At 36.6% G+C, this 72,089-nt stretch overlaps 3 protein-coding genes across 4 annotated transcripts in view; 2 read left to right on the top strand and 1 right to left on the bottom strand.

The window, feature by feature from the left end:
- The window catches only part of LOC145765000 (carbonic anhydrase-like), a 9,882-nt gene extending 5,244 nt beyond the window's left edge, over positions 1-4,638 (bottom strand). Inside the window, exons 1-4 of the mRNA XM_082576728.1 lie at positions 4,560-4,638; positions 1,857-1,910; positions 1,245-1,412; positions 481-545 (exon numbers count right to left, since the gene is read on the bottom strand). Coding sequence (XP_082432854.1) covers positions 481-545; positions 1,245-1,412; positions 1,857-1,910; positions 4,560-4,599 — 327 coding nt within the window. The 5' untranslated portion in view covers positions 4,600-4,638. The remainder of the gene's footprint in view (positions 1-480; positions 546-1,244; positions 1,413-1,856; positions 1,911-4,559) is intronic.
- A 31,499-nt stretch (positions 4,639-36,137) lies between these two features.
- On the top strand, positions 36,138-70,690 carry LOC145787576 (aminopeptidase N-like). The gene is made up of 21 exons (XM_082599347.1): positions 36,138-36,257; positions 37,475-37,803; positions 38,723-38,907; positions 39,682-39,829; positions 42,381-42,509; positions 42,976-43,102; positions 43,779-43,933; positions 44,397-44,510; positions 44,963-45,166; positions 45,748-45,813; positions 46,201-46,397; positions 48,238-48,317; positions 49,019-49,146; positions 64,679-64,734; positions 65,282-65,429; positions 65,783-65,856; positions 66,438-66,548; positions 67,074-67,241; positions 67,719-67,859; positions 68,164-68,245; positions 69,766-70,690. Exons 1-21 carry the CDS (start codon positions 36,185-36,187, stop codon positions 69,925-69,927), a joined length of 2,877 nt encoding a protein of 958 aa, XP_082455473.1. The 5' UTR covers positions 36,138-36,184; the 3' UTR covers positions 69,928-70,690.
- LOC145764958 (uncharacterized) lies at positions 57,318-60,309 on the top strand. Of its 2 annotated transcripts, XR_014288534.1 has the most exons (4): positions 57,318-57,390; positions 58,007-58,192; positions 58,418-58,536; positions 60,202-60,309. XR_014288534.1 is itself a non-coding variant. In XM_082576675.1 (3 exons), exons 1-2 carry the CDS (start codon positions 57,961-57,963, stop codon positions 58,528-58,530), a joined length of 345 nt encoding a protein of 114 aa, XP_082432801.1. In that variant the 5' UTR covers position 57,960; the 3' UTR covers positions 58,531-58,536; positions 60,202-60,309. The 2 variants fall into 2 exon arrangements, 1 of the variants encoding a protein (XP_082432801.1); XM_082576675.1 differs by lacking the exon at positions 57,318-57,390 and having other exon boundaries at positions 57,960-58,192.
- Positions 70,691-72,089: the final 1,399 nt, after the last annotated feature.

Genomic DNA, 72,089 nt, shown 5'->3' with positions numbered 1-72,089 from the left:
CCTGGTCCAAAAGTACCTTTTGGATCCCAGTGTCAACACTACTAGAAATTATGCCTGGTCACCACGCTCCAGTGCGCGCTCTCGGCATTTTTGCTAAGTTACCAGTTCTCTTTCATTTCCATCAACACAAAAAAACAATAGTTTGATTAGCAAAATTAACATGAACAGTACAGATGTCTCAGCGAAACGGCCTACCACCCTCGGACTGGAGAAAAGCGTTATGAGTTAAAATATGATAGTGCCCTCGGATGGAAAGGTAGTCAGCGCTTAGCAATGGCTTCAAAGTTTTTTGTTTCTGTTTTGTACCTAAATGTAATGAATTTGACTACTGTTTGCTTTCAACAATCCAATCTTTGAATACAATCGGTCAGCGACCTATTTATTAACACATTAGGATACTGTATTCAATTAAGCAACCAGCTGAGCTATTTTATTTTACAGAATCTATTTTGTTATCATTCAATCGACTGTTCGGCTTACTTGAAAACGGGCAGGCAAGAAAGCTGGTTCGTCAATGATGCATCCACCCTCCATGTCCACTTGAACTGCAAGTTCAAGTAATATGATGAATGCATAGTGTTGCGCTTGTTTTAGTTTTATTTCCGACCATCACAACGAAAAACATTAGTTCTTATAATTTTTTTCCTATTTGTACAGCTTTTAAACTGCTTCATTAAATTTTCACAACTTATAGTTGCATGATTAGGCTACACTGATGAATGTTAGCCTAATGCATTGTTGACGCGTTCGGTCAGTAAATCATTGTAAGACCGAAAACAGCTTTAATAGCCTGTATACGCTAATTATTCTCTACTCATTAATTCTACAGTCGAATAACTTCTGAATTTATTATCCATCGTATCCAAGAGCTTTGCTTATCCACACTGTGTGTGTTTATACTAGCCACTGTACAAAATACTTAAATAACAAAGTTAATACAAACAAATATAAAGCGTTTAATACGCATTTATTTTGAAAATGTAATGCTTTATTCTGCTGTGAAATAACCTTGACTGCCACAAGATCTTGCGATAGTTTGACATTTGTGCAAAAAAAGTACGTAACATGCATTTAAACAGACTACGGAAGTTGGTTTGTTCAATGCAGAACCCAATCAACCGGTTTTTGAAAATATTGTTTGCCCAAGCTCGTGTACATTCACACTCACAAGCAATGTTATTATCAAAGCACGTACTTTCTCAAAACATTATTGGCTGATAGGCAGTACGTGTAAAGAAACTTACTTGAGTGGCCATTGTTTTTGATTAGCATGGAATTTGGTTGAATATCAAAGATGGATCTGTCAAAGCCAGGAAGACTACTGTCGACCTCTGCGCTGGTGGATACAATGTTTATGGGAGATTGGGCTTTTCCCGCACAAAATTCGTAGTTTTGGGGCCAGGTTGAGGCATCTGCAAACACATCGGGTTAGGATTACATGTTGTGATTATAAATAACTACATGCTGGCCATGTTTATTTCGTGTAGGACAAAGGACTAAGGAAGCCATGTTTTTGTAACTCTTTTTGGTGCACTCAAGTATTTGTACGATTTGGCCTGGACTCTGGAGATAGCCTATTGTAGCATCATCGCAACTTTTAAAAAATTTAAGCTTTCAAAAATGAAAGCAAGCATTGTATAATTTTTACTAGCTTTTGATGTGCCTTTGTAATGTGCTTTTGAAGAGCTATAGTAAAAAAGTCATGAATTAAATGTTTAGTAGGGTTATTAATATCTAACATTAAAGCAGTAAGGTTGTAAAATACACAAAAGACATTAGACAATTCTTTTTAGCTTTCATGCAAAGTTTTTCTCATATGTTTATTTTTTTGCAAAATGTCCAAAATGCATTCTTACCGTTCGGTGGTTCGTAACTCCAATCATTTCTGCCTAAAACTTGTCTATCTTGCGCTGGAAATAAAATCACTGCGTTATAGCCTACTTTGCATAATAAAATAAAACAAGTAAATAAAGTGTCAACAAAGTTTTTTGAGCAAAAAATACTAATCACACTTTAATGTTTTTGCCATATTTGAACACCGCTGTGGTGAAATATCCTACAATCACGTTTTACGTGACACGAGCAACCATCAATCACATCCAGATGTCCCAAATCTGATGAACTAAATTTTCTGTAAGTTATGAAAAAAATAAATAGCCTAAGCGTTGTTGAATGCCCAATGACAAGCTTATCATTTTCTTTTGGTAAATAGTTGAAATCACAGTAAGTCTTTGCTAATTAAAATTTGTTTGGTGATTTAAAGTGATGGTGCAATTTTCACAAACAGCACATAGGCTGCACGCATGCAAGGATCGTGTGCGAGATTGGCATTTCATTTAGCCTAGATTTATGTGTACAAAACACGTTGATTGTGAAAAGTAGCCGAGTTGCTAAAATAATTGATTGTTTAAAATCGAGTTTAACCAAAAGCAGGTAATAAGCTCTTCAGACTTTTGGGTATTCACCGTGACACTTTACAACGATTTTACTATTACGATTATATTCATGTTTCAAATCGTGAGTTGGTTTTGAGATGAATTTAGCTTGCTAGGAGATTGTTCTTAAAATATTTGGCACTTTGAATTGTAGGAGCAAAGTTTGCATTCAACTTTTAGAGTCCTCAGTCTGAAATTCATCTTTCAAAAATGGCCGACTGTCATATTATGGCACGAATCTATAATCCTCTTGGCAAAGGCAACTTTAGCCTCTACGTAGCCTATGTCCCTAGACAAAAATCTACTATACCAAAAATACAAAATATTGTCTTTCATTGGAAACTTTTGAGAGAGATGACCATTGACCATACAAGGTTACTTGACACAATTTTACCTTGGGTTTCTTCACACACCATTACGTCATCATTTGTTTCTTTACGTCATCATTTGTGCTTTAACTGACATTCCAACAATTTTAGCAAATTAATTTGATAATTTATTACGATTTCGTTTTTCTAACATTTACGTTTACTAGGAATGTTTGAAAGCTTATTCAAATAACTACAGCGAACCCTATGGGACAAGGAATCATGCAGAAACCTCATCAACAAGGTCTGAAAATTCGGTTTCAAGTTGCAACCCTTGTTTTTAATATAGCCTACTGTGACTAATAAATAGTAACTAAATTAGTTCAAAGCAACCAATATACTTCACAAAAAATATTAGCTAGGCACAATATACAGTACATTTTCAGGCTGGGCCGCTGAGAGGATATTTTGGACTCAATACGTAGGTCCTTGGGCTCCAAATCAATACATTTATAAGAAAAGCGTACTATATTCAAAGAATACGCTGTGGTTTCTTGATGCTTCCAGGTCCTTTAAAAAAGTTCCGGGCCCCTAAAATTAATTAAAAAATAATTTTCTATGTGACTCCCTTGCTGGACAGTTTTCAGTGTAAACTACCTACTGTAGCCCCACTTTTATTTTGTTTGGCGACCCTAAAGTTACGATTTGCTTAGAGTCGCGACCCATAGTTTGGGAAGCCCTGTAGTGTAGGGGAAGGTGGGGTGAGTTGGAACATGGGGCGACTTGGAACATTACAGTTTTTCAATGAAATGTTTTACTTATAAATCTATGCTGCCACCTACAGACAGTATGTGCCACACCCTATCACACGTGTTGTTTTCGTTTCATTTGTTCAAAGTTGTGCGGAGATAGGAAGGATGATATGTTTTTCAGTGCTGAGAGTAATTTTTGAGGACGCTAAACAAAGTTTAATAAACTTATAGCTGCGTTTGTCAACTGAAAGTTCTTTTGTGCAATGATTAGCAGTAGTCTTGTACTTTAAGTATTGCATAGTCAGTTTTGTTCAAATAAAGTGTAGATTGTAAAATTAGATTTTTTTCAATGCCTCCATTGATGGGGTGAGTTAGAACAGTGGTTGTGGGGCCAGTTGGAACCTGTTCCAACTCACTCCACTGTATAAGAACTTAGAAGTTAGTCTAGGAATAAAGTTGAACTGACTATGTTCAGTTACAACCTATTATATTCACTACAACCTTTTCAATTTAGAGTCTGCAAAGCAACACAGTTAGAAAATAATGTGTGTTTTTATACGAAACGTTTTTGCAAGCTCATCGCCATGAATAGCCTATATTATTATGTGACATTGCATGCATGTGATCGTAAACAATGACAGCTATTAGCCGGAACGAATACGGCTCAACTAGAAAGTATAACTTTCGAAAAATATACACAAATAAACACAATAAATTCACGTTTTCAACTCGCCCCATTGCATGCTCCAACTCACCCCACTAGTGGGGTGAGTTAGAACGTTCAGGTTTGAGATGAGTTTATAAGATTTTATTTTTATGTGAGCGTAATACAACTTTAAAATTTTGCGAAAATGTTTAGTTTCCATTAGTCTCTCCACTTGTGAAGTTTTAAGAATTTTGAAAAAGTGAAAGCGGTTCTAGAGGCAAAACAATAATTTTTGTTCCAACTCACCCCACCTTCCCCTATAGGCTACAATTAACATAAATGTTTTTCAAAAAAATAATGGTAGGCTATAACGCATTAACTATTAGATTTCGATGCTTAATTTTAAGATGTTACTTACCCAAAAGTAGTATTAATAATGTAATGAGACTGTATTCCATGATGCCTTTTAAAATTGATTAATCTAAACAAGTTAAATCTGCAATATTATAAATATTATAACTGAAGAGATATTTCAAAATATTAACTTGAAAGTACTAGGGTAGAAGTTCTCCATATTTTATGTGTCCCTTGCAAATATTTTTAATTTAAATTTTTTACCAACAGCTTTTGCGAATCAAAAGCTCTGAATTTGTTATAAAGTTTATTTTTCTTTCTTGCTTTTGGCACTTTATCCAACTGATTAAGTTGGTTCCCAAATGGTAGACTTAATCCGGTTTAGCACTTCTGCACTATTGGCTGGTTGCTAAGACACGTCTGTTGGAGAATATGGAGTTTTTAAATATTCAGATGCACTTAGTTTGTCTGAACCAACGTCATTTAACCAAAGTTAATATTTTCTGAAAAAGCTCAAAGTACTAATTAAAAATGGGAAGGTATAGTCTATAATTAAAAAATATATACATAAACGAGGAAAAATCATGGAATAATTCTACAAAAAATATAAAACTGTATAAAATTCTTTCTAGTTCCAATTTTATTTTTTTCTGCCTTTTAGTTTGCCACACCTAGAACTTCGTTTAGGATTGTCGCTCTTTTATATCTGCAAGTTACATGGCAGAAAAAAGAACAAGAATCGAGCAAATGCGATGACGTTATGTCGCAGAAATAGAAAAAGGTTCAAGCCGTTTTGAGAATGACAACTCAATTTTTGTTTACCGGCGGTAACAAGGAAACGATTTGCTGCAATGAAATCGGTTTAATATATCTGAACAGAATCACTCACAAACGTGACAGCTACAAATTGTCTTGAAATCTGAAATTGCCACAATCCAACAATGCTAAAGTTTGTAAAAAAAGCTTCCGGTTGAAATTTTTTTCATGATTAGATTATTATAGGTATACAGTATACTGGCGTAATTTTTCAAGTAAAATTGAATTGCTGGTCTTTGTCTATTTATTATCTTTAAACTATTTATAAAATGTTTGCCTAACATCCACAAAAATTCGATATTTCATTCATATTTTGTGATTTTTATTTTACATATTATGCATGGCCTACTAATTAATTTATGGTTGTTTTTAGTTAAATTTCTTTTAATGCTGTAAGCCGAGAATACGGTTATTTACACGCGTGCAACTGAACTTTTTATGCTGAAGCAAAAACTATTTTTTCAACTGACTTTATCTACAACTTGTGTCAAACAGTTCAACTTCGTCTATGAAGACATACATTGCCGAAGGGTTTTTAACATCTGCAAAGTGACGTGGTAGATTGACATCAGTGACATTTGAGCAATTACGATTTTACTCATGTGTGCACAGACAATGACAAGTTTAACTGGTTTTTGCAAAAAAATTATATGAATGTACCTCAAATGCCAAAGCAATTTGAAACATCAAGTGAACACCATTTTTTTGTCAACTACTAAAACTAAAGCATGAGTTCAAAAGTTAAAGATAAAGTTGGTAGTTAACTCTCACGTTGGCAGCAAATAAACAACTTCACTGTTTCTAAAAGTACTATATTTGTGCAAAAACCTACTCTTTTACTAGTATATAAAAAGAAATGCATAACAACAGATTTTTGAACAGGATAAACAAAACATTCAATTAAACCCTTGTGCACTTGATATCAGAGACGATTTGCGACATGAAGAACAAGGAAAAGAAGTATTAGTCACTGTCAAGCAGCTGAACCGGTTTGTGTGACTTCAAGATGATGAATGAAGAACAGCAGAAAATCTGATGGGCTGTTATTTTGTGTACATTGAATGTAAACATATTTAGCTGACTTAATTCTTGTGTTGTGGTGAGAGGTAACAAAATGTATTGTTTCTTGGCAGCCGATTGTAGCACCAATTGACAGCGATAGACAACTGTTTCGCCCATTTGATAGGGTTTATCACTGGTTGTTCTAGTCATAGTGAATACTCAGCCTTGTGCTGACTGCCAGAAAGAAAGCTCCTTTTTTATTTTTTTTATAAAAACGTGTTGATTTTGTTTTCCACTGATCAGCATGTTTTTGTATGTCATTTTGTGCTCAACGAGACGATATTACTTTGTCTTGCTTTAAACTTTGTTTCCTTCTAGTTTAGTGCAATTTTTAAGTCTTTAATATCCATAATTTTAAAGCACAATTATGGAAATAGAAAACATGGAACTAACAATAGTTGAAGTTCTGTAAGTGAGCTAAACTTTCTCATTTAGATTACTCGTATCCCGTTTATAGACAATTTAATTTGAAAATTACTCTTTTTGGGTTTAAAGTAAGAAAGAATTTGTTTATTATGTTTTTCAGTAAATGTGCTTCGATTTGAATATCGACAAAGTGTGTCAACTTTGAGATTCAGCAGAGTGCGGTTCTAAACATCGTCGAATGAACAACAGAAATCGTTTGAAAAAGACGACTTCGATTTTGCCAAAGGCACTTACAGATTTACAAAATACAACAAACCTCTTTGGCGTTTTGTTGTGGCCCAGGCTTATACTTATTGCCAGCTTAGTTGCATCCCACCCGAATGCGAAATACACAACATTATTGCAAATTTGGCAAAAACGAATTTGAAACGAATCAATAAACTGCAGCAAGCTTCGCATCGATGGATGAAGTACTGGGACATGATATCAGCTTTCATTATGGTTTTTGAGAAATGTGAGGATTTTTTTCGATTGCTGCTATACAAAATCTAACCAAATCATTAGTTTAAAATTCAATTGTCCAACAAAACTTTGAAAAGAAAGAGAGCAATACCTCAATGCCACTCCCCTGCGTACGTCACTAGCTACACAGTATGAGTTTTCATAAGTTATTGATGAGAGTTATATGTAGGTTATACCCAGTAAAATGTAGCTATGCCTTTTTTCTGTCATGACAGCCGCATATCTCAGTTGCAATCAAGTTCAATTGAGTCTCGTTTAGTTGGTTTTGTTTATATTGGTCATCATTACTGCAAAGGTACAGAACATAGCAGAGGGCAAGAGAAGAGCAGAAAATGGATTTTCTTGAAATTGAATTTATACACCAAGGGAGGCCAAACTTTAGCATTTACATTTTCGTTTCCTAAACTCGTAGAGAGACCTAGATGTTGCGGTCTAGTTTCAGTACGATCATCATCTTTCGTATTTAAAAGTAGAATTTTGTCACAGTGGTGTTTATGTTTACTACAAGCTTAACAAAGACTGCTTAATAGCATTGTAGCATTTATTTTATTTCCTTCCCATTTACTTCAATATCATCACAGCACAATTGAGATTTTGGTGGACTTTGGCACATCAGAAAAAACTGGTTGCTTCATTTCAAAAGGCTACTTGTATAAGATAACTGTGATATAGAGCTCCAAGATTTGGCTTATTTAAATATAGTTTATTTAAATATGTCCAGTAAACATAAAATTCAATGTTGTATTTCTATTCATAAAGATTGCAGGTTTTAATTTAAAAGCGTTAGAACTCTTTGTTTGGATGATTAGCAAAAAAAAATATAGCCTAGATCTGTATTTATTTCAGTTGGTTGCAAGCTTATGATTTACAGCCAAACAAACTCATAAAACAATTACAAAACGTTACGAGCAACAGGTGGAGAGCGTTAACTGGACAGCAATATTCTAAGTGTAGTTTTATAAGTGAAAAATGTTCAACTATTGAAGGAGCGTATCTTAGTAAATACAAAATTATCCTTTTTATGGTTTGCCATAAAACTATAAACCGTTGCTCCCCTAAGAAGGTCCTGACATGTAGGTTCACTTAAGGTCAATGCATAATTTAATTTTCGATCTGAATATTAATAAATTATAATCCGCTTATTAAAGAAGATCTTTCACTAAAAGAAAAAAAGTAAACCAAGCATGTGTTAAAAAAATTAACATGTCTTTTTTTTAAATAGCACTTAAAATAAAAAAATAAGAACACTAGAAAAATAAACTTTTTTTCAAGATTTTTTTTGCATTAATCTGAATAGGTTGGTATTGTAGCAAAATTGAATTTAAAGAAACAAAGGAATGTTGAGAAAGTAAACGGTTAGAAAACGCTAATATTTAAAATGAAAGTAAAAGACCGAAGATTGAAGATGAATAGTTTTAGCTCACTATTAGGCCTGCATGTTAAAAGAGAAATTGCAGAGGAAGATTGGCTTAGTTAACTTATTAAAACTTAGTTTATCGAGAAACTTGATCTTGGTCTTTTTAATTGACATTTACCATTAAATTTTTTGATTTGAGAGACGTGGAATTTTTATAGTAAGTAAAAAAATCAATTCTATGATCTGTATTTCCCAGAAGATGGCTCTTGTAGGCATTAGGCACCAATGCTAATAATAGGCCTACGTGAATACACGTTTAAATGTTTGTCAAGAAAAGGAAAATCAACTTTCAATTTGAGTGACTGCGTATCGTCATTTGACAAAAACTTTTGTAGTGATCTCAAGTCACAACAAGGTCAAATTTATTAATCGCAGAGTCTTAACTTCACACTTTTGCATGTGCAAATTTTCAATGTCCTACTTCCAACTATGATCATCAGATTAATCGGTGTGTCTGATGAGTAATTGATAAACGCAAGATAGTGCATGATAAATAACACATTAAATAGGATTCTATGAATTTTAAGCATGATATCATGTGAAGATAATAAGTATTTGAAGGGTAAAAGAAAACAAAAGCGCTTGTACCAAAATGAAAGTTCAATATTTACATCAACAAATCAAATACAGTTTAGGAAGTAATGTTGAACTTGTAATTTATCTTGTTGGCTTTACCGACCGTTGAGCAAAAAGAACAGAAAGCACGCTTCCTGACAAAAGTTAAATTTATAAATGATCCACTTAGGTCTATGCGATTTCGCTTATGCAACAAACTAGAATGCTAGACAAACAAAACAAAGTAACCTTAGCGGGTTTAACATGTTGTATTACAGAGATATAACATTAGGGTCGTAAAGGGGTGGAAATTTTCCGGGTATTTTGAAAACTTTCCTGGAAACTGTCCGGAAATTTTGAAAGACCGAGAATATTGGAAATTTTCAAATTTGGCATTTGTTATGTTTAAAACATTTGTTAAATATTTCGTCAACTAGAAAAAAATATAAAAACCTATCTTAAGCATTTCTTATTTTCTTTAATTATAAACACTAATTTAGTGTTAATTAAGAATGAGGCTTATGCATTAATTATGCATATTTTTTCAATAGTTAAAAAATTACTAATCATATTTCGGTACACACACACTAAGGTCCGCAATAGACTTGCAAATGAAAGGGTGGAAAAACTAATATCAGTCAAGTCAAACTTGGCATTGTTTGAGCCCTGTGAAGACAAGTGAACTCAAATTGAAGTTGACTCTGAAGTCGATGACGCTGCCAGCACAGTCATTAGTACATCATCAGAAGAAGCCGAGCAGGAGGAGATGCTAACCGGCAGCAACTAAAACGACTTTGTAACTGACTCAGTATTGTTTTTCTTTTTAAAAAACCAGATTGGGGATGATTTATTTTTTGAGATATTCAACTAAACCATGTGTTTGTATGTTCTTAAGTATTTTAATTATAAATAATGCTTTTAATCTAAACAGTATTAGGCCATTATTTTTCTGTTTCAACGTCAAATTAAGATTGTTTTGAAAATTTCTGAAAATTCCCCAAAATTCCCGTTACTTCCCAAAATTCCCATTGAAAGTTTCGGCTCTGAAAATTCCAGGGAATTTTGAAACCCTATATAATTTAACTAAAAAAAAGTCTACTCAAACGTTTTCGACACGTACGTGTGTCCTCATCAGGAATTACTTAAGTCTGCAATATACATAAAATGAAATTTGTAAGATAAATCTGCCTATGCACTATAACTGTTACGACACTCCGAACTGAAAAACACAAACTTCCCGGCGTATAATTTACTCGTAATCATTCTTGTGTCACTTGTTCAGTTGTGCTTTTCAGTCCCGAGTGTCGTTACAGTTGTAGTGCATAGGCAGATTTATCTTACAAATTTCATTTTATGCATATTGCAGATTTAAGTTATTCCTGATGGGGACACACGTACGTGTCGAAAACGTTTGAGTTGATTTTTTGAAATTATGTTATATCTCTGTGTAATACAACATGTTAAATCCGCTAAGGTTACTTTGTTTTGTTTGTCCATGGTTCAACAAAGCAAACTCTCTACCAAAGCTTTATCAAGTTAGAATGTCAAGACAAGAAACCGTCAATAAGCTGCGGAGTATAGGTTGATGGGTAAAAAATCACTCATTTCGTCGTTCGTCGATATGCACGCTTCTTATGGATGAGGCATTTTCATTTCGATTTAAAAGAAAGGTCTTTTATTTCTCGTAAATTTAATGTTTATCCAAATTTAATAAAAATTTGGCTAAAACCAATGAGTTACATATTAAATATTCCAAAATGGCTATTTATATTCGTCCGAAATGGCATAGTGTGATTGCTTGTTTAAGCACTCTAAGGTATTGACCCTAGTGCTGACTATCACATTGGCCATATCAACGTCACTTCTGACAACGTTAACGCATTCACACATTGACATACTAACAAAGTAACTACAGTAGAATTCGCCTATAGCGACACCTGAAGGGACCGCGGAAAAAGTGTCACCATAACCGAAGTGTCACTATAGCCGAATTCTACTCAACTGTTGCGTATGCAAACGGGACTTTGCAACAGGTGTCACTATAGGCGAAGTGTCACTATAGCCAAAGTCACTATAGGCAAATTCTACTGTACTAACATCCATGGCCACCTGGAGATGCGGCCTGATTTGTCACATTTTACAGATTTTGATTACAGCTACTGCTAGTGCTTGACTGACATTTTTTTAGATGTTTTTACTTTTTGCGGTTTCCTAATGACATAAAAACTTTTTGTTGCCTTGGGGAAGCAGTAGCAAATGAGAAAAAGTAAGTTGAAAAACGCAAAATCAGACTGTTATTGAAAATTAACAGTCTGACTAAAATCTTCGAAATCAAATTTTCTTTGTTTTTCAACATGTGAGAATGTTAAAACCTATTGCGTCATCTGGGGAAAAGAATTAAGAAAGCGTAAAAATCTAATTTTTAGAAAAATTTATTTAAACGTTCGCCCAAAGTTAGAAAAACCTGGAAATTTCTGCAAAATGTGACAAATCAGGCCGTATCTTTAGGTGGCCGTGTAACATCCTATGCAACGAGTCAGACGTGATTTATAGCGATGGCGTCGCTATAGCGACGTCCACGTTTAATGATACCGTGACTGCCAATTCAAGGTGACAGTGATTTTGTTTGCATTTTCATGACAACAATCAGCCAAACCTACAACAGCTCACAACAAACCAAGTTCAAGTGCTTGCTTTCAAACTGAACAGAACGACAGATCTTTGAAAATGGTGTGAAAGTGTTGGTTGTCTCACTTTGAAGGTCACACTTGTCACGTAATTGCCCAATGCATTGAAAACAAGAAGCTAAATAAATTTTTGTGCCCGACTATTGTACTCTACAATTTCCTTTTTATGCTGTTATAACTTCCATATGCAGACGCTCTACAATGACGTTAAAAGAAACAATGCTTGTACAAAGATATTGCAAAAGAGCCTAACACATTGCCCAGTAAAGTATACAAACATTCTGTTTGACTGGAAGCCTGATCTCTGAATGTCTTTGAATGTTTTTATTTTTTTTTGTGCTCTTAATTGCTAACCTTAGAAATTGAGCTTAAGACCATGGAGTCAATCTTAATCTATCTAATACCCAACGTTTATTACAATCAATGGTAATCGATAAACAGGATTGGGCATCATATAAAAATATCCTTCAAATGCGCAAGCAGTGCTTTGATTGTGTTTCGAATCAGATATTACTGAAAAATAAGCAGATTAAACCAAGCAACGAAACTGCATATCACACGATATGCAGAAGTAAACTAGGAATTCAAACCATTTTTGTCTATTCCGCATGTCAGCCTTTTTCAAGCATCTGAAAAATTGTTATATGCTTATGTGATATTATCCTATATCAGTAAGCTCGACCGCAAAGGTAATCCGATTGTTACAGGGCTACTCAACTGGCGGACCGCGGTCCGAATCCGGACCTTCTGGGTGTTGATGGTGTACCTTGAGCTTTTACAAGAATAACCTCATTGCCACGTTTCAGGGCTTCTTTAAACAGATTTCTACTGGAAGGAAGCAATTTTTACTGTGATTATTCTGGTTTCTGGGGGGCTTCGACTCCCAGACTCCCCAATAGTCACTCCCAGATAGTTTAACGTTCGTGGTTGGATGTGAAATAACTTATTCACCGGACCGCTAAAAATATTCAACTTGTCAAACTGGACCTTAGTTGAGTAACCCTGAGCTACAGTCTGAAATTCTTTACACAGGATTCCAATGCGGTTACAATTCAGATGAAGCAATCACTTTAAAACTGCTTGTCCGAATTCTACAAATCTCGACTTACTAAATCAATCCGAACTGGCTGACAAAAGCGCTGTCACAAACCAAGTTCACGAACAGAACTTTTGCCCACATTTGGTTGCAAACTTGTCTGATAATATTTCAGGCACAAGTGCGCTTATTTAAGATAAATTTTTACATGTTTTGAAATTCCCAAGTTACAATAAAAAAGCAACAAATCGAAAACAATATTTTCGATGAAATCATTTAATGTTGTGTCTGTACGCAATAAACTAAATCCCAAGGGGATTTTAGTAAATTGTTACATCACAAACAACTTGGAGCCGCCATGTTTTGCAAGGGCCTATGAAATTACCAAAATATTTTCCAAACCAAGATGCTTCTTCTCTATTTAATATTCATTCTATTTACTATTCACATTTACTATTATTCAAAATTCTTACTTTCAAACGAAGAAACTTTCCAGCTCGTCAGGAGAAAGCTGCTATGCCGCCAAAAAGGGAATTTATCAATGTATTGCCATTCGTAAATCCATGAACTTCAAGGAACTTAGGCAGTGTGGAGAAAATATCTTACACTTACAGTATATAAAATGAAATACGAAATGCACAAGAGTGAACTAAACTTAGTAAGGAAACAAGGCACAAGAAATGACGGTTTGACTACACAAGGAAAAACATATCACAAGACCATTTAATTGTACAGTAAACGTTGAGAATATATGAGAAACCTCTGGCAAATACCTGCCAAGTGAGCGGAAAAACGTAAATTTGATGAAAGAATTTGAGTTTATTGAAACGCGTTTAAAATTGTACATAAAAGCACAAGAGTCTAATTTGGTAAAGTTTATATACCAGTACAATAACCTTTACAGAAAACAAAAAATTTTCATCAAACTGCAAAAGTTATGATAACCAAGTTCACTTTCTGCTAATGTGCATACGTAGCTTATTGGCTCACCGGTTGAAAATACGAATGTGTCAACCAGCTACAAAAAGTTGTCGTTTTACATCATTTTAACGTCTAACAAGATGGCTTGAAACGTTATTAAAACGGAAATTTGCTAGCTGAGAGATTATCAATAAAATGATTAACTTGGCTATTGGTAACTTACACATTTTGGATCGTTTTCCTAGGGTGTTTTGTGCAAATTCGTCGTAAAAACATTATTTTGTAATTCCGTTCACAACCTATTTTTGCTCAGACTTGCTTTCATAACGACAATACTTCATTATCCTTTTTTATTTGACTAATAAAAAAAATTCTGCAGCAAACTGTCCACTTGAAGCGGTTGAATGTCTCGTATCATTACTATAAGCCTTGTAACTCAACGCAACAAACAGTGTACCATTTAAAAAAATGAGGTTGGTACACTGTTTGTTGCATTGAGTAACAAGGCTTATTCTTTTTTATTTCATTTCTAACTTAAGCTTAAAACCTTGTTGAAATTGGGTTGCCTTAAAAACTTTACACGTTTTTTGTCAACGAAATGCTACCTTGCAAATCGGCTGTCCCTTGTGACAAATGGTGACAGCCGTTTCCCCTTGTTGGTTCACATCAGCCGTGTGCATTAGGTAGCTGTCTCCGATCATCATGATCTACCGACCTCGTCATGGAGGTTCGAATTTGAAATCGTTTGAGACCAACACAGTCATATTGCTGCAACACATGGATAGATTTAACTTGCTTGCTACCATCTCAGACACACGCAAGAAGAATTATTGTCCTGACTGGGTGAATTTTGTTGCTACAGCATACAACTGATCGAAAGGTAAGTGTACCTTTCCCATTTCATGAAACTGTCACTCTATTGCAGAATTGAAAGTCGTTCTATCATAATGGAAGTTTTTCGTTTGTTCTGTGAGTATACGTCAGTGTGCACATTTTTTGTGTTTTTTAACGTAGAATCAACGTGTAGCAGTTGATCAAAGTGACAGCTGATCTTTTTCGTACGAGCGGATTTAAAGTTTAATCAAGGTAAAAATATACGAGAGTGACATATAAACAATAAGGTATTAGACGTAATGAAATTAATTGAAAAATTAATGATCTTTTTGCATTGTTATAACGTTGTTGATGTGATTATCAATGTTGAATCCGTAATCAAAATCAACATACATTTACTCTTTGAGAATGATAAGGTAAGTTTACGCAGTTGAATGAAAGCTTGAATTGTAAACTTAAACTGTATATTTGCAATATATGTCAAGGAACTATTATCATTGCGACCCTGTTTCACATTTTAATCGAATGTTTTTTATAACCGTGATCCCAACAGGACTAACCAACCTCTCAGCGAGTACCCAGTAGCCACGTTTGGCAAATTTCTACATTACAAATTGATAGGCACAGTAGGAGAAAAATTTGAGCAAAAAGTTCTTTAAAAAGCATAAGTTTTACTTTTCAAATTTACCTTTAATTTACAACTTTGCTCACGATTGTCACCATTTCAAGCAGTTGAATGTAAACCCAAAAGTTTGAATATTATTAGTTTATTCCTAACGTGCTAAATGAAAAACTTTGGCTTTCCTTTTTTCTATCAAACTCAATTGATTTTAGAAGTTGAAAAGAGAACAATTTGTGGTTTTCTAAAGTGTTCAGTTTCTCAAATTGTCTTAATCAGAAATTGTAAGCACTAAGCTGCATCTACATTTTTTGATTTTAATTTAATCCTTCTACAAAACTGATTTAATTACAGTAAGGCACATAAGTTTATCAATTGTAAATTAAAGATGCAGTTCAGCAAAATTCTATTTTAAACTTCAAGTATTTTTCTTGTCGAAAAATAAGTCCATTTCTACATTGGATTTGTTAGGAGGGATTCAATAGATAGGTCATTGCGCGGCCGCAAATTCCGCAATTCTAAGTCAGTTTTCTATTGGTATTACATCACAGACATCAGACAATGTCGGCTGCATTGTCGAGTGGTGAAAGCCCTGGAACGACGTTCGAAAATGCCCCGGTTCGACACCGCTCAAGAGCAAGAACTCTGTCTTTGGCAAGACACTTGCAGGTTGGCTTCCTTGCCTTCCTGTCCACTTAATCTAAATCTTCAATCATAAACCTGGATACGACAAAGAAACAGACATCAAACAAAGTTCAGTTCTAAGAAAACTAGCGTGATATAGACTTTTCTTTCAACTTTAATCTTTTCATGTTGACAGCAATTACTTCCTGTATTCAACAATCGCATTTGCATTCATGACATTCCTTGTATTGCCGGAAACAAATACATACCGGTACCTATTTAATTTTTTTCCAACTCAAGTCGACCTATACTGTAATTTAAGTATCAACAGTTTGATTTTAATCTGCGATAGACCTACTGTATATACTTATTAGTTTTATTATTGTTTTGTATCAACTAATTTTTCTGTTGTCTAAAGACTGAATTATGTTACACGGTTCTAGCTGCGTTGGAAAATTCCCTGTAAACTGTTTCTTTTCAAAACAGTTTTTGGAGTTGTTAGAAAAAAAGATGTTGCTACAGTAACTTTTTGAAGAAAATTTTATTTTTAATAACGTATTGCTGCACCAAATTCTGCACTATCAGGCTTTACGACGCATTGCAATCAACTGATTTATCGGCACAGTCTTTTCTGAACAAAAACTGTAATGAAAAGTTATTATTTGTAACATCTACTGCACGAAAACTTATACAGTATATATTATATAGGAAGGTTCCAGAAAAAAGGATGAGAGTAGACAAGCCATAAGACGACCCAATTAAGCGCGACATGAAGTAGAAGTCTTGAGAGAAGACTAAAGCACTTTATAGGCAAAACTCTTTGTTTAGCGGGACCCTGCATACGGAACAATATGTAAGCAAAATATTCACAATTACAGGCGCAAGCTATTCAATGTCAACCTTGGTGACCAGGCCTGTATCAATGGCTCAAAGTTTCTGCTAGTATACAAAGTTTTCAGAATTAAGCTTTCGATATAAGTTGCTCAATAGGAAAATAAAGATTCCGATAATCAACGGATTAACTTGTATGTGAGATGATCGCTCAAAAGTTGAGTATCAGGCAGTCTAAAGGCTGAATGGCTCAATGGTCAGATTCACTGTCGGACACACGAAAAGTGGATTTATCCCTATCCAGAGCGTGTGGCATACTGGCATAGCCATGGCAAAAGAGCGTTGATAGGCGTGAAGATTGAGACAAACTCGACTTTGTTGTCTTCCCGTTCTGCATGTTTTAGATGTAAACTACTGTATCTGCAACAGCGACTTGTATTTTACGTGTCTCGAAACACCCACTCTTCAAGCAGCACAGATTACAGAATGTCACAGCCAATAATCAACTTGTGGAAAAGAGATAGAAAACTTTAAGAAAGAATGCATTGTCCAACAAAAAGAATTTGACCTTGTTTTTTTGACAAACACAGCTTGTTAATAGGCTACACACATTGCTCATAACAATTGCGTTCCACAGAGCAAAACTGACAACAAATAGAGAAAAAAAATCTTAAATACAACGCTGTTGAAGAATAGATGCAGTAAACTAATAGATGACTAACTTTCTTTTAAATCCCACATCTCTTGGGAACTATACGGTCAATGGTGCTTTAAAATCTGTGATTGACACTCTTAGCAAGTTTAAGGTTATTTATTTCAACGTTTACGGAACACTTCAACACGATCTATGTTATAGAAAATTCGTAAAAACAATAGTGTTCGATATATTTTTAAACTTTTTGAGAATGCGCAAAATTGAAAGAAGACAAGTGCACTTGCGGTCATTATGCTAGACATCTTGAAAATTACTTTTTTTGGAAAAACGTATGACCTATTGCAGTTAGGTATGTTACCCAATTCTAATACAAGAGGATGTAGATTTTAAAAAGATGATTGATTTTTTTTAGCTTCACGACATTTAAATACAGTAGCATACCATTTGCATGTGTCATTCACAAGATTATTTGAAGCAAAAAAATCTAAGTTAACACATAACACGCTGTATCGTACAAAGAAACGCTCGATACACTCGTGATAACCAAAAATGGTGAATCTATAGTGTACACTTCAAAATTCACATGCACAACACATGCAATTAGAGAGCTTTTTGTTGATGACGATGCGTCCCTAGCACGAATTTGTTTTGTTTGTGTCAATGTCACAATCAATGTGCAAGGCCTCGCGACGGGCTGCTTTGTATCTTGACCGAACGTGCTGTTTTGTGACAGTCAAACAAGTGACAAAGTTCAGGGTTTTAGTATTTCACCATATTCGTGAAAGAACTTTTTCAGTAAAACAGTGAGGGCAAAGACACAATAAAACCAAATATGCTTTGTAGACTTAGGCTAATGCTTGTCACTTAAACTGCAATTCTCAATTGTTCGCGATGTTATCGTCTCCAGATTCCTGTTTGATGAATGAAGATCTGAATGAATTGATTGGCGGGAGAGAAAGGCAAAATTTTTACTCTTCCTCAATGCAATGAAGTGGCTTCCATAACACATACACACAGCTACTTGCTTTAGAAGTGCTTCCGATGGACGAGTGTCAGACGTTTTTAACATGCCGGTACACAAGCAATTAACATTTTTGAATTTGACAACTTTTCAGAGGTAATAAAAACATTTTGAATGATGTGGCATTTTTGACATCAAAAAGATTTAATCAACAGCAACTTTGCATGTTTGCTTGGAGTAGGCCACGGTATCAACTACTTATGTTTAAATTTGGGTGTACGGTAACTGAATGCAGAAAGCCAAGCACAGTTGTCTCTTTCTTTAAATGAACAAGCTCAAACTCATCTTGACAACGCATTTGTCTATCTACTAAAGAAAGATCTTCAACTTCTCAATAAATCCCCATTACGAATGAAGTAATGATTTAAACGCATGCTCTAGACTAGATAGAAAGAAACACCAAAGTTTCACCCTCTTCAGCTCAAATAAGCACGATTTTAGTTTGCTCAAGTAGCTAAGACTTCTGGTACAAAAAAAAGCAATAAACAAACTAAAGCTCGTGTGCATTGGCTAAAATATTGTAAATCTTAGTTTTAAAAAAAGCTATGCCTATTGTAAATACTAATTTGACCCAACACATTCAAGAAGCAAACCTCTTTGTTAGAGAGTTTGAAAAGTAATTCAGAAAAGTTTTCCATCATTTCGACATATTTATTCGCTTATTGTTATTTAGTCTTATTTTATACCTGTCAAGAATTTACAATAAAATTTTACGGGTGTGTCAAAGCTTTGTATGTAGAAACAAAGATTAAGAAGTCTACAGCTACAGTGCAAAAATGCAGTGTATTGAAGGAAGGAGTGTACTTCAAGACCAATGGCTACAATGTCAAACACTTTATGTTCAATAAAATAAAAGACCACTGAGAAAGAGAGACGAAGCAAATACATACAAAAATAAGGAGTTTAAAATGCCACTGCTTTTTTTACCATAGAACTGCACAGTCAATCACAGTTTGTTATTCAAAAACAAAATATAAAAACAAGGGGATATTAAAAACTCGGTCTAACTGAGAATAATTACATTTGCGGAGTTAAATGCGGATCTGCTTTTTGGGTCGATTTCGGATTTGGTTGGAGCTGAAGTTTGAAAAATAATTCAGTCCAGAGTCACGACCGGATGTGCATTATCATTTTTCCACACGATTTTGTAATTTAACTTTTTTCCACCTGTTTAAACAGGCTCGGAATTCTACAAGCTTCTAGCAAAAATAAAAGCACTACTTGGAACGTGTTACAATGGTCTTGACAGAGTCCATGTCTAATCAGTCTATAATTTTGTCAACTGTATAGCCGAGTAGAGAAAGCCCGAAAGACCAGTTGTATAACCCAATCAAGAGCATGCATGCTGCATCTATGATAGGATACTTCAAGGCGGGTAAAGAGATTGACTGGCTCCCTTGCCTTCCGGTCTATGTGATTTAAGCCTTAAACCACTGGCCACAAAGCTTGGACAATGCTAAAAGTGTTTCGGCTATTAGCAACTCTTGTTGAAGCAAGTGAGTTAAGGAAGCCATAAATAAGGAAAATTGTTTTCAAAAGTATATTAATTTTTATTGCCAGACTTCAAGTTAAATTTAAAACAGCTGGATGCTTCATCTTGCTTTGTTTTTGATAAGTTAGCCTACATCCAATCATTTTGTTTTTCCAGAAATGTCCGTTTTTTAAGTTAAGAAGTATTTCATCTTATGTAATCAAAATTATCCTTTTGATGCTGCTTTGGTAGCATTGCCATGTTAAACCATCAACAGACAAAACCACGCAAAACAACGCTACACTTGTCATATATTAAAAAAACAAACATTTGCAAACGTTTTCGAGTGTTCAGGTGTACAAAAGATTAAAACGTGATTAAAACATCACAGTAAAATAAAGAAAACAAAAGATAGCTTGCATAATGCAAACGGTTAAAAAGCGTTTATAAATAGGCATTTATTTTTCATTGAAAGTCATTGCTTGTTAATTCCATTTCCTACATAGCACATAGGCCACTATTAACCTACATTAGTACGTCCGTGTGGCATTTGGCTACGAGAGTGAGAGAGCATTTAGACTCGAAAATATGTGTAAAAACATGCCACTAAAGATCACGGATGCAAATGGCAAATTTGTTTACCAACCTTTGCTGTGCACTGTACAGGTTAAGATTATTTGTAAATGCACGTATAAATTTGATGATAATTAGCAAATCCTTCTGATTTAAATTTGTAAGAAAAAGAGGATGTGCATCTGCAAACATTTATCGGATTGGCCTGTGATGTAAGAACCAAGAAACATGACTAAATGAACCAATAACTTACTTATGAAACTTGTAACCTAATAAACCGCAGGCAATTGCTTGCCGGATCACACACTCATCTCATCATTATCATCTTCTGTTATGTTTAATCCTTATTTAAATCAGTTTGAGTGCTGAGTTTTTTTATGTGTTACATAATCTATTTTTGGCGTTTCTTATTATAGTGTAAGAAAATATGCAATAAATCAGCTTTTTATAGTAGATGTTTACTATATATATGCGCTCAGGATTTCATGTACTGATCACATCACAAATGCAGAAGTTTTAAACCAGGTACATCAAGATAAGAAACTATTGAACAACATAACTCAAAGGCAGCTAAAATTTTTCGGTCACATCATTAGACAAGAAGACTTCGAAAATCTTTGTCTAAGCGGTCGCCTTCTCGGGAGACGTGCTCGTGACAGGCAACGAACTACGCTTGTATCTAATATTCAACGAAATAAGGTACATCAATCAGCCAACCAAGAACACTTTGGGACACTGCATGACATAGGGAACATTGGAAGAATTTACGAACTGAGCATCTAGTTCATCAAAGGCCGCAGCCCGCATCGGCTATGATACTGTAGTACCAGTAGAACTCGGTTAATCCGGATTCGGTTAATCCGGATCTTCGCCTAATCCGGATAAAACTGGAAGTACAAATGATTTGTAATCTTTTTCTTGAGAAACAGCTCTGGATTACAGCTTTGGATCGCCTATTCCGGACAAAAGTTGCGCTTTCTTTATCGCTTTATCCGGATTTGCACGACAGTTTCGCCATTTTATGCTAAAACGTAACGTGGCTTATTGCGAGAAATTTCTTATCTATTGTTCCGTAAATGGGACGCAATAAATTTTTCATTTCGATTGTTACTTCACAGCCGCACATTTGTCTTGAATGCTGCAATCTACAGTACATTGCAGTCATTCATAACAGCTGTTAGACACTTAGACCTTTGTTCTGCAATATGTCTAAACCGGAAAAGCGTAGTCGTCAGGACAGGACCCAGGCAGAAAAGCTGAAAATCTTGCAATACGTAGAGGACAATCCTACGGTAAAAAAGAAAAATGTCGCAGCGTATTTCAGCATGAAGCCACAGACTTTGAGCGATCTTATAAAGAATGCAGAGAAAATTCGTGCTCAAAGTTCAGAGGGTAGCTGTCTAGCCAGCAGCAGCAAGCGCAAAAGGCTAAGCACGCAACCAGATGTAGACAAACCTCTGTTGATATGGTTCCGACAGAAATCGTGCCGGCCAGAGCTTCGCATTGATGGTCGTATGCTCCTACAACAGGCCAACACGTTTTTGAAAGCGCTGTCGGTGGACACCGTCGCAGAGCAGACAATCTCGATGCAATGGATTGATCGTTGGAAAAAGCGACATGGTGTTAGCCGCATAATAAAAGCTGGCGAGTCTGGTGGTGTTAATGCGGAAATCGTTCAAGAATGGAAAGATGGGAAGCTTCAATCAATTCTGTCTACCTACCAACCTAACGATATCTATAACGCGGATGAAACTGGACTTTTCTGGCTCCTGTTACCAGACAATTCACTTGGGTTCACTGGAGGATCTCATCACGGAGCTAAGCAGCCGACGTCGCGCATCACAGTGTTAGTGGGTGTTAACATGACTGGTACAGATAAACTGCCCTTGTTGGTCATTGGTAAGAGCAAAAATCCACGGGCATTTAGAAATGTGACTGTGCCGGTGGATTACCATGCAAACAAAAAAGCCTGGATGACTTCAATTCTATTTGAGAGTTGGTTGAGAAACCTGGATAAACGAATGGGACGTGAAAAGCGAAAAATCGCCATGATAATCAACAACTGTCCAGCTCATCCGAAAGTGGAGTTGGGGAATGTAGACCTGGTATTCCTGCCACCGAACACTACCAGTCATACTCAACCCATGGACTCTGGTATCATTAGGAATTTGAAGCTCTACTACAGGCACAGTTTAGCTTTGCAACGTCTTCAAGCTGCTGAAGAAGACACGGCTTTTTTCACTTGGAATTTGCTAGACGCAGTCGTTGCTTTGAAGTCTGCTTGGAAACGAGTGAAAGTCCAAACGGTGGCTAATTGCTTCAAAAAAGCGGGTTTCATCGTCAATCAAGTTGAAGAAGCTACTACCAGTGCCGAGAATTCTGAGCCTACAGAGGAAGTCGAACTCCGCAACATGTGGGATGGGCTAAGGCAGATCTATAGTGATTGCGTGCCAAGTGATATGAATGACTACTTAGCAGTCGACGACAACATTGAAACGTCACCTCACTTCAACGATGAACAAATCGTCCAGGTTTTAGTGGACCTTGTGGTTGAAGGAGAAATAGGCAGTGATGAGGAAGAAGAAAGCAAAACTCAAGCTACGGCCGAGGAAAAACCAATCCCGAAGCTGAGTGACGCCTACGCAGCCATGAAAACGCTGCAGCGCTATGGACTTAGCAGTTCTTGCCCTGGCATGGAAAACTGTGTCTTCCAAATAGAGGGCCTACTTATGGACCAATCCGTGAAACAGCGACAGTCAAAAGTTACGGATTTCTTCCGTTCATGAACAGTATTCCCTCCTAACGCAAAATTCGTGCGCAAATGCCCAAACTCGTACTGTAACTTGAAAAGATGTCGGAGGAATTTTCGGTCGTAATGCCGGTGACGTTTTTCCAATCGAAGACTTTGTTTGACCTTGATTTTTTGTAAGTTTTCCATAGAAATTCGTCTTCGGTAACTGTTTTCAAAAGTTTTGAGTGACTACAGATTATTCCGACACGCATGTCTGAAGATGTAACTTTTGCCAGTGTGTTCTTGCGTTAGACGCAGAATCTACAAATACATTCATTTTACATGCATACTGCATTTCAAAAGAACTCTATCACTGGGTCGCTAATGTGGTGATCGCGCGTCTCGGAATTGGCAGATGACCACACCAATGCGTTCAATTTCGGTGATTTTTACCGATACCCTTCCATCTAGGTAACGTCAGGCTTGATAGAACCGTCATCGGTTAATCTGGATCTTCGCCTAATCCGGATGGAGGCCGGTCAAATCGAATCCGGATTAACCGAGTTCTACTGTATAGTAGTAGTTTACTAAGAACTAAATGTACAATCGAAAACGGTTGCCGGTGTTCGTTTCATTATTTATGATAATTGCCGAGATATTGGTTAGTGTCGTCTATTTATCTTGTAATAAAATTTGTAAATTTGTCATGACTACATTGTTTTATTATTTTCCTTCGCCGATTATTATTTTTGCTTTAGAAAAATGAGCAATAAGTGGTGGTGCTAAAATAACAATTCATCAACGAATGAATTAAATAGCCTAGATATTTTTGTAGTTACGTCCAGGAAATGTTTAAACAAAATTAGATTTGCATATTGACAGTCATTGAAAAAAATTAAGTGGAAGGCACTGGCGCTTTTTGGCCCATACAGGCTTCATCAATAACACCGTTATTTCCAGCCTCTTTCAGCAGGTCATTATCTTCTTTTATACTGTAGATCTTCTATCTTCATATAAGCAAGCTGTTTTTACCAACATGAATCATAAGCAAAAACTTTTAGGTACATACTGTAAGACTTTTTAACAGCAATACTGAATCTTATTCTTGCCTGGCGCTTAGCAAAAGAACTTATCCAGGAAAAAATGTACTGTAGGCAGGATTATGTGCTGCTACGCTGAAACTGGCTGTTCTGTAAAGGACTGAAAGCAACGTGTATCCAAGATATATACTGCGTTAATGTATATAAAAACTCATTTACTAAATTTACATTTTTGTGTCTTGTGCTAAAATTTTGGACACACTTTCTCGTGGTGAGCCCCAGGAATTCATGTGTGTGAAGCGAATGGCAACAATTAGAGACCGCAACCCACAGAGCACCTAGGGCGGTAAAAAGATAAACCCTCGACCTGTTGTCCAACGAGAGGGTCTCATCTTGCTTGATGAGCACACAACCCATTGGCTGCCTCGCCTGGATATGACAACGTAATCTGCGGCGGCCTCAAACGTAAGAAGAAGAAAAAGTATGAAAACCGATTTTGATTAGCTTATACCAGGCATATACCAGCAATAAAATTGACTAAAAAGTAGGTTACACAAATTAAAATGTCAGTTCGCACTTTATCAAAAGATTACAAGTACAACGAAAAGAAACATTAGCGTATCCTATATCAAACCATAATAAATCTTGCAGTTACTTTTACCTTTGAGGAAATCTGTAAGTTTCTAACACACTTACTTCCTATACCAAATAGCAAAGACCCAGTTAATTTGTCCTGAACGATTCATAAACTATTCGGTGACATTGTTGGTAGAATTTATGCATAAGAATGCAATGTATATGTCGATATCTCTGGTTCCTTGATAGAAACCTTTAGCTGCATTGATCGACTTCCTAGACGGATGCAGCGACATTGGAAGCAATTCCAGACAGCAAAAATTTGTCGTTTTTACATTGCTTTAACATCAGCTGACGTTGGTTCAATGTAAACGACAAATTTTGCTGTCTGGGAGATTCTTCGTACACAGCTCACATGAACGTCAAAAATGAAGTTCGAGCCGTTTGAGTATTTGTGGTGTTTCGTTTGTATTCATAAACAGAGACTTGATTGAGAGTCACGTGTAGTTTCGGTTTACGTTCGGACCAATTTGAAAGTTAGTTTTGATAACTTACTGTAGTAAGATTGTTTACCAAAAGAATGTACCTCGTCTAGAATTACTACACTTAACCTTACTACGTTTGTACTCATTATGATGAAGTGAACCGCTTTATAACGATTTCATGTGTAAGCCTATTATATGGGCTACATTACAAATTGGCTACTCCATTGGCCTACAATCGGTACCATCTTCAAAGTATTTGGCATTTTGACCTGGAATTGAATATAGATTCATACGAAGCAGAAACATGAGCAAGTCTGTTGCTGGGCAGCCTGGGCTGGTACAATGATGACATCTTCTTCTCTCGTGTTGTCGCTATATATCAGGCCACCCATCGGTTAGCCACCGCCTGATGGTGTCATCGTCAATGGAGACTAAACCTTCCATACCATGAGATGGTTTGTACAGCGGGCAATCCTTAATTATGCGGGCTGCCATCTGCATTTCACCACACTCACAGCTATCACCCTCTTCCAAGCCCCAACGCAACATGCCTGCGCGTAACAACCAACACCAGTGAGTAAACAATTACGCCTTGATGAAGCAAGTTTAGGGTGGCCATGACCCAACTGGTTTTCAGATGTAGATCCGAATACTTGACAAAGTGGAGATGACATGATTCTCAGAGTGGTGGAGCCGTACCAAAAATATTTGACTTCCACTCCGTGAAAGTATCAAAACCCACTCGACCCGATTCCATGAAGTCAACTGCAGCTCTATGGCTGAAAATGATGATGGACCAAAAATATACGACCAGGATACCAATTTTTTAAATCAGAACAACCTTCAAAAACAGACAAGTTCTTTTTTTTCTCAAAGTCAAAACTAAACGATATTTTGGTTAAAGTAAATAACAAAATGTTCAAAAAAGGTAATGTCATCTACAGAAAGATGTCTTATCATGCACACCCATTAAGTCACTCAGCCTTTAAAAAGAAAAAAACTGAAATGACTTTACGAACTACTCTTCCCCTTGAGCCATCCCAGACATGCATGTTGTATCAAGTTTCAACAGTTTATATCAATCAGCGGCTGAGTTAAAAGGTTTTTTAAAGCTCTTGAGCCGCAAAGCTCTTGCGGAAAAGTAACCACCAGCGTTCTATTTAAACAGTTCTATGTTCAAAACCTTTCTCTCGTCAAATGGATGAGCCTTTATGATGTAAGGGATTAAAAGATTTATTTTACTCAGGCAATTAAGCTAATGTAGTGAGCTCAACTAAAGCGACTATTTGCTTGATGAGGCCAGTTTGAATGATGTTATGTTAATTAAGGGTCCAAAATTTTAAACAATGTACAGTAGAGTTCGGTTTTGTCGTAATGTAGACCACGCAAAATCAAGGTTAGCTATGAAATGTAATTTTCCCCATTTAAATATCATAAGAATACGTAAATTATAGATTTCCATGCTATAGCACCACATTGCGACGGTAACTGGTAAAAGTAGATATTTGGGTATAAAATTGAAAAATAAACTCCCGCAATTGGGTAAAAATTGTCAAGATAAGAAATGCAATGAAAAGTACTGACTAAACTATTGGTGTATAAAGGGTTGGAGATGTAAATGAGGATGGATAATGGGGGGTGGATGGGAAGTAATAAGTAATGGAGATAAAGAATAATAACCACCGGGGTCATTTACCACACGAGATATTTGGCCGTGAGTGTCTGCAATATTTTTCCCGTAATTGTTTGGAGGATTTTTTTTCCAAAAAAATTTTCATTTATGAATGCATTATCTTTAAGTATATTTCATTGTGACACTAGGTCATTACGAAATCTGCAACGGATAAGGAAAACTAATGAAATTAATACCATTTAAGAAGTTGGGTTACAAAGATATAGCATTAGATTTAATATATATAACTCTTGCAACATGGTTAAAATAACGTGATATGACAAAAACAATTTTATTAAATGAGGTTGTTCACCAAGCGTTTAATTCAATAAAATGATACGTTATTCTAATGTAAATTAAGCTGAACTATCACAAGGTGTTTCATGTAATAATCTGTATTAATTTCGACGTTTCGTCAATCATATATGACCGACTTCTTCATGAAGCTAAATCAGTTTATGGCTATCTGTCTAGACAGGCATTTTATGTTTATACTATAAGTAAATGTATTCAATCGTTTGGTTGCATCCTACTTCATTGAACCTTGTAATACGGTACCTATAAATTTCCTTAGCATCGAGAAACCAGAAAATGAAATCAGCGTCTAGGCCTACTTCATTTCTCATTTCTCAAAACACAATTTATGTTGAAAAATATCGTGTACTTAAATTTTAAAGCACAGTTTCTATTGATCGTTCAGAATATTTTGCGTCATGTAATCATGTAATTTATCTTGATTTTTATCATAAGTTTGTCAATGGGCCATAAACTTCGCCGTATTAATCCACATTGACCACTTGAATTGTGATAAGGATGATTGATGCATGGGCCTTAAGGTGGCATTCCTTGAAGTATAAAATTCAATTTGGTTAGAATGGTTAAGTTACGAAACTTTGCGTGAAAGTTGCCTTGAACGTAGATACAGTAGGCTATTACAGGAGGTCGGTTTTATTAAAAGTATTTTCACTCACACACAAACACACGAATTGTGCCTTCGTGTTGTAGCATTTCATTGCAACAGTGTGACTGCTTTAAAATAAAAAAGTCACCCTCCATCAGGAAACATGAATGTTTTGATGTTTCAAACCTCTCGAAGTTGTATAATCTTGGCAGCCTAGTTGGAAAATGAACCGTTCTGACATTGAGTAATGCACAATTTTCAATAGCCTACTCCCAAGGGATTTGCTTGATTGCTATTTTCAATGATTGGCAGAGGTTGGGAATTATACCAAAAAAGCCGCGTTTCTTCTGTCGTGTACTAGCTAGGCGACAGGCGTATTCGGTCACATGGCAACTTATCTATTTCGGATGCACAATTGCAATTTGGTATTGTAAATAATTCTTTTTGCGTTGGAAAAGCAGAAGCAATCATCTTCTTATGATTACCCAAAGCCTCTACCACAAGAAGGTTGAAAGTTTTTTTTACAGGAGGACAAATTTGATAACGCGAAAGTGCTCGAGGGCCAGCAGCACCTAATAATTTTATTTTACACATTGATAAATGCAAATTAATATTATATTATACAGTCTATCGTTAATTCTACTCCATTTTTATGGCACATTGTTTTACAAACTCATCTGGAAATTGTTTAGGTTACTATGTTTAGCATTCACCATCATAGCTTGCTTTAGTGACGCTTGCATTTATTTCGCGGGCTTGTTCAAAGCCCAGCTGTTGGGTATCTTACGCTGCCCTCAGCTGCTCCACCTCTTTTGGACAGTCAGCCTCTAATAGCTGGTTAAAAGAGTTATCTACACCTCACAAATTGCAACAGTTTGGTGACAAACTGGGAAAACGCCATTGCTTCTGAACAACATTGTTACTTTCATCCTCTCCAGAAGCAGCAACGCCTTTCTTTGTCCACTTCTTTTTCTTGCTGGCTGAAGGCATGACAATTTTACTGCAGCTTGGACGTTGCCATAATAGCATCTCGACTGAAAGCCAAACGCTGCCGTGCAAGACGGGGCATGAAAAGGATTGCCATTTGGGCAGTTTTAATGCAAAGTTGAGAAATTTGGCGTTTAATGACTGTAGCAGGCTTTTTTAAGTTTGACATTTTTACAAATTGTTGAAGTTTTTTATTTTTTTAGCGTTCCAAATTGCTTAAAAAACTCTGTTTTATCAATGTGCAGTAGCTTATTATAAAAAACATTAAGTTTGAAAAGGCAACGTTTTCAAAAGTCTGATGATGCTTTTCATAAAATTGCATTTTGAACTGATGTTTTTCAACAGCATGATTATTGCCATAGCATAAAGTGTTGCGACCATGCCATACTTTAACCTGGGAATCTATTAATAAACGCCACATTTATTAAATTTAGCGTTAAAACTGCCAATATGGCGATCCTTTTCAGGCCTTATCTTGCAGAGCAGCGTTTGGCTTCCAGTCCAAATGCTATCATAGCGACGTCCACGACTGTAGTTACAAAATCTATTTACATTTTTTTTTTGTGAAACTGCATTACTGTGCTCATCCGGATAATGTTAATTGCTAGGCTTTTCAAAATATTGCGTTTGGTTTTGGTAAGGCCTTCCACGTTGACAGGTCGAACTGCCTGCATTGAGAAGTGCACTTGCTCAGGATCAGGAGGATGAGTTTCTCTCGTTGGACACCGGGCCAAAGGTTTATCTTTTTACTGCCCTGGGCCCGGATGCCCTGTGAGTTGCGGTCTCTGGTTGTTGCCATTCATGAAAAAAAAAAAATGTTAGTTGATATCACAATTACGATGCACTAATAATTCTAACTTGTTCTCACCTGTAAAGAACTTTTTCTCGCCTGTTTTTTCTGAAGTCTGCGAAAAAGTGCTATAGGCTAGTAGCTACCATCGTTAGTTTAAAAAAGCTGCAAGTTAGATTGTTATTATTTATGTTTGTCTGCTGGCTAAGAATAAATAAAACATTGTGCTAGAACAGGCGCGTGCATTATAAAATGCATAACGGCCTTAGTTGGCCCGCTGTAAACGCCACAAATCTACTAGGTTTCTATTGTTTCTTCCCGTTGTATTGTTTATCATCATTTATTATCATCATTTCTTTACTACTACTATGATTTGCATTTTTTTTTATAGGAAAGATGCTTTATGTAACCTTTCTTTGCAGCATTGTTCTTTTTATCTTATTGCGTTAAATGCTTTCCATGCTTTTGACCACGTGACCTATTAAACTTGTGGTCACCTGACCAGCAATTTGTCATTATATATACTTTTTCGACAGCTCTGTGCAACGAAGCAGACCTAAGAAAACAATCATTTTGGCAGATTCATTGGCAAACATCAAATTGCTTGTGAATGCTTGATGACTTGTTTAGCGGTTAGTGGAATCTTCGGAAAAATGCAAAATCAACGTTGAAAAACAAGGAACTGACTGTTATATTTCGTATGAGTTACTTTAATAAGAAAAACAGGCTAAATGATATACTGAAGTGTATAAACTGTGAATACTAATAAAGTCATCTGGTAATTGTCTATAAGTTTTAGCGCTTAAAGAGAGGCTACTTATCACAGTTGTTGAGGTACCTACCATATTCCATGAATTTTGCAAAACATTCATTATGAGGCCCTCATTCTTTGTGCATATTATTGTTAGTCTGTTACCATACCTTGTTGTGGCCGTTTTTTGTGCACTTTGAGGCTCAATGATGGTTATTGATCAAGACTCACACTTCGTATTTGCCCAAATGTATCAAATAAAACTGAATTTCCATAGAATTTTGTCAATAATTTTAAGGTTAAAATTGAACAATTTGGGTCCGATATTAATATGAAGCAAAGTACGTCATAAACACCTTGTCAACATAACCGCTTCTCATACTCTACAGCAGGGATCCGCAAATAGTGGATCGCGACCCAAATCCACCCACAGTGGGTCGCAAAACGGTTTAAACTTAGGCTACTATAAATATACAGTAACTTGCATGGCAAAAATAAATACAATCGCATAAGCTTTGATGTGCTAAGTTTCGTACAATTTTTTACAAGAAAATTTATACTTTCGATTGTAGTACAGTATTCCCTGCTTGTTAAGCCTACGGTTAGAAAGCCTAGAAGACACTTTGAGCGAGGACATGACAACTCACTCAGCTTATCTCCAGAGCTGGTTGCTGAAACTCAGCGAAACTAAAACTGTGGCAGTAGCTTTCTACCTCCACAATCGGGAAGCTGATCGTGAGCTTCATGTTCAGAACAATGGAAAACCTCTGTTCTTCTGTCCCGAACCAAAATATCTTGTGGTGACACCAGACAGGTCGCTTACATACCACCACCATTTAGTGTCACTGCACAAGAAACTGACATCCTGCGCTTCGCTACTCAAGCGCCTGGCAGGCTCCACTAACGGGGGGGGGGGGGGGGGGGGGGGGGGGGGGGGGGGCGGGAGCTGACACTGCGTATAGCAGCCTTACCCCTTGTCTACTCTTTAGCAGAGTACTGTGCACCTTTTTGGTGCTGCAGTGCTCACTGCCACAACACCGACACTGCCATAAACACTAAACAGCGCCCTGCGCAAAGTGACCAGACGCCTGCGTCCCACACCATAGGACAATTTTCCCATTCTGCTGGCATGCAACCTGCTGAGCTTCATCGTGAAGAAGCGACTTTGTCTTTCGGCCGACGGTCACTGGAGCCTAACCATCTTCTCCACCACAAGATCTTTGCTTCCCCAATCGAGCAGCCATGTCAACTAATATCAAGACACCTATTTGCGCCAGCAGCTCAACTTCTGATCAACGAAGCTTATGAACAAGGCATCTCTGCGGCTACTTGGGCGGACCATAAATGGAATTCTGAATGGAAGTCAAGTACCGAGGAACAGACCGCAGACCACATCATCAATGACTGTACCATCTTCAAGCCACCTAAGGGAGTGGAAGGTCTGCGTGTCATGGATGATGAAACCAAAGACTGGCTTCTCTCTAGTAGCCTTCCATTGTAATCCGGGAACATCGTGAGTCTCGGGTGGTAAAAAAATAGATTCTCGCCCCCAAAGGCTTACACGACGACGAAGAGCACGGTTAAAAGGTCCACCCACATATTAAGCCAAATTTGGTCCATTCCGGAATTATTGAAGGTATAGAAGTGGTAGAAAATTGTCTCCCGCTTAATAAGCCCAACATCGTCCGGTCCCGATGTGGGCTTAATAAGCGGGACGACCGTATTGGAATTGATATTAAATTCCAAAGGATTTGCGCAAAATTATACGCTTCTGAAACGTTTGGGTCGCGAAGATTTCGAACGATTGTTTTTTGGGTCGCGTCCAGTGGCGGCTCGTGCCATGAGGCTGCAGGGCTGCAGCCCCACATGAAAAAAAGAGAAGAGGAAGAATACGTTTTTCTCTGTGTTTGTACATTTGTGTTTGTACGTTTGCAACTTTTTTCACTTAAGAGTTGCGGATCGAAAATTAAAGTATTAAAAGTTTCGTTTGGCAACACCGATTTTGGGCAAACTTCTTTGCAGCCCGAGATTCTGGATTGCAAGCGCTCTGATTGGCTAACAATTTTCTTTGAAGCTCCACCTCTTTTGGTATTTTACAGCAATTTTTGAATCCGTTTGGGCTGCATGGAAAACAGCCCCACCTAACCAAATAACTTTACAGACTTTTTAAAGTTAGTTTTTATTTTGCAGAGTGGGGGTCTCTCCACAGACCCCCCGCGAAGTCGTTTGCAGCCCCACTGCTTACAAACAGCACCAGCCGCCACTGGTCGCGCCAACAAGTAGGCCTATTTGCCGATCCCTGCTCTACATTTCCAACAACCATGTCAGTTTGAACAAACTAATTGGATTGTTGATGTATGCAGCGCAATATCTCCTATCTAAAAAAATACATCAACTCAAGATTGATATTGTAGTGGAAATAATATAGATTCTTTTGAAAGGATTTGTCATTGTTTTTTCAAGCATAGTCATCAGGAGTTTCAAAATTCTTAGCGCTGGCGCTCCGCAGTCTTTATGCAGACGCCCAACATCCAAAGACACATTCACTGATTTGACCTCTAATAGGCTACAGAACAGTTTTGTCTGTGATATCCCAGCTTAAAATGTTTGGCTACAACATTGCCTGCTTGAAAGGCCATCTGGCTTGCTCTTTCATGGGCTCCGATGCATTGTGTTGGCGGTAGTTAGGTAATACGTCCCTGGAATAAATCCAAACTTTTTCTAATAATAGACAGGGTAACTAAATAATTGTAATAGCTTACTCCATCTTCAAAATATTTTTAGTACAAAATGTATGGCTAAAAAGACCGATTATATTTGACCGACTTGAGTGATTGTTCAACCACTTTGAATTGAACATGTGAAGTAGGGTGTTTTCCACGTTCCACTTCATTGGTTTCCTGTCGAAAAGGTCTATTTTATTGAGACTGAATGAGTTGCTGTGCGATGGCTTCGTGCTAATAAAGTTGTACATGCATAAATATTACACTTACATTAAAGAGGATTTGAATCACTGATGCAAACCTAGTCATCGAAGTTGATAAACTGAAGTCTCCATTACTTACTAAATTGAAAGAACCCACTTTTTTTTGTATGAATGACCCAGATCTTTGTACGCAACGAATGAAAACAGAAGACTTATTTTGTCCGCTAAGCATGGGCGAAATACGTGTCTATCGCTGAGTTTCTGCTACACTCGACTGCCGAGAAACACAAGTTCCAGATACTTACTCCGATGGATGGAGTGATTATAGAAGTTCAAATCTTTATCCTTGAACTAAAAAGACTTTGTGATAGCTTATTCCTTGCAATTTTGCATACTTTTAAACTAGGTAACACTTTTAAGTTAAATCATTAACGCCAGCCAGATTACCGAGATTGGCAGAGTGAAGTTTTCTTATGTGTTGTTGTAAGTGAATTAATTTATCCACTAAGTGTCGCTAAATGAAAAGCTGAAGTTAAAATGCGTTGCTTCAGCGCACATCTCAAGAGTAAATTAGAGTTGCTTAATCTAACTGCATATACCAAATTGTGGGCTATCAATAAAAATTAAAAGATTTCATAAAAGAAACATAAATCAGTCTCTTGTTCGACTGGGCTATCAGGGTAAGAAAATCAAATCTTTTGACTTAGAACAACTTACAGGTCTAGGCCTTTTTTTAAAGACATTTTACAATTGTAGGTGTTACAATTGTCATTTTTCAAATAAATCTTTCCTGATATAGGTCTACGTATTTTTTAAGTTTTTGTTGATTACAAAAATATGTTTGAAAGATTTTTAATTTCGCTTTTGACATTAAAAAGAGGCAAATGAAAATTTGCATTTTTAAATAATCAGAAAGGATGCGAAACAGCCAGGATAGCTCACAAAACTAGATTTTAAACAATTTTTAAAATGAATCTGGTCAATAAAACATTACCTTTTTACGTTAATTGAAATTTTTTCCAGATATTGAACCAAAACATGAGAAAATGAATTGGTGGCTAGAAAATTTTCTTCGCTACCAGCTCTGTGCATTTTTAAAATGTCTGTAAGGAAACTCACACTTTTCAAATCCCCTCTTAGAAATGATGCAGACCCAGCTGCATTATAGAAAACTGATGAAAAGGGTGTTTTCGGCTGTTTTGTTGAACTAGTGTGTTGTCTGAAGTTCCACAATAAATTGAGAAAACTGCCTGTTACCTTGTTGTCACTTATCACGAAGCAGTTAGAGATTTGAGACAAACAATAGCGGTAGGAGTAGGACGATTAAACTTTTATTTTACCTAGTCCTAGAACAATTCCCAAAATTATCATTGAATTTTAGACAGAGAGAAGCATAACCTATAACGAAATATTATATTTTGCTTTTCTTTCTCAACTCCTAGTAATCTTGTTCTCGTCAAAATCGTTCCGTCACCTTCTTGACGTCATCACTTTTCATGATCTGCTTTTTCTAAACTAATTACACATTTTTGATTTTGTTACAGCTAAAAGAACATTGCTGAACAGTATGTGAAGCACGGTCATATAAAGAATGGATGAGGAATAAAAATAACAAAACCAATTTAGCAATAATTTGTTGTATTTGCATTTGGCCGTTTTTACATGTCACTTAAAGTTTGGAAAGCTGTGAAACAAAATCGCTTTTGTGATTGTTTTTGAATCCTCGTTTAAATCGAAAATCAAGAAGCAAAACATTTTAAGTCAATAAGTGGCTATTTAGATTTATTCATTACTGAAAAAACGTTAACTCGGCACTCCGCAGGCATACCATGGCTAAAGTAGTTACGACTAAACGGCAGCTAATTGGAGTTTCGAGATGCACTGCATTGGTAATGAGCGTAATAAGATGCAGCTATCTTGACTTAACCTACTGCATACTTGGAACAAATTGATCGACAAACAAATCATTTTATTGATTTAATGTCATCTACTACCAGCAACGCGGCTTTGCATACAATCTTTGTTTGGACAATTCGAATTATTCGTCAAACATTAAACCACCTCGCTGAAAAATAATAATTGTTCGATAAAACATAAAAAATTCCAAACGTATTTCTGGTGGATGTAGCAGTTTTGTAACTTGTGCAGTCGATAAGCGTTTACAATTATTTATCTAGGCAGTACCACGCAATTTTTTTCTTTCTTATAATTTCTAGTATGATTTTCGGATGTTCAACTTTAAGGGTGGGTGGTGGAAAACGAGATCATTATTAATTTGTTTTATGCTGTTTATACCATTCATCCCATTTAGTGCTTTGCAGATAGGGCACTCGAGAGTTATATGGTCAACAGTTTGTTACATTGGTGGAAGGCTGAAGGTACAAAGTCCCATTGTTATTTCGGCTATCAATGAGACGGGTAGGGAACTGCGGCACCAGGTTTTGTGTAATATTGGTGAATGGCACAAAAATGTTTGTGATAAGCTATCGATTAATGTCGCAACTGCGTCACTGCTAAATACTGAACACTGAACAGTCAATCCATGGGGCTTGATCCAGTCATAAGCCAGGCCAACGCAAGAACGCTGAAAATTGAGTTACGTTTATAGCAATGTGTAATTTGAAGCAGTGATAACAGATTAAGAGCAGCATCTTTCACAAATTAAAACAAAAAACCTTTGAAGGTTTTCCACAGTGATGATTTCTTTGAGGGTAGAAAAACCGATCTATGTTCATTGTGTTTAATAACCCTTGCACTTTTCACTTCTTAGGTTGTTTATTGCTACATTCTTAAGACTTTTGGCAAGAAAAAAACCTTACCATGTCAAACGGAAAAGTTGAGCTCAGCAAAACTGCCATAGCGATTTATGTAATAGTGACCATTGTTCTGATAGGTAAGTTGACACATTATCTTGTAGCCTACTTCATTTTAGTCATTGAAACTGTGTTGCATTTGTATAATGTGTAATTCCTATAGGGCTGTTTCGTACAAAAATATTTGAAATCAGACTAACTGTTTTTGATTTTGCTTTCGTTCCGAATTGATAATGTTTAGTGACGAATTTCGTTATGATTCGCCTGTTGATGCTTATTGTTTGGACCACTATCGGTATTCTACTAGCCTTTTCAAGATGAAGAAAATTTTTCTATTTTTTTATGTCCTTTATGCTACAAAACTTTTGTGCATCAATAAAATGACTCATGAAGATTAAGATAGTTGTGAGAAAATTTTTATTTAAAATAATTATTCAAAAGATTCTGCCGTTTTTCTGACGCATATTTCTGAACCACAAAACAATTTAAAGTTTAATTTGAAACAGTCAACTTGTCGTGAATAATGCTTCAAAAAGTTAGCAATTTTTAAAGTTAAAGTTAAAAGCCTTCCGCAGCACGACGAAGTCCCTGCCGCATTCTGTTTACTTTTCAGCTTTGGTTAATGTGTGAAGAATGGGATATTGCATTGTCCAAGCGGAAGCTCATGATTTTCATTGTTGTGATTGCGATCAGATCATTACGTTAAAGCTTTTTCAGAACTTTGTTACCACATGTGTGCCAAAATTAGTTTTGCTTGGTCAGACTCAGTTTTTGCACAGATCACAGGAAACACAGAGTTTTGTATAGTAAAAAATTTAAACTTTGTTGATCAAAATTTTGTTTTTAAAAAGAACAATTTTTATTACTTATTTTCGTGATGTTATAAGGTTTTAAGGAAAGTGCTGCAGTTCGAAATTCTGGTCAAATGATGCGTCATAATCATCACAGTACGATATCTAGAAATATGTCACTTATTCCATGCTGAAACGAAAGTAATTTCCAAATATCCGTTGTTGTCGCGTCGATGAGAATTTAATACACAATTGAGATTTTGATAAATCTGCCGACAGTGCAAAAAGTGCAACAGTAACTTTTTTCAAATTGTATAAATTACCTTTTACTCAACCTTTTTACAAAAAATCTGAACAGTAACTTCAAAAAAAAACCTAAGTCGTAAAGGTAAAACAAATTCTCTAAGTTCAAAAATAATGAAAAGTGAAGTCAAACAAAAAATCTCAATAAAATAGGGTACTTGATTTCCGTTTCCAAGTTATAAGCCTTTTTTGAAACTTTTCAGTTGCTGTGGGACTGATGGCTGGTTTGATTGGGAAATCTACCGTTCCCAATGATGTTGTTACCGAAGCCACCACTAACCCCTTGATGTCTACCACAACTTCTGGAAACTCTGTCCCAGATGGGCAATGGACCGACATTCGTCTTTCTGGCTTCTTAATTCCACATCACTACGTTGTTGATCTCCAACCAGATCTTACTCCGAATGGATCCGGTTTATATTGGTTTAACGGAACTAGTAGTGTTGACTTTAATGTAACGAAAAGCACCGATGCTATTGTAATTCATAGCAACAAGCTAAACTACACTGAAGTTACAGTCCAAACTTCTGAAGTAAGTTTGTTACCGTCGTTTGTGGAATGTGCTTGAAATTTTTATATCAGCAAAATGATAAACTAAGTAGTTGGTAAAGCGCACACCCCGAGATCCGAATCAGCTATCTGGAGTTCGCGTAACCACTGAGCTGACGGGGCGGACAGTAGAAATTAGTTTCTACAAAGTTATTATGTTTTCGCCTTTCGCCGAATTTTATCATTAAAGAAATTAAACTTGACTGCTCATCATAAAAGTTCAATTGCATAATTCTCCAAGCATTAAAATTTTAGCAGAGAAAAAGGTATGTCGTTGGCTCATTGCCTATACAAGAGGTCATGTTAGCTTTCAAAACAATCCTAAATTAAAGCGAACAATAAACACAAAACATGCTGCAAGTATTTTCAATCAAAAACATTTCGACAGAGATGACAACCGCTTTTAAAAGAAACTCATAAAAAAGAAAGAAAACGTAGAGAAACTAGGATCGGAAGTGAGCATGACGATGTTGACGACTTACAGTATCTCGATCAGCAATTTTGATTAACGCCAATCATGTCTGTAGTAAATAAACAACCCAGCAGGTGTCCACAACGATTAAACTTGCAAAACTTAACTTTACAAGCGCAGATCGAAAATAGATATTTGCAACCTTCCCATGCACTCATCTAGAATCAAGAATCACATGACGATAATGAAATTTTATTGTTTTTCGGAGAACATTTGCATAGTCTAATCTCAAACATTCGAAGATAAGCTGTCCCATAGTTACAAAGCCTAACAAAATCACGAAAAGTAATGTTTGGTTTTTTTCACGTGGACACTTCAATGATATCAGCTATTGATATAATTAATCATCTGCCTATTAAAATACTAAAAAAATATTCATGTATTTTAACAACGTCTAATATACAACGTCTAATATTGAAATTGCTTACAGGGAACTCATTTACCTGTCAAGCGTTATTGGCTTTATGAAACCAATCAGTTCTTGATTGTTGAGCTAAATACTGCTCTCGCTGTCAATCAAAACTATACACTAACCACAGCGTTTTATGGAGAATTGGCAAACGACCTGACAGGATTGTACAGAAGTGAATATACGAATGCTGCTGGTGATAAAATGTAAGCGTCGGCTGATTTGTTTGCTAATTCAAATTATTGATATTCCCACTATTAAACACAATTACACAATACACAATTGTTCGTAAAATTAGTTCTTCGTAAAACAATTCTTCCTAAAGCATTTTTTTGTGCATGCAGTTAAAATTTGATGTATACGAAGAAATGCTTTACGAAGAATTTTTTTACGGATTTCATTTTACGAAAAACAGTTTACGAACAATTGTTTTACGAACAATTGCTTACGAACAATTGCTTTACGAACAATTGCTTACGAACAATTTGCCTATAACCGTCTGCAGTTATGAAAGACTTATCTGTTTATTAGTAAAAAACTGATGCCATCATTCTGACACTTTTTAGTTACAAATTGATCTGTAGTGAGCAAATATTACATTCTTTACCGCCACCTAACGTACTTTGTTCAAAACTAATTCAGGAGAAGAAAAATCGCATAATCTAACTTTTTTTTATTAAATATGCTAAAAAAAAGTTTCAAAGTTATATGAACATCTCCATTACATCAAAACTTACCCCAAATTGTAACTTACCTCAAATTGTAACTTACCCCAAATTGTATAGTAATGCTTTTTTGAGGCCAAGATTGCAAAAGGTTTTTAGCTCTTTATGTAGGCTAACTTTTTAGCTACGAAACTTATCATCAAAGTACTAAAGCTTGCTACTCCATGAAAAGAACATATAGTACATTTAAATCATTCTCCAAAATTCATAGCCTACTTTAAAAAATATTTTGTGAATTTTTTTCATAATTGTTAGATGGATAGCCATCTCGCAAATGCAATCTACAGATGCCAGGAAAGCGTTTCCATGTTTTGATGAGCCGGCGATGAAAGCGACTTTTGACATCTTCTTGTGGTACAAGGAGCCTTACTTTGCTCTTTCGAACATGCCAGTCAAGACTACGGTTAGAAAATCAGCTTATGACAACTTCTAGTTTAAAAAATTTTGAATACTGAGTTAAACCGTTTCACAAACTAAGTGCATGGTGCTGATACAGTAGCCAATGTAACCTTTACAAAAGTCTTGCAGAAATAACTGAAATCTCATCATCTTCGATTGGTAACACTTATGATGAACGCAATACTGTTTTTAAAACGTTTGCTAAACATAAACTTAGTTTCTGCATTTTAAACTCTATAACTTTTTATTCAGATTACTCTTCAGCATTCCAGCCAATTATTTATCTACCAAATATAGAAGCTTGCTTTGTGTTTTTTATAGTGTATTTAAGAATAGGCAGTTTTGCTGATGCTGAACACTGAACAGTTGAACAGTGTTGGTATGCCTTACATTTTTCTAGCAGTAACTCTTTCCTTGTAACGTTTGAAAATATCACACTTCATTTGTAAAGCTTAATTTTTAATTGTTCCCAATTCTTGATGTGGTCGGCTGAAACTGCACGATGCTCGAAAGGAAGTCGGTTCGACACCGCTCAAAATCACGTCGCTGTGTCTTTGCAAGACTTTTCACGGCATGCTAAAAGTAGTAGTAACTGACGAGACGTTGTATAGTTTGTCGCTGTGTTAGTCTGTCTGTTGTATTCCATCTGTAATTTTGTATGTCATATGTCAGTTTGTATGTCATGATCACTTCTACTGTGTGTTACCACAAGTGGCGTAAATAGAATGATTGTGTTGGTGTTTGGCATGTGAAAAATTACTTTTGGCAGGCCTACTAATTTCGAGAGTCGTTGTACTTTTTCGAAATGCCACTTCACCTGTGCTTATGATGTCCAACATCGCACGCAATTACATCTTGACAACAACTTTAAGACACATAATCAGGCTTTGTTGTGAAATATTGATTTAGAAAAGCTTTAGGCCAGAGGTTTCCAACCTTTTTTACACCGTGGCCCCTTTTGGAAATTTTGAAAAATCAATGGACCCCATATTTTTTCAACCTTTTGAAAAAGTTAAGAAACGTCATTTTAATTGAAAAACTTGTTTATACAATAACCGGCAAAGACCATTTCATGAAGATTTGGGCAAAATGTACTAGTATGTATATTAGATTTTAATTTATTTCTTTTGTTATATAGTGTTGGAGTGGACTTAGAGATGATAAATTAAAAAAATACTATTTTTCAAATTTTTTCATGGCCCCCTTCTTCTTCATCGTCGTATGAACTTTCTTCCGGACTATATGTTTAGGCATGAGTCATCAGTAGGGCCATTTAAAGTCATTAAAGTCATATTTTTTTCTATGCATCAGTAAGTCGTGAAATCAATTTTAATGCAAAAACCGCATCCCTATGAGGTATATTAAGAAAGTTATGAAGTCATATAAAGTCATATTTTCCTGGTTAGGTCATAAATCAGCTTTTTAAGTTACATAGTCATATTTTTGAGATATAAAGTCATACCGTTGTATACTTTAAATAAAAAATACCAATTTAAGCGGTGAAGCAATTAAGCACTAAGAAAGTAAGGCAATTTCTGATTGAACGAAGGCAAACTGTAGGATTAGCCTACATAACACTTATAGTCACAGACCTATATTTTATGAGGTCACACATTGAGGTCAACTTAATACTCAAAATGGAAAGTTGTACGTACACCATCAAAGAGGCCAATGCTGATCTAAATGCCCTTGATTTCGGAAAAGATCCGCTTGAGCTCAAAAATTACATTAAGAAGCGATTGGACAAAAACGATGTGAAACAAATTATGGAGCTACAAAGACAAGACATTTCACCAGCGCTTTATGCAAAACTGCAGAAGTGTCAACCCACCTCAGCGTCTGTGGAGCGCTCATTTACCTTACTAAAGTCATTTTTACGTCCAAATCGTAACTTCAAAGACTCTAACATTCCATACTACATGAAACTGTACTACAACAGTGGTTTAAAATAAAAATGGATGTGTATTACTGTTATGTTGCGTATGTTTTACTCTTTAGTTCCGTGAGTGACGTTGTTCGCATGTAAAAATAAATGATTTTCACATAAAGTCATATAAAGTCATATTTTCCAAAAAATAAAGTCATATTATTGATTTTTTAAGGTCATATAAAAATGGCCCTAGTCATCAGCCACTCGACAGTCTCATCATCCAGAGCCTTCAGTTTAAGCGTTCCATGTGGTGGTTGATGGATTGGGCAGTCATGGACGACATGGTCTACTGTCTGGTCTGTGGTACCACACTCGCATCCCGGTGAGGGAGCCAGGCCCCATCTGCACATGTCTGAACGAAAGCGATTGACGCCGGTTCGTAGGCGGTTAAGCCGGACCCACGCAAATCTTGCGAGGAACATTCCCGGAGGGTGGGGATCGACGTCGGGTAGGAAATCACGAAGCCGGGAGGTGTTGTTTTGCCACTCCGTGTTCCAAAAGGCTCATGGCCCACTAGGGGACTATGGCCCCCAGGTTGGGAACCCCTGCTTTAGACCTAAAAAATATTCAGTGTAGGCTACACTAAGTTATCGTCAACCTGGCGTTATTTTTTTTTCTCTTTCAGGAAGTTGTTGGGGGTTGGAAGCGAGCAACATTTGAACGCACTCGTAGAATGAGCACATACCTCCTTGCATTCATGATCTCAGACTTTAACTTCACTGAAACCAAAACTTCAATTGCTCCTTCAGTTCAAGTGAAAGCAAAAACCTATCTTTAAATTGTTATTATCTAATTGTATGACTTGGTTTTACAGCACATCATGAATGCAAATCCCACTTTCAACACCTGGTGTTAGTGGTAGCCTATTCGTTAAAGTGAATGATAGCAAGCACACCACTAGAAACTACATCTTACTGTATAGTAGGCAGGCCTATATATCGCTCCATAAATCATACCGAAAGGAGATTTCGAGCATCAAGATTTTACACTTATACAAACCAGCATAACATAGGCTACAATGTAGATGTATAGTTGGCGTATTGTCTTTACACTACCGTCATCAACTGCATTTTCTTTTATTATAATGTGCAAGTAGCCTATGCTTGTATTTACAGTACAGGTTAGTTCAGAAATTTTGAAATTCTTTTTGCAGTACACCACACTTTTGTCCTGAAATATTTGAAATTATTTAAACCTTGGCTTGCATTGGTGTTTTGCAGACTCGCATCTACGCTCGTCCCCAGCAAGTTGTTGAGGGTAACGTTGACTACGCAAGAAACATTACTCCAACAATATTAGATTATTACACAGAGTATTTTGGAGTGTCCTATCCTCTTCCTAAATCAGGTAGTGTTGTAGTAAACGTAGTCTTTCGTTAGCAGCGTCATAAACTAAAACCAATCAGATAACATGCAAACTGATAGCTGGATTGATTAAAGACACTCAAAATGTTTCGAATCAACAGAAGTTGAGAAGTGTTTTGCAAGTGGCCCATATCAAAATTTACGCTTGTCTAGCAAATTACTGAAAATATATCTTGCAGGCAGCAAGAGGCTGGTTTAACATGTATAATATAATTTGGTAGCGCACATTTGTGATGTCAATAGACAAATTGATTAAAATATTGCAATAAAATTAAATCACGTAGCTTTTCGGTTGCCCTATTTTGTGTAGAAAACACAAAAAACTGAACAATGTACGCGATTGCTTGTATTGCACTTACAAATAGGCCTACTTCATTTTTCTGAATACTTTACTACACAGTAGCCTGTATATAAAATATGCCAAACTTAAAATTCAAATTGAAAGGTTTGATGAAAGATGTAAAAAAACAATTAAGTTTAGCAAGACAATCATCACAGTTGTTGCACGGGATTTTGAAATCCACGTTTAGAAAAGAAATATCTATATTAAACTTACTATGGATTCAGCATCTGCTATGTAAAACTTTTATCATAAAAATGGCCAGATACATTTTGATAAAAGCTCGCGTTTTCTCATACTTTTTGCTGCTTTTTTAAAGATCAAGCAGCTGTGCCTGACTTTGCACTTGGAGGCATGGAGAACTGGGGTTTAGTCATGTACCGAGAGACAGCACTGCTCTACAATCCAACTATCAACTCTGCTTCAAATAAACAGAGAGTTGCATCTGTTGTCGCGCATGAATTGAGTCATCAGGTAACAATTCAAAATTTCTACTAGGCAAATGTATCAAACTTGTTTTTGACCCGTTAATCAACTTGAAAATAATTTTTATAGAGTTTTATGTGGACTTGATTAGTGGGCTATACCTATCAAGAAAGCAAAAAGGTTATACAATACAGAAATAGACTATAAATTAAACCTATGCTGAAGGATATGTAACTATTCGAAGTAATCGACACTCCAGTTTTACTGTACAGTAGAATCTGATGCTGCTTTTGGACCCTGTTACTACTTTTGACAAACTTGCAAGCGTGCTACTGTCAGATTACTTGTAACAAATTTCTACTTATTTTTACGTGAAATTGTGAGGCCAATATACAAAATGTCCATTGCTATTACACTTTTCATGTTATATATTATTGATTTCTTGCATGATTACTCAATTTAATAACGTTTATCTGTTCATGTATCGTTAACGAAACCTTTAATTCTTCAGTGGTTTGGGAATCTAATCACTCCAGTGTGGTGGGATGAGTTGTGGTTGAACGAAGGTTTTGCCAGTTTCATAGAATTTCTCGGCATGAATGAAGTTGAACCTGAGTGGAGAACTGTAAGTTATTTCTTTTATAACGGATTTTGTGTGTTTTTTGTTTCTAAGAAATTTATGACAATTAATATCTTATTCTTTTTTGGCTTTCGACCGGCTATATGTTAACTGTTGAGGCGAAAAGTTAAGTGTTAAAGGAATCATTTTTGTATACAAATCACAAAAGTTTCTTAAGTCTTTGCATTGTTGTTATAAATCAGCCATCTAACTTCGAAGCCCTGATGTTTTATATTTATATCTTGGCTATTTGACTGACAAACTTGACTCATTTGCTCTTGGACATAAAATCCTAAAATGATTCCATGAGATTGAGATCATCATTAAGCAAATAGATAAATAACTGCTAATTTAGTTTAAGATATTGCCAAACATCTACATCATTTTTAATAAGATAGCTGGCAGACTGAAGAAAAGTATTCGTTATAAGTTCACTAACAATTTTTCTTTTACACCAGATGGATCAATACGTGGTGTTAGATCTCCACACAGCCATGACCGTTGATAGCTTAGCCACATCTCGTCCAATAGTGGCAGAAAATGTTAGCACTCCAGCAGAAATAAGTGCGCTCTTTGATGACATCACGTATGAAAAAGCCGGGTGCATTATCCGCATGATCAACCAGTTTACTGGAGAAACGGCGTTTCGAACTGGTCTTGAAGTTAGTTATAAAATTGATGGAAAATTTTGTTAGTTTGGCTGCATAGTTTCAATCCAATATGCATATGGGTTAATAAGATGAAGAGTAGCCTAAAGACTTAAATATCTTCTCTCATGGGTAAGACTGTTCAAAACAAATTTTATTCTTAAGCGAAAGGAAACTACACAAAATTTTATGTGAAGACTCGAAATGAATACAAACATAATTATCAAGAAAAGTATATTTTAAAAGAAAGCTTTTCTTTTTCTTAAACCTATATTTTTCAATAGTGAGATTTCAAATAGACCTCAATCAGCGAATTTTTGAGAAACGCTTGATATGAGAAATTTTGAGGTATTTTAAACTACTACCAAATTATTTTTAATACAACTGTTTTAGAATTACCTGAAAGAATAAAAGACAAACGTATTAAAAAAGGGGTCGAGTATTTGAATGAAAACTTTACTTTTTTTTAAAACTTATTTTGAATAGTGAGATTTCGAACAGACTTCAAAGAGTAAATCGTTGAGAAACATGTATAAGGTAATGCATTTTGAACTATTTTAAACTGCAGTAAAATATTTTTAATACAATTGTTTTAGAATTACCTGAAAGAACACCAATATGGATCTGTGGAGCACACCCAGCTCTTTGAGTTTTGGGAAGCGGTAAGACAAGTTCTTTATTGTACATTAGACAACTATGAATGGATTCATCTATTAGTAAAAAAAGGAATCTTACAAGCAATTAATGTTCTGAAAATAACCTTACTAAAATTTTGCAAAGCTGTATTGAATTTTTAAACAGGAGGAACATTGCATTTCGGCTGTAAAGAAAATGTTTGCTTACACGTAATATGCTGCGCTACAGATATAGGTTACTGTATCGGGCTATGCAATATGCACATAGCCTACATAAAACATAGTGAAGTTGCCTAAATAGGACTAAGTTTTGCCACCACCATACACATTCTACAACCCTTCATGCACATCCTAACCGAGAAGTCATTAATCTAATATAAACTGATTTTAATATCAAAACTTGATACAACACAGGCTGTAGATGCCACTTCTGGAGTTACAAACCCACCAGGAGGATTTGTCAATGCAATGAATACTTGGGTTTTGCAAATGGGATATCCAACTCTCAATATCAAACGTCATCCGACTGACACTGGGAAAGTTGTCGTCACTCAAGAAAGATTTTTGATAGACCCTCAAGCAGATCCTTTACTCCCTGAAAGTCCTTACAAGTAAGCAAACTTGAATCAATTTGATTTTAGACTGTCCATAGACTGCATCCACTACAGGGTGGTTTCAACAGTTTTCCTATAGGCGGAAATATATTCAAAAACTGGCTAAAAGACAACGAGCTTCAAGTGTAAAAACGCTATTCGGAGTTATAGTCTACTACTACCAAAATGCTGATGGACATTATTAACCCATCAGCGTATTTCATCATCATTCAATAAATAAAATCATGCAAACCCTATGTTTCATTGATTATTAACAGTGATTTAAAAATTCTAACATAAAATTTATATTGCAATGAAAACTTTTTTCATTGCTCGAAGCTATTGTAGAAGCTGTATTTGTCTGACTGTTTTTAGAAGTCTGTAGTCAGAAAGAACTAAATGAGGGAAACAAATTCTGAAATAAGAGTTTTAATAAATATTACTTTTAGAAAAAAAAACAGCAGAATCAAAAATCCACTAAATCCTGAATACAAATTGAATTACATAACTATTGCAGTTGGAAAAAAACTGCTTGACAATACCCTCAAAACAATTTTCATTGAAATTCTTGATCCAGACTTATACCTTCTAAAAGAATTTGTTTATGCCCTAAAATTCCTATGTTATAGCCTGAAGTGAATCCACTGTGAATTGTAGAATTCTCTTTTTTTTTATTTCGATTCCGCTCAAGACACATGGATAAATTGGATATGCACTACTGGTGATCCCAATTTTTTTTATTGTATAGTAGGTGTTACCAGAGTTAGGATTAAGGTTAGAATCACAGAAAAGGTTGAGGTTAAAATTAGTTTTAAGATTTTTTCTCTGCCCAGGACTTCAAAGTTTTCCCAATCACAAGTTTTTGTCTTCAACGGCTTTGCATTTTTCTCAAATTATGGCAGAAATTCTTTTCTGGCAACACTACTACCAGAAAAATAGTCAATGCCTGTTTACAAACATTTGCTTTGTACAACCGTGTCCTGATTTTAATGCAATGTGCACCGTTTGTATTTACTAAATGTAAATAAAATAACAAAATACATTGCTGAAATATCTGTTTGCAAATAGCAATTTTCATGAAAAAAGTAATTTAGTCACAATGTCCTTTAAAATGTGCCTAAATCCAAATCATTATTTTGTCATATTTACCTTAACTATGCAAGGATTGGAGTAAATTTTGTTACAAAGGTAATACAGATTACATAAAAACAACATGTTGATAAAATTTGCAAAATTTTTTTATAAACCTGATTTCAGAAGCAATCTGAATTTTTGAAGTTGTTTTTCCCTAAACCAGCATTTTATGACTTCGGCACTTTTAAAATTACACTCTTCATTACTCGAGTATGGCGTCTTCTATTTTCAATCGATTGGGGTTTTTATGATTTTACAAATCCCCACATCCCCTGAACTTTTTTTTTTACTTTATTTTTTCTCTTTGTATTTTCTTCTCCACGTTCAAATTGACTGCGTTCTGACGACAAAACCAGCTCACTAGCCGAGTCGTCATCGTCTTCAGTTCTAGTGTTGGTAGATCGAAATTCGATTTCAATTCTGGTCATATACCGAAGACTTTAGAAACGCTGCCGATTGTGTTCTTGCTTGCATAGCGCAGAGAGCATAATTTGGGTATTAATGTGGCGACATCATAAATACAATCTAAAATTTTAAAAAATGAGTCGCTAAACATTTTAGTGGTTGTTAAGTGACAATAAATAAGCCATAACATAATTGGTGTTGTTCTGACGACACGCTCATGAAGGGAGTCAAACGAAAAGTACTGCATTTACGGATGGAAAATTTATAAGCCCCACCTACATCATGATAAATAACATAGTAACAACGTTGTATTTTCCAGCTATCAATGGACAGTTCCGTTTTGGTATAAAAAAGAAAACGATGTTGATAAGACTCTAGTATGGATGGAATCCGACAAAGGTTAACATAATAGCGATTTACTCTGATAAGCTTGTGACGTGATCAAAAACAGTTTTACTTTGCAGTATATCCAGGGATTTAATGCATGTTAAACAAATTCTAATCCACTATCTGAATTGGTAACAAACAGAAAATCTGAAAAAAAATGTTGAAGAGAATGTGTTTATACTGTTTATGCAACGATAAAATAGTATTTCAGTAGGCCTATATATTTTTCATATACGCGCTACTTAACACTACAAGCCCTGACCGGTCATTTTTGATCGGTGTTGAGTTTTGGCACTTCATATTTTTTGGAGTTTTTGCGATTTGCATACTCTTTGAGTTTTCCTAACTTTTGATAAAGTTTTAGTAGCTGTAATAATTTTTCACTAGAACTTTTGCAATCAGAGCACCAATCAGAGCAGATGTGTGCAATCAGAGCACACATCTACCTATAAGCCCTGACCAATCAAAAATGACCGGTGCGTGATAAAAAGATTTCTAATGTTCGAACAATGTTTGTATATCTTGTACATCTTTGTATATCTTTGTACGAATAAAAAATATTTGAACTAAAATTCAGAAAAAACGTTAAAGAAACGCGTTTCATACAACCGGTTAAAAATGACCGCAATCGTCCTTATAGGTAGGGAAATATTTCAGGGCTTCTAGTGTTAACACAAAACTGTCATGTGCTGATTAGCTTGTGTTTTTCACAGAAATCGAAGTGGATGTTGATGCAAATGAATTTATAATTGGAAATTACGAAGTTTTTGGTTATTACAGAGTTAACTATGATTCAGACATTTGGAAAAAAATCACCGCAAAACTAAATGACGACTTCCTAGTAAGTGAAAAAAAAGCAAGTAATTTCCAAAGTGTCATGAGTACAATAAATTTCAGACAACTCTCATTGTAGATGAGTATTCTAAATCGAGTCCAAATTCATGTCTGGTGTTTGAAGGTTGCAATTGAGCGGACGGATAGAAAGGCCAAGCATTGTGTCGTTTATCTAGTAGTAGCGTGATTATTCTTGACTAGACACCATCTCGCATTCTCAGTAAGTATCGAACTCACGTCCTTTCGAACAGTCGATGTTTTTATCTCTCGACAGTAGGCTTCAACTGGTTGCATAAGCCTGTGGGCAATGAGAGTTGGAGAAACATCGTAGCATTTTTCTCATGAATTCCAGTCTCCAGAAGTTAGAGTTTGTAAGGTAGGCCTATAGTTGGACTTACCATAATTTCTTGGGCATAATCCGGGACAAACTCAAAACTTTGAATGAAATAACTGGACGAAAGGCCGAAGGCCTGAGCTTGGCAAATTTTTATTCCATGTTTATATTTATAAGCTTTAATATTGCATAATAAAGTATTCTACTTAGATTGAATAAAAAATTTTATTACTTTATTTAAACTAAGGAAAATACATGTTAATTTAAGCAACACTAAGTCACAAATCAGACATTTATAAGAAAAAAAAAAGAACAAACATTGAGAACAAAGAAATAACACTAACTAACTCACAAATCAAACATTTATAGGGGGATGCATTCAGAAACCATTGGCTTCATCGTTTCATTGAAGTCAATAGAATAATGACGCAGTAAACGTCACTCATTATTTCCTAACTAAAGGATTTCTCAAGCTATGCGCGATATTTTACTCAACCAAATAAGCTAAAAAAATTAAGATATTAAAATAAGCCTCGAGTTAAAGCAAAGTTAAGCCTTTTGGGACGGAATTATTTCATAATTTTGCATCAGGTTGGAGTTAATTTTGAAAATTTCACTAAAGTAAAATTCCGGGACATTTTGCTAACCGGGACGGGACACCGGGACAGACGTTTAAGCCAGGACTGTCTCGGCCAAACCGGGACGTATGGTAGGTCTACCTATAGTTAACGTTTGTAACGCAGAGTCAAGCTTGTTAGCACACTTCAAGTAATAAATTTCAATTTGTAAAGAATCAAATCAATACCTGAAATGCACGTAGGAACCCAGACAACCACTTTATCTGGCCCAGGTGTTCACCAGATCGGGTATAGATCTGACCAGATCGGGTACAGATCTGACCAGATCGGGTACAGATCTGACCAGATCTTGTATAGATCTGGATCAAATAAAGCGGTTGTCTGGGATGCAGATAAACATGAACTTCGTGTGGTTTAATCTAAGCAAAAAAGAAAGAATTAGATAATAGATTCTATTTGCCATTGTAAATGTATTGCATTATTGTTAAACTTTTATTCTTCACATGGAGCTATAGTAGGTGATAAAATGCTTATCTGCTTGCTGGTATTGCACCACCACACATAAGAAGAGACGTTAACAGTCAAGCTGAAAGGCTAAAACAAACATATGATGAAAAACATCCTCTATATGGAAAAACTGCTGCACAAACCCGGTTGAAATCAAGAAAAAGCTTCCTAACACACGTTCAGCCACTAACCTCAACAAAAGAAGAAACAAGACTTAAGCAATGGAAACAAAAATTCAAAAATGACCCATCATACACTGAAATGAAGATCTCACCATCAGAGTCCCTCCCCCCAGGAGCAAACACTGTTCCAGACGGTTGTTCGCCTGGTCAAACGTCATATAAAAACCGTTCAAGTCTACTGAATATTATGTCATGGAAGTTGCTAGAAAATGTGCCAAAATTGCACCATCGTTCATAGACTTGTGTCAAACCTGTTTGGACTTGTTTGGGCCTGTTTAAACAGGAAATATTACATCAGCTTTAAACACCTGTTGGAATGACTTCATAATTGTCTTTCATTATTGCGTCACAGTACTGCATACGTGAATTTGAGATATTGCTATCTATTCTGGTCATTCGTAAAATGATTGTTTGAAAGTTGGCCGCACATTTAACTGTTGGCTTAGTGCTAGCTAGCTGGACAAAGGTTCCGTCTTTTATCCAAGTAATCTGTTCTGTAGTGACAGTTTTCAGTGGTGTACGCGTTGCGCCCCCTCGTTTTCGGTAGCCGTGGGCTAATTTTTACAGAAATACACTTTTTGAAAAGAAGTTCAAGTGTGTGTTTCTTCGGTCATTATATGCAGACGAACGGATCCGGGAACTTTAACTTACAATTTTCCCACGAAGAAATTATGGTTTACCGCTGTGACCATAAAAAATAAAAGACGTTTTTCTGTCTAGTGTTTGGCACAGAAGCACTTAGAAGTAAAAAATAAAAGACGAAGTTAGTTAGTTGGTAGGCCAAGAAGCACTTAGAAGCAAAGAAATAATAAAAGAAGATCTTATTGGTTGGTAGTCTAAAGAAGTAAAGAAAAGTAAAGACATTTCTTCTCAGTTTGGTACAGAAGAAAAATAACTTTGACATTTATTGGCAAGAAAGAAGATTAAAGGCAATCCATCTGTGCTTGAAGATTCAAGTGGAAGAATCCAAGCAAGTTTTGTGGACGTTTGGACTTCACATACTCGTACAGCTACGGTATCGTGCATTTAAATTCTTTTTTGTATTTTTACGGTCTTTGCAGTTAAGTTTTTTATAACTACTGTAATTTGTGTGTTTGTGTAACTTAATTTTTTAATTGTTAAATTTAGCCCTAACATTTAATATGTCTACACTCGGTGGTGACAGGGACTCGACCGCCGTCGACTCGACTGAGTTTAAGCCTGATGATGTTCTTTGCGGTCGGGCAGGCCATTCTGGGGAGGGACCCATTAACGATGAGGCTAAGTCAGTTCGAGAGGCCCGGCATCTTAGACGGGATATTTTGACTCAAATTGGGAAACTTTCTGTGGCCCTAGGTTCTTTGAGTGATAAGCAGGAACTGTTAATTTTTCGATCTAACTTATCTACTTTAGAAGAGGAATTACGGCATTTCCATGCTCTTTTGAGTAAAATTGTTAACTCTGCAATCTTGGCAGAACTTCGTGATAGGGTAGATCCCGAATTTAACTCGTTAAAAAATAACTTCGAACAAAAAGAAAGTGAGTTGTCAGATAGGTTGGATGCTGACATACATCCTAGGATAGCGCCTCAAATGTAAGCACTAGGATGTCTGAGAGCTCGTCACGGATAGTTGCACAAATTAACCTACAGTTAAGACGAGAGGAGCTCCAGATCCAAGCTGAGGCCGAAGCGAGAGCTGCTGAGGCCGCCGCGAGAGCTGAGGCCGAAGCAAGAGCTGCTGAGGCCGCCGCGAGAGCTGAGGCCATACGAGCTGAGGCCATCGCGAGAGCTGAGGCCGAAGCGAGAGCTGCTAAGTTCGCACTCAAAGACGCTCAGTTGAGGGCCGAACAACGTAAAGAGGTAGTTTTAGCTGAATATCGTTCTGAGTTGGGCTCCCGGCGTAGCTCTAGGAAGGGCTCTTCTAGGCATTCCAGAAGTGAACATCAATCACAGTTTAATTTACTTAACCTTTTCCACACGCCTGTTCAATCCGTAAGTGGACCTGTACAATCCACATGTTTTCCAGCTGTTTCAGGAGGTCTCGGGGCCACGGCTAAGGGTCTTCCGAAGGCTGTAGAGCCAAGGTCTGCAAATTACAACCGAACTCCTCCCCCAGAGCGTACAGGTCACGGGGCCGCCATTAGCAGTAATGCTTTGCCCCCTTCACAGTTTTCAGCGCCGCTAGTTTTTGATCGCCCAGCTACACGTAATTTGGGTGGTTGTGAGAGGCGTATCGCGTCTCCTGATTTTAACGTGTGTGAGGATCGTGATCGGGCTGTGCATGTGACTGAGCCCACTCAGCCCCTTAAGGGATATAGCTTGTCTTCTCCCGCTAAATCGAGTTCTCAACAGCAGGATTGCTTTTTTGAATACCAAAATAGTAGGACGTTCTTCGATAAGGCGGCCTTGATTGGTTACGATGGTAATAATATGCCATTTGTCTTCTTTAAAAATCGTGTTATGGCCTTGATGGCAGCTTCGCCCTTTAAGGGAACTCGTTTGACTTTGTTGCAAGCAGCTTGTGTTAGAACAGCTGCACAAACGATTGCTAATTTGGTTTCTGACACTCCTGGCTTGTCAGAGGAAGACAGGATAGAAATGTCATTAGCTCGCTTGTCCCAACGTTTTGGAGTTCGTGGAGGTCTTTTCGCAGAACCAGAAATTAGAAAGTATCGCTATGGTAGCAAATTGACTTCTATCTCTTCCAGTGATTTGAAAGAGTTTAAAGATGAATTGTCGCAGTGTTTGCTTTACGCGAAAGCTTATGGTCAGCGTGATAAATTAGAAGGACGTTTTGTTTTGGATTTGGCTAAGCGACTCCCGTTTGACGCTAAGCAGCGTTATCTTGACTTTTTAGGTGATCAGTATGGTAGCACTGAGGAACCTACCTTTCAGAGTTTGTTTGATTTTGTAGTACGGGAGGAAACGCGCAAGTCGACTGATTTTAGCATTATGCTAATGGGCGATTCTGGTGAGTCGCAGCAATTTAAAAAGTTTGGCAAAGGAAAATTGCCTTCATGTCCGGTTAGGCAGACGTCGGTAAAACCCCATGATAATGTGATTTCAGGGAGTTCGCAGTACTCGACTGCTGTTGGCGCACCGCGCGGCGGTGTGGCCAGACGTAGTGACATACCGGCATGTTTTTGTTGTTCATCACGTGGTCAAGTTGAATATCATTTTTTGTCTAATTGTAAAGAATTTTTGCGCTTGACACCTAAAGGTCGGAGAGATGTCATTGTGAAAGCTGGAAAATGCTTGAACTGTTTGCGCCAGCATATGGTTAAGGACTGTAACCATGCAAACAACTGTCGTCAGTGTGGGCCTAACAACGATAGGAAACACTATTTTCTTCTGCATGATTTTTATGTGACGTCACGTGATTCTCTGGATTCGGTCGGTAAAGATGATGCTGGTGCCAGAGTTCCTGTGCGTAATGTTAAGATTGGAAATGTTAAAGCAGCCTTTAACCGCGTTACTGCTGCTCGTGTTTTGAATCCAATGACTGGCAAATCGAAGTTGCCCAGCAAACATTGATTGCTGGGCCAGCGTTGGCTATATGCTGGGTATGTTGGCACAAGGCTGGCAATTTTGTCCAACATTTTGCCAACATTGCCAACATTACGCCAACAATTTCAATACTTCTTATTATGCGTTCAAAAAGGTCTTAAAGATTTTGTTTCAGGTTTATTTGTTTTAAACTGTAAAAATACTAACACAAACCTCTTTTCATGTGGTATTGCTTCAAAACACAGTTGTGTGATTGGCTGACATCGGTCAGAAGCATTGCCAGCGTTGTGCCAATTCATAACAATTTCTGTGTTTTCTTCAAAATTATGCAAATGTATACCATCATTTTGCTACAATTTTACATTTTAATAATAGGCTATCAATGCTGTTATTATTTTCTGATACCGTACAAGTATACTATGAATACTTAAGACCAGCGTTGGTCAGAAGGGTAGCCAACAGTTTGCCAACAAAGTAGTTTCATTTTAGTTTGTTTATGCCAAACTGAGCAGAGGTCTAGAAAAAGGCTGGAGCAACAAAACACGAACGCGATGACGTGCTTGATACCCAAACAGTTTAAACTTTCCATTAGCCCTACACGTTTCCACAAAATAAACAATTGCAACGTCGGCTATATGCTGGATGTGTTGGCACAAGATTGGCAATTATGTCCAACATGTTGCCAACAATACGCCATCAGTTTCAATAACTTATTTCTTATCATGCGTTCAAAAAGGTCTCAAAGATTTTATTTCAGGTTTATTTGTTTTAATCTTTAAAATTACTAACACAAACTTCATTTCATGTGGTATTGCTTCAAAACACAGTTGTGTGGTTGGCTAACATCGGTCAGAAGCATTGCCAGCATTGTGCCAATTCATAACAATTTCGGTGTTTTCTTTAAAATTATGCAAATGTATACCATGATTTTGCTACAATTTTACATTTTTATAATAGGCTATCAATGCTGTTATTGTTTTTATAATACCGTACAAGTATACTATGAATATTTAAAACCAGCGTTGGTCAGAAGTGTAGCCAACGGTTTGCCAACAAGGTAGTTTCATTTCAGTTTGTTTATGCCAAACGGAGCAAAGGTCTAGAAAAAGGTAGGAGCAACAGAAACGCGAACGTGATTCCGTGCTTGATACTGAAACAGTTTAAGTTTCCATTTGCCCTACACGTTTCCACAAAATAAACAATTGCAATGTCGGATATATGCTGGATGTGAGGGCACAAGATTGGCAATTATGTCCAACATGTTGCCAACAATACGCCATCAATTTCAATAACTTATTTCTTATCATGCGTTCAAAAAGGTCTTAAAGATTTTATTTCAGGTTTATTTGTTTTAATCTTTAAAATTACTAACACAAACCTCTTTTCATGTGGTATTGCTTCAAAACACAGTTGTGTGGTTGGCTAACATCGGTCAGAAGCATTGCCAGCGTTGTGCCAATTCATAACAATTTCGGTGTTTTCTTCAAAATTATGCAAATGTATACCATGATTTTGCTACAATTTTACATTTTTATAATTGGCTATCAATGCTGTTATTATTTTCTGATACCGTACAAGTATACTATGAATATTTAAGACCAGCGTTGGTCAGAAGTGTAGCCAACAGTTTGCCAAGTTTGTTTATGCCAAACGGAGCAGAGGTCTAGAAAAAGGTAGGAGCAACAAAACGCGAACGCGATAACGTGCTTGATACCGAACCAGTTTAAAGTTTCCATTCGCCCTACGCGTTTCTACAAAATAAACAATTGCAACGTTGGCTACTTCATTTCAGCTTCACTGGATTTATTCTTTGAAAATATTAATAGCCAACAATAAAATGACTCTTTAATTAAATGACTCATGTGGTTTAGTGGAAAAACACAGTTTCTTTAGCATACCGTATTCTTGTACCAACAACGCCATGATAAAAATTGTTTGTTCATATTCAATTGCTTCAGATAATTTAGTGCAATAAATGTCTTGTGATTCAGAGAACACTTCCAGAAAGTTTAGGCTTTGGTGCCTCCAATACCCAACTAGCATAATCCGTTCTTTCTACATTGATTCAACGTCTGCAGACGTTGGTAAGGTAACTAACAAGCGATAAACTTAAAAACGTGGTTGCTAATTCAAGTTGCCAGGTCTTCATTTTTTTCTTGTGTTCAACAAAAGCTTTTTTAATTTTCAAGTTTAACTATACTAAAATGTGTTGTAATATTTTTGAAAACATTTTTTCAGGACCAACCTCAAAATTTGCGTGCAGTTCAAGAAAATTTAAAACAACTTGTAAGCTTAATCGAATTCACTTGTTGATGTTTGGTAGCGCTCGACACAGCAGCATGATTGTGGTGATCATGTGATCATTGAGTTGCGGCTGCACTGCCGCCGCGCTGCTGACCTGTCTGCAGACGCTGAATCAATGTAAAAAAAATCGATTGATGGAGTATCACTTGTTGATTTTGTTCTGAGAGCGGTCTCGCTCACTGTCTGATTTTGACCACGTGGGTGAGATTCTCGTGTCGCCAACAAAGGGGCGCCTTTACTTTAAATGTAACAAAGCTTGCACAATAGGCCAGCTTCAGGAGCAGTCATGTTGCGTCGAAATCTCTCCTCAATTTCTTGAAGCGAGATTTCACAAAACGATTGCTACTTTTACTTTCAACGATCCGGCGTATCGTTTTTTCTCCTCTCGCGGTGCATAGAACAATACTGCAGGCACAATAATTGTTGTGAAAACTCCATTATGACGTCACTACTTAAACTTTGACTGGGCAATATGACGCGTTGAAGTGAAAGAGGCAACAAAGCTTTAGAATGCGGCGATGTGTTATATCAACGTGAGGAGATGCAATTTAGCAGAAGAACTTGGTTTTTTTATGAAGGAAGACAAAGGCCATGACGCAATCCTTTGCTAAAGGGATTATGACGTCACTCGATTCACTTCGACTGTTCAAGCATGGCGGTTGTGCTCAATACACAATTACGTGGAGAGCCGAAAGCACAATGCTTATGTAAACAGCGCTAAGAGGAATTTTAGCTTCTTGCATCGAAAATATAAAAAGTCGAATTCAATTGAGATAGGCCTATTACGGCCGAAAGAAGTTTTAGAAATGATCAAAATGAAACTATAGGAATGACTTACGACAATGTTTATGAAAACCTGGTAAGTGAATGTCTTTTATTCATTGAACCTGAAATAATTGTGTAAAGTCGTTTTTGTCACTAGGCTACGTTTACACAATTTAAAGAAAGTTATAAAACTCAATTTAGAGAAAGTTATAAAACTCAATGACCAATGGAAAACTTTCATATGAAATATTCTCGTGACAAATTTAGTGCCAGTGCTTCTAGATGGGTGCTAAGAAGATATCAGCAAAGTAGCAGAGCTTGTGATGTCCCACAACATGTGTAGGGTTCTGCTCAATCTTTGATTTTGCTGCTCCGGCAGTGTTTGCCTGACTGCTTGAATGTGTTTGTATTTTTATGTCGTGTGGATAGGTCTGTGATGGTTGTAGAGTATTTGCAAATGTAGCTTTCATTGCCGTCAACTGAATAATAATAATAATAACATGTTTTATTTTGCGCCCATTTCGACAACATAGCCTACAGTAGCCTACACTGCAACCTACATACGCAACAAAACAGACGACTGGAATCCCAAAATAAACTTTAAACGTTGGCTGTCATTTGTAACAGTCGAAAATTTCTTTGACAAGTGCTGAAGCTTTTTAATATGATGGATGAAACCCCTGTCATTACATTCGATTTACATTTTGCAGGTGGCAAATTTAAGTCAAGTTGTTGGCAAAAATGCAAGCGATTGTATCAGTGGACTTATTCCAACTATTATTATCGAACACAACACAGTTCAAGTCATGTCGAGAAAAAAGAAAGAAAAAAAAACGTCGTGAAGTCTAAGCACTCGTTTGATTGTTTAAAAAAGAATCTGAAAAAGATTGTTCTTGGTGAGTACGGATAAATGTTTTTACTACGACTAAATGATTATGTCATAACTATGCCATTTTGTTCTTTTGATTAATGTATGATGTAATTGTGAAGAGTATTGAGTAATGTATGAAAATGTTTTAGTGGTGTATTCGCATTGATGTGAACAACGAACATGGTGGTTAGTAGGCTATGTCGGCATTTATATACTGATTTAACACTTCTTTTTTTACTTTCTTGATTAGACATGGTGATGGCGCACGACAAAGCTGCTGCCGTGCAGCAAATTGATGAAGAGTTTCAGAGTGATTTCGAAATTGGAAAGACAGGCAAGGTGGCTGAAAACGGCAAAAACTAACTTTTGGTGAGCTTGTTGTATGTTTGAAAGACAACTGCGAATGTGTTGCTTTAGTTGTTGAATAACTATCTGTACACGCAATTAGAATGTATTGGAACTTGATTATTGCTCTGCGTGGCGCAGAATCGAATGATAAGTTTTTTGTCACGCACGTTGGAGAGAGGGATATTACATTGATATTGCAGATTGTCAATTAACTTCGTAGCATAGGCGTAGCCAGGGGGGGGCGAAAGGGGCCATGGCCCCCCCCAAATTGTCAAAGTTTGGATTCCGAAGTTGAACCCTTTGTTGAAAATATAATATAATTTGTATAAATTTATATTGTTTTTCAAGACATCTGGCTATTAACACCCTCCAGGACTTGTTTTAGACACACAGAAAGACACCAATGAGTTTTGCAAATCGTAAATCGCGCAAAGTTTACGCGATTTACGCTTCTTTTAACTAATCTGTGGAAGCAACTTCAGGATCGCTTACTCTGTTGGTTTTTTTTGTAGTTTTTGTGTAGCTAAGTTTTTTTGTGTTCTCTAATTTTAGCCGCAATTCTTGCCCGTTTGTGTGTAACAGCTACCTTTAATAAGTTAATAGCTGTTTATCTGTCTATAAATTTCGTACAAATATTCCCTGAAAGTGTTTCCAGAAAGCGCTATAATCCATTACTTGAGTGTAATTTTGCAAAAATTTTCCGGGGGAGCATGCCCCCGGATCCCCCTAGTATACGCGTGCCTTCGGCACGCTCTAACCCCCCATCAGCTTTATTGCTTCTCTTACTTAACCTACCAGGAAACGCCACTGCAGATGTCTTAAATTAAACACTTTGTCGTTCTCTTCAATTCATCAAATATTTGGCCCCCCCCCAAATTTTTTTTCTGGCTACGCCACTGCTTCGTAGTATCCTGAACGACAACTGATCAAAATGCTACACTGTGGGGCGTAGCCAGAAAAATGTTTTGGGGGGGGGGCCAAATATTTGATGAATTGAAGAGAACAACAAAGTGTTTGATTTAAAGCCATCGCCGCTTGATGTGCAGTGGCGTATCCTGGTGGGTTGAAGCAATAAAACTGGTAGCGGGGTAAGAGCGTGCCGAAGGCACGCGTATTGTATGGGGGTCCGGGGGCATGCTCCCCCGGAAAATTTTTAAAAAATTACACTCAAATAATGGATTATAGCGCTTTCTGAAAACACTTTTAGGGTAATATTTGTATGAAATTTATTAGCAGATAAACAGCTATTAACTTATTAAAGATAGCTCTTACACACAAACTGGCAAAAACTGCGGCTAAATTAGAGAACACCAAAAACACAGCTAAACAAAAACTCAATAACTACACAAAAGCCCAACAGAGTAAGCCATTCTGAAATTGCTTCCACAAATTAGTTCAAAGAAATGTAAATCGCGTAAATTTTGGGCGATTTACGATTTGGAAAATTTATTGGTGTCTTTCTGTGTGTCTAAAACAAGTCCTTGGGGGTGTTAATAGCCAGATGTCTTGGAAAACGATATAAATTTCTACAGACTTTATTGCATTTTCAACAAAGGGCTCAACTTCGGAATCCAAAGTTTGAAAATTTGGAGGGCATGGCCCCTTTTGCCCCCCTGGCTACGCCTATGATTCCTACACTGTTGCCAAACAGCCCTCTTGAATTAAATATTTTTGTTTCATTCGCAGGAATTCACAATGATAAAGATACACAAGAAAAAGCTGCTGATGTGCAATGAATCTCCATCTAGCAATACTATTTGATGTGGCTTGTTTCTAATAAATGTGAAAATATACGAAGCTCGGCTGTTACTTTGCTTTGTCACAAAGGGAGAAGTGTTGCTTATAAATCCGTGTTGCTGCTGTTCTTTCGCCCAAGGATTAGCTAGGTTCAACAATAAACTTTTGGTGATGAGCGAGGTTTAAGTACAGAGACGTTTGGCAAATGTAGATGCCAATGCGGTTCAGATGTTTTATGCACCAGCTTGCTTCGCATGGCCAACCTTGGTCAAAGCGCGGGCATCACAATAGTCAATAGATCAGATGAAGCAGCATCATGGTGCATAAAAGTCAACCAGAATTTAGGCGCCAGATGAAGCAAAATGGTGCACAAGCCATCTTGCCAACGTTGGCCAGATACAGATGCCAACGTTGGCAAGATGAAGCAAAATGGTGCATAAAACATTTTGCCAACGTTGGCAAGATACAGAAGCCAACGTTGGCTAGATGCAGAAGTCGACGTTGGCTAGATGCAGACGCCAACGGTGGCAAGATGCATACGCCAACGCTGGCCAGATGCATCCAAATGGTGCATAAAACATTTTTCCAACGTTGGCAAGATGCAGAAGCCAATGTTGGCTAGATGCAGAAGCCAACGTTGGCTAGATGCAGAAACCAGCGTTGGCAAGATGCAGACGCCAACGCTGGCCAGATGCATCCAAATGGTGCATAAAACATTTTGCCACCGTTGGCAAGATGCAGAAGCCAATGTTGGCAAGATGCAGAAGCCAGCGTTGGCAAGATGCATAATCCAATGTTGGCAAGATGCAGAAGCCAACGGTGGCAAGATGCAGACGCCAACGCTGGCCAGATGCATCCAAATGGTGCATAAAACATCTTGCCAATGTTGGCGTCTGCATCTTGCCAATGTTGCGGCCAACTTCTTGCCAATGTTGCCCCAACAATCAATGTTTACTGGGTGGTGTATTGTCAGCATGATCCTGGTTCGCAGTTGACCTTTGTTTCGAGTGACTTGGTGTGCGAACTTGGTCTTAAACCGTATGATAAAGCGTCGTTTAAAATGGATACTCTGGCTGGTCAGAAACCTACTTGTGCTGAACTTGTTAAACTCAACATTCAGTCGTTAGAGACGAATGAACTGTTTTGTGATATAACTTCGGTGGTTAACCCAGCTTGGGCTGACGATGTTAAGACTTTACCACATAAGCAGGATTTAAGTAGTTTCCGTCATTTTCATGACGTGAATATGTTTCATTTGAATGATTGTAGTACTGTAGATGTACTGATTGGAAACGACAACGCTTATTTGATGTGGGCAAAAGAAGAACGTGTTGGTGAAAATCGCAGTGAACCGCATGCTTTACTCACTCCTCTCGGTTGGTTGGCTTGTGGTGGTAAGTCACCCTTAGTTGAAAGCGTTGCTAAAGTGTGCAGAGTGCAGACGTCTTCAGAGTCGGATGTCATCTCTGGCTTTCAGCGTAAAATTGAGTCTCGTGATATGGAAATAGCAGACCTGAATAAAGTCATTCAGGATTTGACTTTGCAAAATGAAACCTGTGATTTGTCTCGCAATGATATTTTGGCTAGAGAACTTGTCGAACCGAATATTGAGTTGAAAGATGGTCGATTTGAGATACCTGTTCCGTTGAAGGAAGATATTGATCTACCTAACAATTTTGTGTTGGCGTCAGATAGAGCTGCTGCTTTAAGAAAGAAAGCTTTAAAACAACCTGAACTTCGTGATTTCCTTACTGACACCATGAAAGATCTTAAATCTAATGGCTATATTGAGGGTGCGGGTGAAGCAGGAAATGTCAAGGGATTTGAATGGTATTTACCATACTTTGTGACGTCACAATTAAAAAAGCGCATTGTTTACGATGGCAAGTCTGAATTTCGAGGAACTTGTGTTAATGATGTAATGTTTTCGGGTCTTGACTTGTTAAACCCTCTGGTAGATGTCTTGGCTAGATTTCGGCTTGAAAGATTTGGTTTCATGGCTGATGTGACCAAATACTTTTTTCACATTTTGGACTCTTCAATTCGTAAGCCCAATTTTATTGAACTGCTTACGTACACAGGCAGTGCCGTTCGGATCGTGAACGAACGCCCTTTGGTACCTTTGAGTGACGACCCTAGGGATTTTACTGTCATCACCCCTGCCTCACTTTTGACCCCATACTTAGACCCATACTGTGCTGTTGGGCAACCACATGATCGTGACCAATTAAGAAGGGATTATCGGTTCAATTTGTCACTTTCTCAGCAGTTTTGGAGTAAATGGATCGATTTTTACTTGCCAGGTCTTCAGGGCCGGAAAAAATGGCTAAAAATGGCCGAGAATTTGGAGCCTGGTCAACTTGTAGTGGTAGGTTCTCTCCAAGACATTGGTAAACGTGGGAAGTATCAACTTGGGAGGGTGCATGAGGTAGTTCCACAAATTAGGAAAGGGAAGCCTGTGGTTCGTAGAGCCAAAGTTGCCGTCTGCAACTATGATGAGAGTACGGGGAAAGTGAAAGTAGACTACGTGTTGAGGGATATTTCGTGCCTCGCCCCCGTAAAGAACACCTAAGTGTTAGGGTTTGAGCCTGGTTTTGTCTGCGGTGGCCGACCCTTGTCTGAGCCCAGAACAGTCGGTTATTATCGCAACCATGGTATATAGCGTCATTTTAGCGTGTACCTATGGTACCAATTTCATGTATCGTCGTGTTTATTCTTATTGCTGTTCATTATTTGCATGCCCTTTGTATTTGCCTATTAACTTAAACGTGAGTGATTCAAACAATTTGTGTATCATGTGTTTTTATTCATTGGCTCACAATTGTCGTCAATTCTTTTTTAGTTATGCCATGTCAGACTGTCATAACTAGGGGCCGCTATGTTCCAGACGGTTGTTCGCCTGGTCAAACGTCATATAAAAACCGTTCAAGTCTACTGAATATTATGTCATGGAAGTTGCTAGAAAATGTGCCAAAATTGCACCATCGTTCATAGACTTGTGTCAAACCTGTTTGGACTTGTTTGGGCCTGTTTAAACAGGAAATATTACATCAGCTTTAAACACCTGTTGGAATGACTTCATAATTGTCTTTCATTATTGCGTCACAGTACTGCATACGTGAATTTGAGATATTGCTATCTATTCTGGTCATTCGTAAAATGATTGTTTGAAAGTTGGCCGCACATTTAACTGTTGGCTTAGTGCTTGCTAGCTGGACAAAGGTTCCGTCTTTTATCCAAGTAATCTGTTCTGTAGTGACAGTTTTCAGTGGTGTACGCGTTGCGCCCCCTCGTTTTCGGTAGCCGTGGGCTAATTTTTACAGAAATACACTTTTTGAAAAGAAGTTCAAGTGTGTGTTTCTTCGGTCATTATATGCAGACGAACGGATCCGGGAACTTTAACTTACAATTTTCCCACGAAGAAATTATGGTTTACCGCTGTGACCAAACACTCCTTGGGCAAAGTGGAAAACATTAAATCGACTCCAAACCGGTGTTAGACGCACTAAGTCTGCAATGGTGGAGTGGGGCTACGACACGGGCCCTGTTGCATGTATCTGTGGCACCGAACCCCAAACAGCAGACCACCTTCTTGTTTGCCCTCGGCTTGCCACCCGGTGCAGTAGGTGGGGCCTGTCAGTGTATAACTTCGTTGCGGAAGAATGTGTCAATCTGTGGTGTATCAACGAACTTTAGAAGACTCGATAGAAGAAGTGATAAATTTTTTGTTAGAACTAAATTTATTAACACCTGTTTCAAGTTTACATAGTACACAGTTGCAAGTTACACGTTTTGGGCCTGAGTTTAAAAATTAGGCCGCTGAAACCACATTTTGTGGAAATTGAATTATCACGAAAAATACGTTGCATAATGGTCAATGCCTGTCCAGCGCAAAAGTTAATTTAAAAAACGTTTAATTTCTCTACAGCACACTCTGGTGTTTGCATAGAAATAAAAGATTTAAGACCTTTGAAAAGACTTTAACTTGCTTTTTCTCAAAGTAAAAAAGTTTAAGCCAGACTTACAGTGTTATTCTTTTACATTTACGTCGCAATTTCGGTTTCTCTACATGAGTTTGCAAACGCTCCACAGTGCTGCAAGCCTCCAGCAGAGTGTGAAATGCTGTTAAGAAAACGATGCGTAGTAACATGTAATACATATACAAAATTGATAGTTTTATCTTATTTCGGGGCTCGAATCAATATTTGGGACTGAATAGATTTTGTTCACTAGACACATTTCTAATTTATAATTTTAGTTCTAATATGCTACACACTAAAATCTATAATAATATTGGTGCTAGAATGTTAGATCGATCTCACAAAATAGTGTTTATTGATCGAACCTTTGTGATGGCGACAAATTTAGTTTTCAACAGCTTTTCTTGCACGATTTCTTAATCTAATCAACTTTTACATTTCAACAGAGTATAAACGTTAAGAGCAGAGCACAGATTATTGACGATGCGTTCAACCTTGCGCAGTAAGTACCTTTTTTTTTTTTACATAATACCTTGGATATTGTGACATTCAAAACATTTTGTGTTCATCAAAACAAAAGTGTCTAACAAGAATTTAAGTCGACACAAAATGAAATCAAGACAAAGCAAATTGTAACAAATACAAATTTTTGGGTTTCGAAATATCTTTAAAGTGTTTTTGTCCCGAACACTCCTAGACTTGACTAAATAGGCAGATTGCATAGTTTGATGTCGAATTGACAACGAAATGAGTTTACATTCATTTCAAAATGGAACGAAACCAAGAAAGAGAAATTCAAACGTCGAAAAAAAATCCTTTAAAATATTTTCGAAACCTCTTTGTTTCAAACAGCCTTACAAAGGATAAAAGCATTTCCAACAATTTTGAAACATCGTACACTTAAAAAAAGTAAGCCAAATGTATTAAAAACAAACTTACGTTAAAAAAGTGTCGAAAGCCCTGAAAAGAGACATATCAACCAAGCAAAAAACATATCCTTTTTCTCAACGTTTTTTGACGCTACCTTGCATGTTCATCGAAATTTGCAGAACTGGAAAACTAGACTACAGCGTTGCACTTGGACTTACTGAGTTTCTTCGTAATGATTTCGATTACGTTCCATGGGAAAGTGCATTGGATGTGATGTCATATTTTGATTTAATACTTGGAAGATCGAAAGTTTATGGTCCTTATTCGGTAAGGTAGTAGCTTTTTAATTGAATTATTCATTTACTGTTCTTTATACTGTTTTCTTCTGTCCAATTATTTACTAACCTGCTTTTATATTATATCTGACTTTAATGCAAATAAAAATATCTTTGAATTAACGAATAAATTGATAACTAACGTTTAAATTAATTCAAAACAAAACTTTTGCTTCAAAAATAAAACTACAGTAGCCTATACAATATCGTATCATTGAAACTTGATCACAGGCATACTGTGATATAAAAGGATGCCCATAAGTTATTACCGTTTGCTGAATTTAAAATTCCACGATAATTAAAACTGCTAACTGCCAGGATTTAATAAATCTATGCGAATTGTAGAACTACCTCTTATACCTCGTCCAGCCTTTGTATGACAACGTCACTTGGACCGATGGAGGAAGCCATTTGGAACAGTAAGTAGATATTTGAATTAGTTGTAGCCAAACGAGAACAAGTATCCATAAAAGCAATATAATATATGATATCGAAACACAATTGATTGTTAATACAATGATGTATTATCACAGTCAGGAAAATGAAATATCTTCTGACAGATGTCAAACCCACGACAATGCTTGATATGAACGACTTGGTTGCATGTTTTGTAATACAAACAAATTTATTTCCACACAAGTCAGTTCAATCTTAAACAGCTAAAAATGCTAGCTGATCGAAATCGATTTTTAGCTGTTAATGATTGAACTGACTTGTGTGGAAATAAATTCGTTTGTATTAGTATAGTGTTTTGTGTTTTTTTTTTTATCAGTTGTACCAGTCTAGCTCATTTTTTTATATTACTGATGAATTCATACTAGTGTTTACTTTTTGTCGTTTGTGCAAGTCCCTGACTTATTCTGTTATCCACGTATAGTATAAACTCTCCTGACACTGATTATGAGACAAAATCGTTTAAATTGAACAAGACACATACCTTATTTATACTACGCAGAATGATAGGCTACAATTTTTTTGTTGCTTTGCGACTAATTTGCAGGTATCAACGAATCAATGCTATTGAAGTAGCGTGTACGTATGGCAATACTGACTGCGTTGCAGAAGCAAATAATCGATTTCAGCAATGGAAGAACAATCCAGAAACTAACAGGTTATATCTTCTCAGTGTGCAAGCAATGATGAATCTCATACTATAAGAGAAAAAACAACCGCTTTAATGGGGAATCTAATGTAACCTTGCATTCTTTTTGCTTCAAAAATATGGATTTTCTAAAAATATAAAATAAAGCCACTAGTCTCATTTTAACTGTTATTCATATCTGGCATAAAACTTTGGTTAAATTACCGTGCAAAATATTCAGTAATTCAGCGATAGTTTAAATGCATCACCTGCTTTGTTTGTTTGACTTTACCCTGGATGCAGATTCAAAAGACTAACATTGGACCTAACAGAAGTGTGTTGAAAAAAAGAATGAAAAAGTAGTTTACTTTTATGTTTTAAATTTCTGCAGTTACCATTGTAAGCAAATAATATAAAGTACTGTCTACTGCAACACTGTTGTAGTAGACGCAGACATTTTATCACAGCATACATTTTTTCTCCATGTTTTGCTTTCAAAATTTTTTTGATTATGTAAATGTAAGTTTATATCAGCGACTTATTCCTGCTTCACAGCATAGCACCCAACTTGCGCTCGACGGTCTATTGTCAGGCCTTAGCAAACGGAGGAGTTGAAGAATGGGATTTCATTTGGGAAATGTATGAAAAAGAAAGTGATTCACAGGAGAAATCGAAATTGCAATTTGGTCTCACTTGCTCCAAAGTTCCTTGGATTATTCAAAGGTTTGTTCTGGTTTGAAGTTGCCAATGCGTCAAACGTTCATTACAAGGTGATTCGCAGTTCCAGATGAACAAACACAAACGATGGATATCTCGCAGCTTTTCACATCACTCTGTTTCAAACTGAACAGTTGATTTGTCAAATAAATGGCTGAATAGTGAGAACACCTAGTCCTACACGATGCTTTAAAGGACGTTTATTTGACATCGCTCCAGTGCACGTAGTTATGATTCTGCAAGACACTTTATGGCATCCTAAAGTAAGTGGGAGCAGCTGACCGGACTACTAGACCACTTGTTCTTATTTATATTATGTTGCATCTGTGATTCGAAATCCAATGAATGTTGTTGCAATGGGTGCAAATTCAATTCCATTATTATTTTAATTCGAATTATTATTTAGAGAAAAAGAAGACATTCATTATATTGGTTGAAATGCTTCCATTTTAACATTCAAACCCTCTTTTCCTTGTTTAAAAGGTTTCTCGAGCGTAGTCTTAATGAATCTTTAGTGCGAACTCAAGACACTTCGTCCATTTTTTCGAATCTTTGCTACAATGAATATGCTCGTGATTTGACATGGGATTTTCTACGTCAGAAATGGGACTACATTTATGATATGTAAGCTTATGTTTCATTTAATATTGGCCAAGCCTGCATCATTGGTGGTAAAAACAATGGAAAAACACCACTTTTCAGATAACCAATTGTAAGAAACCAATAGCGTAGCTTACTTTTGCTTCGTTAGTCTTTAAAACTTGTAAAATCATTACAAAAATTTTACACTAGGCATAATTTGTGACTTTTTAAAACGTATTATCAGACAAACCACTTCAAAGCAAGTGAGAAACTACAATAAAGCAATAAACATTTTCCATTGGGAATTGAAATATAACTTGTTCCTGTTTTGACAAATTGTTTGCAGATACGGGACTGGATTTTTTTCTTTCAGTGGAATCATCAGTAGCTGCACGTCACATTTTTCAACGGAATTTGAGTTGCAAGAGGTAAGCTTTAAAAACTGCAAGTTGCAAGCGTTGCAAAAGAGAATTTAATAAAACGTAATTTTTTCCTCTTTCAAAAAGCTTTGTTGAAGTTTTTTCTTGGTAAAAATGCTGGTTTTAAACTCTCCTTTAGTTAAAAAAATATGATAATCATGAAAAACTATGTAAAAACAACTTCAAAATAGGCAACATAAACAAACTACCGCAAAATATAAATTTCTGAAGGTAAGCCCTCCAATCCGTTTGTCTAAATCTGCACCTCCGAGATTTAATTTTTGAATTTTTATTTTTTTTTTCAGTGATGCCCTCAACAAGTTTTTCTATGTTCACTCATAGCTATATTATAGTATGTCATACTTTTTATTTTGTAATTTCAATGTCCGCCTCGTTAGCTCAGTGGTTACGAGCTGGGCTCAAGATCACGCGGCGCTGGTTCGACTCTCGGGGTGTGCGCTTGAGCAACGCATTTCAGGACTGCTCTCCATTCAGTGGAAGCTAGTGAATGGAATAGTTTCCCGGCAACAACACTTCAACAATCGAAAAACTTCACTTAGCTAATCTCGGTAACCGGCCCTGCGTCAAGAGCCTCTACGTCTACAAGTATGCGAAACTACCAGGAATAATCTATTAAGGCTTTGTCAGTCCGAGGATAAAGATTCAAAACCAAACCAATGTCTCCTTTAAAGGGGTATTAAAGGAAAAACCTGACTTGGCGATTTTCCACGTTCTTTGTGTTTAACATGCTACCATAAAACGATTTTCAATAAAATTTTGCCCCATTGCGGTCTGACCCCCATTGTGCGCGTGCTTTTGTCAGAGCTTTCAAAACGAGATTGGCCTGAGCAACGAAGCGTGCGACTGTAAAGAACGTCATAAAGTCTACGTCATAAAGTCTAGCAATCAACCGATCACGCAATAATTGTTACTGCGGGCGATTTGACTGTAGGCTATGTATGTATTTACATCAAAACAGCACATTTTAACATCAAAACAGCAGACAGTTTGCTCAAAACATCAGATTGGTAACGTGGCTTTTGTTATTGCTGGACTTTATGACGTATTCTTGAGCTGTGTTTGCACGTTTTGGTCATTTTGAAAAAAAATGAAAATAAATGAAACACTGGACTTTGGGCCTTGCCAGCGCCATTGAAAACAAATTTTTTTGGGTAATTGTTTTTGAAATGTATTCTTGAATGTTCAGTTTACTCATTTTAATGCTTAATTCCGGTTTGAAATTTTCCTTTAGTATGCCTTTAAAAAAGCCACAACACAATATCACTTGATCAGTCTTGTGACAATATCACTTGCATCGTCAAAACTCGAAATGACAATAACATCGATTTTAACTCCCATTGAGAGCACGCTTTACGTCAAGGCACGCTTGAATGTGTCCACAACGTTCGTTTCGTTTCTAGTCCTTTTGATCCACATTGTCAACCATCGGACAAGGGCATAACAACAGAACAAGCATAAAGTACAAAACAAAGCTTTACAAATATGTCGTTTTGTTACTTTGTTTACAGTTGGAAGATTTTAAGATCGAAAACTTCGACAAGTTGGGATCCGGTTTGAGAGCAACAGATCAAGCCATTGAAAAAACAAAAACCAACATACAGTGGAGACAGGACAATGAAGATGTTGTATTCGATTGGCTGACAAACGAATTGTCTGTTCAATTACCCTAAATTTATTACTGAAGCCTATACCACAAAACCAGCCTACCATTTTGCATCCTTCAGATTTTAGACAAATTTTATAGTCGTTATAAAAAAACAAAAATATTGACTAGGTCAGAGTTGCACAAGTGGACTCAATGACAATGCAGCACCGCAAATGTTTGCGCTATAATTTTTGGTGTTTTATTGTAGTAATCTTTATTACATAATTCTTGCTTATTTTGTTGATCATATACCTGTATTTCAATTTTGGTAAAGAGGTTACTTTCTTCAACCATAAACAGATAAAACCATGCAACCACACGGCATTTAACATAATATATTAGACTGAACATAAACTATAAACTACGAACGTTTTCGGCCATACGCTTGTTAGCCCTTTTCAAGTAACAAAAAATAATAACTGATTTTACATCTACATTGAAATAAATAACTGATCTACACAATGAATTGAATGTGGTGTGCTTTTCTCCTCTGCTTTGCCGTTTCATTTCGTTTTCAATTCATTGTGTAGATCAGTTATTTATTTCAATGTAAATGTAAAATCAGTTATTATTTTTCGTCACTTGAAAAGGGCTAACATGCGTATGACCGAAAACGTTCGTAGTTTATAGTTTATGTTCAGTTTAATATATTATGTTAAATGCCGTGTGGTTGCTTGGTTTCATCTGTTTATACCTGTATTTTACATTGAAACATTTTGTTTTTTAATGTAGTTGAAGGCACTAATTTTGTATGAAGTTTCACGTTTTTATAAATTTTGACTACACCATTTCATGTCTCATGACTATGAACAGCACGTTGCACTAAAGAGAAAAGCTTACAGCCCATCTTAGAACTAAGCTTATGGCCTGATAAACTGAACAGCTTTTGGTAGTTTTTGGTTTGTTTCTAAGTTGAAACACAATAAAAATCTTAAAAATATGCTCTGTGCTCTTTATCACGTTAAAAGTGTAGGTAGCCTATAGAGGCAATCCCTTCAGGTTGAAAAACAGGAAAAAGGTCCATTCGCTAAAAAACACTAAAATGCCTGCTCTGTGTGATTGTGCTACCAATATATCAACTATTGTATAGTATGCAGTGGCTTGATGTCAGTGACGCAAAATTAAATGGGTTTTGTACTGGCCGAGTCTTTAAAAATCCAACGTGTAAAAGCTTGTTCATTATAATGAAATAAATCTGATTGATTGAGTTTGGCTATCAGCAGCATGATCGTTGCTTACTTCACAATGTAGATTTTAACTACCTGTTCTAGCCTGATGCTGCGAGTTGCTGTGGTAATAGCGAATTACACTAGCTTTTGGAACACAGTTCCATAGTTAATAAGGAACGATCTTCCTGGCGTCAGCACTACCTGACTATGCTCACTATAGAACAGCGAGCATTGTGTTTCGCTAACCATATCGGTGTAACCTTCACACTAAACACACAGTTCCCTAGTAGTCCGGTTGCCAAATCCAACTTTTTGGCTGAACCTGGAAATTTTATGCAAAGTTTATTTTTTTATTGATTTTGGTAGCCTAGGGTCTACTCTTTCAGAATCTGCCGGGTGCACTCCGTACATCCTTGAACGTTTTGAGAAATTCAAGATGGCGTCCAAAATGGCCGCCGTTTCAGATAACTCCCTATAACTCAGTTAGTACTTGACCTAGGGTGATAATTTTAGTGTCTAACCGTATGTTTTGAGGGGCAAGGAATCCATTGGAACTATTTATTTAACTGGTTGGGGATTGCATCGTGTAGAAATGCAATAATGCCGCCAATAGGGCTGCCATATTACAAAATTTAAACAAAAACGAACAAATTCACTTGTATTTGGTTTAGAATGATAATTTTGGTGTCTATCCATATGTTTCGTGGACAAGGAATCCATTTCAAGGATTAAAACAGTTGCATATGAATTACATCACAGGAAAATCCAAAATGGCTGCTGATATATTTGCCGAATACTTACTATAAATTTCTTAATCTCGAACTCCCACCATGCTACGTAATCACTTTGCTTTCTGACTGATAAGCGCGAACTTGCGTCTCAACAGGCTTGTAAGAAAGATCGATAAAGCGTTCTCTCTTTCGAAGCCGCAGTGCTTGTTCTAATTCAATGTTCTAGTTATAAGTTCTTATTATATATATTCTTCGAGAAGTACTTGATTGCAATACACTTGAGTCAA

The sequence above is a fragment of the Aplidium turbinatum genome, chromosome 2, assembly GCF_918807975.1.
Source record: "Aplidium turbinatum chromosome 2, kaAplTurb1.1, whole genome shotgun sequence".
Taxonomy (NCBI): domain Eukaryota; kingdom Metazoa; phylum Chordata; class Ascidiacea; order Aplousobranchia; family Polyclinidae; genus Aplidium; species Aplidium turbinatum.
This window is presented reverse-complemented; position numbering and strand designations above follow the sequence as displayed.

Excerpts from the sequence above, each read along its gene's own strand:
- LOC145764958 (XM_082576675.1), top strand. The coding sequence starts at position 57,961 with ATGATGGATGAAACCCCTGTCATTACATTCGATTTACATTTTGCAGGT. Across the intron at positions 58,193-58,417 it reads TCTGAAAAAGATTGTTCTTG|ACATGGTGATGGCGCACGAC; the intron begins GTGAGTACGGAT and ends TTTCTTGATTAG.
- LOC145787576 (XM_082599347.1), top strand. The coding sequence starts at position 36,185 with ATGTCAAACGGAAAAGTTGAGCTCAGCAAAACTGCCATAGCGATTTAT. Across the intron at positions 49,147-64,678 it reads AACTAAATGACGACTTCCTA|AGTATAAACGTTAAGAGCAG; the intron begins GTAAGTGAAAAA and ends ACATTTCAACAG. Across the intron at positions 68,246-69,765 it reads CGGAATTTGAGTTGCAAGAG|TTGGAAGATTTTAAGATCGA; the intron begins GTAAGCTTTAAA and ends CTTTGTTTACAG.